This window comes from Perognathus longimembris, chromosome 3, assembly GCF_023159225.1.
Source record: "Perognathus longimembris pacificus isolate PPM17 chromosome 3, ASM2315922v1, whole genome shotgun sequence".
In the NCBI taxonomy this organism is placed as follows: domain Eukaryota; kingdom Metazoa; phylum Chordata; class Mammalia; order Rodentia; family Heteromyidae; genus Perognathus; species Perognathus longimembris.
Genome location: NC_063163.1, coordinates 93,471,661 through 93,543,749, shown reverse-complemented (window position 1 = coordinate 93,543,749; position 72,089 = coordinate 93,471,661). Strand labels below are relative to the sequence as shown.

Below are 72,089 nucleotides of genomic sequence, written 5' to 3'. Positions count from 1 at the left end.
AATCTACATAAATATTTGTCTACATTTATATGTGTAAGTATGTATGTGCCTGTATGTGTGTGAATAAATGTATACACACATATATGTGAATGAGGTACTGGTATTTGAACTCTTTGCCTTGTACTTGCCACTTGAGCTACAACTCTTTTTGCTCTAGTTAGTTTTGAAATATTCTTAGTTATAGTATACTGGTAAGGATGTCAGTGTTACATCTCAACACATTTTTAAACTGTATTTCAATTGATTTCTCCCCCTCTATTACACTACTTGTACCCTTCTTCAATAAAAATAGCCCCAATAGGTTTCATTACTCAATGTTAATAGTTAAAAATCGAATTAGACAGTATTCAACTTTCTTCATCCTACACACCAGCCCAATCACCTCCTGCTAATTGCCACTTAACTGCCATACTATTCTCTTCCCCTATTCTGCTACTGATCAGTAGTTTGCATTGAGTTTTTCTAAACTGTTTTCATATATACTTGAAATGTGTTACAAAGTTATTTACTATTGAACCCTTTTCCCCTCACATTTACTCCCTAAATAGTCCATTGGTTTGCAGTCTGTGTCTTAACTATATAAATGAATATGTTTGTTTGGATGGTTGTGTGCACATATGTACACACACATGCATGTCTTTTAGGTCTGACTTCCACATGTGAGTGGAAACAACACTTTGTTTTTTAAGCTTTGCTTGTCTGTTTCAATGTTACTTTTTATGTAAGGTCTAGATTTATTTTCTTAGGACACCCTAAGTCTGTGATCCTCTTACCTGTGCCTATACCTATTATGTTCCCAGTACTGCAGATTAGAACACTGTGTCCAACTTGTTTATCCAGATGATGACTCATCAACATTTGCCTTAGGCCGACATCAAATTACTACTCTCCTGGGCCTTTAAGTGGCTGGGCATACAGGCATGAGTCACTGGGCCTGGGCAAAAATGTATATTAAATGATCATAAAGTCTTCAATGCCATTGAGAACAGATTAACCTGTCTTCAATTCAGTAATTGCAGGAAAAGCAGCGCAGTTGATACACTACCTCCAACTTGTATGTGGTTTTATTTGAAAGAAATATTTTAGCTACCTTCTGCTAAAACAAGAAAATGCTGACAATTGCATGAGCTTGAGACACTATAGTCAGTGAATTTTTTAGAACAGAAACAAATTAAGGACAGGATCCCTCAGTGTGCTTACTACCAAGATTTTCTTTTTTTTGCTTTGGGAAGTTATATGAACTCTTAACATAATTACCATTTAAATTTGTGAAATCTTGTCACCTTTACAGCTCCAACTCCAAGGAGCTTAATTTTTACTACACATTAATTATAGCCATTTCTACTCTTTTTTTTCTTGATAATCACTTAGACATGATGTATTATAAGTTCTCAGTCTCTGAATCCAAACCTGTTTTCTTTTGACTATCAGTAAGGCTTGTGATCCTGGTAATTCAATATCCTTTCCCTATTCTTCTTAGATAATCACTAGGCTCAAACTTTCTGTACCTGCTAAAGCAGTCTGGAGCTTTGAAGCTATTTTGGTAGTATTCTTGCTAGTGAGGTATACTTTGTTTTAGTAACTTTAATTTTTGCCACTCAAATTTCTACTGTGGTTAACCTAGGAAAATTATATCCTGATATATAGTGACACAAATGTAATTTCACTTTTAATTCAACTCTGTGGAGTTTTCTTTTGTAGCTTTCTCCTTTTCACCTTTTATTGTACTTTCTCTATAGTAGTACTCTTTTCTGGCTATCTATTTTAAATTCTCTGACATATATTTCTGCTTCTCTCAGACTTACCTGTTCTTCAGTTCTAAAGTAATCCTATTCCTTCCAATCTCCATTCTTTCCTTCTTTCTGTCCCTTGGCCTACATTGGTCACCCTGAAAGCACCAGCCCAGAAAACCTCTAGGACACCAAGTCAGTCACATAAAGCAAGGTTTTATTGTCAGCAAGCTGACAGGCTAGCTCTCTCGGGATAGAGGGTAGCAGCCTCTCATTATGCAGGGAATGTGGTTATATACTACCAGGGAAGCTGAAGGCAGGACAGGGAGTGGGAAAGTGTGAAGTCTTGCTGCTGGATGCTAGAAATAGCATGTGGCCAGGGGCAGAATCTCCTGACTGCCGCAGCAGGATTTTGCTGACCCAGGTGGGGGCTAGAGTTACTGCAATTTAGATGGGGTTGGGCAATTGTGGCCAGGCCTGGCCTGGTCACCTGATTTTGGGGAAAGGGCAGAGGACATAGCATGGAGGCTGTCAAGCCAAAATAGGGGTACATATGCTAACACACCCCATCTTCTCTTTCAAGAGGTTCTATATATGTGTGTATGTATGTATGTATATGTATATATATATATATATATATATATATATATATATCCTTTAGGGTCCAGATGAATTCTCCATATTTTGTCAAGTATTATATGGACTCCTTACTTGAAAATTCTTCAGATTTCTTTAATATTTTTATACTAGTCATATAGTATTTCTGTTACTGCCCTTATAGCCGATAATTATCATCTATGATACTTTTATTACCATTGAACACAGTATATGATAGTAGTTATTTTCTTTGTGTACTTAACATGCAACAAGTTGTGGCACATACTATACTTTTACTAATAAGGACATGATAGCAAATAATGATAATTTTGAAGGCTGTTTCATTGATCCATCTAGTAAATGATTATTTATTCCAGGAGATAGGTTCTAGCCTATCATTGTGATACTAAATTATATTGGAATGTTGGTAAGATGAGTGAATTCAGCCCAACTGTGATTACAGCTTTCCAGGAGGCTGAAATCTGGAAAGATTGGCTGTTCCCAGCCAGAGGAAAAGCTGTTTATGAAAACCCATCACAACAGATAAAGTTAGGTATGAGCCTGTTGTCCCAACTAAAGCAGGCAGTAAGTGTAGATGACTGAGTTCTAGGCTGGAAGGGGCAGGAAGTCAGACCCTTGCTCACTAATAACCAGTCAGAAATGGCCTGGAAGCATGGCTTAAGTGGTAGATTGCTGCCTATCAAGCAAAGAGCCCAAGTTCAGATCACAATGTTAACAAAAAATGAAAAGGAGACAATAAATGCTCAGCAACAATAGTTAAGAATATATGAATCAAAAGTACAAGAGAACACAATGTACAATAGGATTATGACAATAAAAGAAAGTTGAAAATAAATTTGCCAGAATCTAGAAATACCAAAGTATTTCAGCATTTCAAGTGACATGTAAAATACTTTGGCCCCTGGGGAAACCAATTTGATAATTCTTCAAAAATGCAAATTAGGTTCTTCATATAACCCAGCAGTTCTGTTTCATGTTCTTTTTATATGACTATTGATAGCACATTATACACACACCTCAAAACAAACCAAGTTTACAGATATCCATAGCAGCACTATTTATGATAGCAAAAAGTAAAAGCATCAGAAGTTTCCATTTGTGGATAGATGAATAAAAAGTTCGAGTTTTCTAGCTGTAAAAGAATAATCTAGCCAGGGACTAATACCCCACTCCTGTAATCCTATCTACTCAGGATGCTGAAATTTGAGCACTGCAGTTCAAAGCCAGCATGGGCAGGAAAATCTGTGAGACACTTATCTCCACCTAACTACCAAAACGTTGCAACAAGAGTTGTGGCTCAAGTAGTAGAGCACTAGCATGAGGTAAAAAGTTCAGAGGTGGCACCCAGACCCTAAGTTCAAGCCCCAGGACTGGCACACACACAAAAAAGAATAATCTATCTAACAAGTAAAATCCCTGAGTCCAGTCTTTAATATGTCCAAAAGGAAAGAAAGAATGAAAGCACAAAGGAATGATTTTATGTAATGATGTTGCAGCATAGATGAGCCTTGAAGGCATTTTAAATGTCTCCGAAGTTCTGTCTGTAAAAACATCTTCTTTTCAGGTCAGGATAGTGCTGTTTCAAATCATTGAACTATCAGAAATTGGAACTTAATGGGAAGTATGCAGATCATTCCGGGGCATACACCTAGAAAAATCAGGCAGATTTAGCTAATCTTTCTGGTTCATGATGAGTGTATATTAATCCTACTTGTGCTTCCCCGTGATGTTCCAGTATCTACTGCCCTTACTAGAACTGGGTGAGTGCAGGCACCATGCCTTTAAAGGTACATTACAAGCACTAAATATACCCTTCCTCTTTATAAATTACTCATTTATACTATTTTTATGTAATGTTAAGCTAGATAGTTAGCCAGGAATGGGAAAAGAGGCTATTGAAAATTGAGATAGAATGTTACAGCCAATAGGTGTAGGGTGTGTGTGTGTGGGTGTGTGTTGGGAAGAACCTAGAATTAAATACTGGAAGTTAAATAGCATAGTGAATATATAGAAAACCCGATTATACGCATTAAAATAAACTAATTTTATAAGAATTGTATTCATGATTATATGTACTAAAAAGATGTTTTCAAAGAAGCTACAGAGTCCACTTCTCGATTGTGTTTGCTTGGGCTCAAGCATCCTAGAAGAAAATCAGTTCTTCCTTCACTACCAGTTGAGAAGGAAGTCAGGAGGAAATATGTCCTTAATTGAAGAAAAGTGAAATTACATTCCAGCATGAAATGCAGCAGTTAAATCCCTCCTAACTCAAAGGGGATATAGAAACAGGAAGAATGAAACATTTAGTTGTCCTAGGAACAATGCAGTTGTTTAGTTGCACAGACTTCAATTTAATTGATAGAAATTTTCAGCTCTTGTAGTGAGTGAACTTTTAAAAAAAATTCTACTGAACATTAATTTACTGTCTCCTGTAGAAAACATGAAAGCTGTTGGGGTCAATAAACTGTACTATGGGCTTTCTTCTTCATATGTTCTACAATGAAATTTTAGTGGTAAAAGAAGAATTTTCTTTCCCTTTCTCACAAATACAGTGACTCAGATCATGATGACACTGTTTCTCCTTGCATGTACACCTTCAGACTTGTGCATATTAATAAAATATTCACATTTCTTTATTATGCAGGGAACTGAACATCATTTTTATATCTCAGCATCATCTACGTGAGGCAGTGACTCTGAACACCTAGAACAAAAGTGATGGTGCTGTGGTTTGGATGTTTACTTAAGAACTCGAATGGAAGTTTAACTGTTAACAGGTAAGACCTTTGATATGTACTTTTTCCATAACAAGTCTAAATAGGATAATTGGAGACTGAGTTATCCCTTGCAAACATGGTACTGTATATGATAAACAATGAAAACAAAAAAATTTTGGATCTGTGACTTAAATGGCACAGTGCCCCCTTAGCAAGTCCAAGTCCTTCTGTTTAAACCCCTAGTCCTTGCAAAAAATGTTAATTATAATTTTAAGTTTAAGGAAATAGAAATGTTAATTGCACATATCTAAACACGACACATTGTGTTTATAAATTAAATTAGCACACTCTGCCATATAAATAAATGCACTTAATATGACACATATAAAGGCAAGAATCCCAATTTGAAAAGGCAGAGCAAGCATCGTAACTAGATATATCACAAATCAAGAACTGCTCAATAAACATTTCAAATAAGCCCTGTTGAGGACTTTATATACGATCTAATACACAGCTTGCAAAAGCAAATAGACAATATAAATATAGATAACGTTCTTTTTTTTTTTTTGGCCAGTTCTGGGCCTTGGACTCAGGGCCTGAGCACTGTCCCTGGCTTCTTCCCACTCAAGGCTAGCACTCTGCCACCTGAACCACAGCGCCCCTTCTGGCCGTTTTCCATATATATGGTGCTGGGGAATCGAACCAAGAGCTTCATGTGTAGAAGGCAAGCACTCTTGCCACTGGGCTATAATCCCAGCCCGATAATGTCCGTTCTTAATAAAGGGCCATAAAGAAATTCTAAATATTGATGAACACTGTAATATAAGTGAAGAATATCTTTGATTATTTTATTGAGACACTTGAAATGACTAAAAAAATTGGTTGAGTTTAATGATAGATCAGAAAAATCCCCAGTAATTGAAAAGAGAATGAAAAGTAAATGGGGCTACTCCAAATGCGTAATAGATATTATGTGAGATCTGAAGGAGAAAAAAGGAAAAAGAACAGGAGAAACTACTGAATATGGAGTATGATTTTCTGAAAACTTAGTTAGAAAATAATAGGATAATGAATCTCAGTAAACCCCATGAATAACTATCTGAGCATAAAAATTTTCACTTAGTGAAATTCAATGACAGAAAATATTCTGGAAGTACCTATTGGCAAAAGTAATTTTTATTCTAGTGACGCAAAGATAATAAATTTGTCAGAAGAGAGTATAATAACATACTTAACATGTTGAACTGAAAAAAAAATCCTTACAAACTTACCATTGCCAACTCTTGAATTGAAGTCATTTTTTAAAAATAAGGGAAAAAGTATTCCCTGACAAAAATTGAGACACAATAGATAGTAAGGTGGTTGGCTGTGGTGTGTTTGTGTCTGACAAGTATCCATTGTAGTTGAGAGCTGGGTACCCAAAGGGTCACTACTGAAGATGGTAGAAATTTTTTTGAGCATGAAGCTTTGTGAGATATCTTTATTTGACTACTTGCCTAGATATGCAATATGTTCAACACACTCCACAGGTTTGCTATGAGTTGATGTAGCTTTGAAGGTTCTAACTAAAACTGACTCAATGAGGCTCCCAGGCCTGTGAACCTGCAATTCTGTGAGGCAAATAAACATTTTACTTTGTAAAGCATTTCTTTCTTGCCTTGGATATTTTATGATAGATTTTTATTTTTTTATTTTTTTTCAAATTTTTATTATCAAACTTATGTACAGAAAGGTTACAGTTTCATACGTTAGGCATTGGATACACTTCTTGTACTGTTTGTTACCTCGTCCCTCATACCCCCATTCCCTTTCCCCCCATGAGGTGTTCAGTTCACTTACACCAAACAGTTTTGCAAGTATTGCTTTTGGAGTTGTTTGTCTTTTTTTACCCTGTGTCTCTCGATTTTGGTATTCCCTTTCAATTTCCTAGTTCTAATACCAGTATACACGGTTTCCAATATACTCAGATAAGATTACAGAAATAGTGTAGGTACAACCACAGGGAGGTGATACAAGAACATCATATGATAGATTTTTAATCTGACTATAGCTCACATTCCAAGAAATTTTAGAAGAGGTTTTAATTCCAAGAAATTGTAGAAGAGGTTTTAGACAGATAGAAATTGTGTTAAAAACTGAGCTTGATAGAAGAAAAAGAAAGAATAAGTAAATATAAAATTAAAGAAATATTTTTGTTTTTAAATGGCTTAACAGCAGTTTATTTAAAATAGTAATCACAATAACAAGTTCAATTATGTTTCCTTGTGCTTGTATCTTTATTTTGCTTTTTCACAAGTTTTAATTTTATTACTTAAAATTTATTTTTTATTTACAAATGATTGTGCAAGGGATTACAGTTAGATATGTCCATATATATGTACAGAGTGCATCATGATCAGAGTCACTCCTAATATGTTCTCTTCCCCTCTGACCTACCAAATTCTCCTTCAGTAATAGTAAGCCTCCCATTTCCTTTTTCATATATGCACATTAAGTTATATGACTATATTCATCCCTGTATCCCTCCGTACTAACTCTTTCAGGGTATATTTCAGATTCCTGACATTTATTTTGTTAAACTATCAGTAAATTGCTCAAAGAATTTATGCCATGCAGTTTCATTTTTTCATCTAGTGACTTAGTCATGTAGATACACATATGCTTCTGTATATATGTTTAACTGGGAAGTTGTATTTTAGGTCTGTGGTCCACATATGAGATAAAATATGGACCCTTCTCTTGGTAGTTGGTATTTTTATTTGACGTCTGTCCATTTTCCTCGAAATGACATGAGGTAATTCTTCAGAATTGCTGAATAAAAAGCCACTGTGATATGAACATTCATGCACAAATTCACACCTTTCACACATATGTTTTCTGTATTTTTTTTTGTACTTTGGGCCTGTGTGTTGTCTCTGACCTCTTGAGCTTAATGCTAGTGCTCTACCACTTGAGCCACAGTGTCACTTCTGGTTTTCTGGTGGTTATTTGGAGATAAGAGTCTCATGGACTTTCCTGCCCAGGCTGGCTTTGATCCGTGATTCTCAGATCTCAGCTTACTGAGTAACTAGGATTATAGGCATGAGCCACTGGCACCGACTTCTTTGTTTTTGATACATTCATTCATTGTAAGGCATTCGGGCTATTTCTGTAATAATTTGGCTATAATGAATAGTGATGCAATAACATGGGTCTGCAGGTACCTTTACTGTAACTTGTCTTAATCTGTTAGGTGAAGGCTCAGTACAAATATTGCTGAGTTAGAGGTATTTTACTTTCAGTTTAGTATTTTTAAGACTCCTCATATGGTTTCAATAGTGGTTGTGGTAATTCATATTCTCATCATCCTTGTACTAGTGTAGTAGGGATTCTTTCTCCACCCCAAATTGCCAGAAATTGTTAGTATTTGTATGATGACCAATTGGCTGGTGGGGGTTTAATATGTATATACAATCATTCAGGAGAAAGGAATTAGGATTAAAGATGTTTCATGCAGCATTATGGTCTGTCCAAAAGTTGCCATTGCCAAAAGCTGTACTGTAGAGTGTGCATTATTTTACCTTTGAGATTCTGTGGCTGATAGGGAGCACTAGCACAGTTCTGCTGATTGCCATCATCAGAAAATACTACAGGACACATCAATTATATAGGGGTATGAACTTAAGGAGAGTATTGGGATGTTACATTCTTTGGTCTCTATATAGTTTCCTCATTGCTATGAGGTAAGTAGCTTCTTCCACCATACAGTCCCTGTCCATGAGCTACAAAACACTATTGTGTAACCATCCTATATTGTTCCCCAGATAAATAGTAAAAAAAAATTATTCCTCTGTCCATAGTTTCAACATGATTCCATACTGGCCTCTGGTACAGCTTCCTCTAGGCCTAGCCTCTTTCTTGTTTATAAACCATCCCAGGTACATTACACTGCTTATGAAAATGTTACATTTGTCTTTTGTATCACTGGCATTGTCTTGGTTATCCCTCTACTGATAATATTCACTGCTTTGAACGTTGGACAACAATAGATTTAATTATATTATTTAGTCTTAGTTCACAGGCCCTTGATTGGTAAAAACATTCACGAAACCTGATGCAAAATTTCTCTGACCTCATGGTCCTTACTACCAATTTACAATTCTTCACACAGTTCATAATTGTTTTTATGAATTTATACACTGAGTTATATGTTGATACTTTTTCACTACTGGATTTAAGAATCATTAAAGCAAGAACTTTAATGATTTTGTTGAATTACATTTTATTGTTTGCATAGGTAACTCTTTGGTATCAATGAGATGTCTGAGAATAATTTGTTAAATAGGTGTTTATTTTGAAATGAAGCCTGAAGCCTGAACACTAACACAAATACTCAGTTGCGCATAAAGTAACTTTGAATTTGAGAAAAACTACAAGAATAAGAATGATAACTGGGGCTGGGGATATGGCCTAGTGGCAAGAGTGCCTGCCTCATATACATGAGGCCCTGGGTTCGATTCCCCAGCACCACATATACAGAAAGTGGCCAGAAGTGGCGCTGTGGCTCAAGTGGCAGAGTGCTAGCCTTGAGCAAAAAGAAACCAGGGACAGTGCTCAGGCCCAGAGTCCAAGCCCCAGGACAGACCAAAAAAAAAGAATGATAACTGATTGTGCCATTGCACAGCAAGCACTGTGTTTGATTCCCCCCCCCCCGTTAATTTTTTATTTTATTTTATTATCACACTGAATTACAGGGAGGTTACAGTTTCATACCTTGGGCATTGGGTACATTTCTTGTACTGTTTGTTACCTTGTCCCTCATTCCCCTTCACCCCTCCCCTTTTCCGTTTCCCTCTCCCCATGAGTTGTTCAGTTCAGTAACACCAAACAGTTTTGCAATTATTTCTTTTGTAGTTGTTTGTCTTATTTTTACCCTGTGTCTCTCGAATTTGGTATTCCCTTTCAATTTTCTAGTTCTAACACCAGTATACATGGATTCCAATATACTCAGATAAGATACAGAGATAGTGTAAGGTTCAACCACAGAAGGGTGATAGAAGAAGATCATCATTAATTGGAGCTACAGTTACACATGGCACGTTGAAAGTAGTTACAACTGTGATATAACACTGGTTTCCATAACATGGAGTTCATTTCATTTAGCATCATTTTATGAGTTCATAAGAGTATAGCTATTGGGCTCCTGTGATCCTCTGCTGTGTCTTGCCTAAACCTGTGCTAATTATTCCCTATAAGGGAGTCCATGTTTCTTTGGGTCTGGCTCACTTCACTTAGTATTAAGTTTTTCCAAGTCCTTCCATTTCCTTACAAATGGGGCATTGTGTATATGTACCACATTTTCCTGATCCATTCATCTACTGAGGGGCATCTGGGTTGGTTCCAGATTCTAGCTATTACAAATTGTGCTGCTATGAACATTGTTGTGCCGGTGGTTTACTGTGATTATGTTTGTGGTCTTTTGGATAGATACCCAAAAGTGGGGCTGCTGGGTCACAGGGGAGTTCTATGTTTAGCCTTCTGAGGAATCTCCAGTCTGCTTGCCAGAGTGGCTGAACCAGTTTACATTCTCACCAACAATGAAGTAGGGTTCCCTTCTGGCCACATCCCCTTCAACAATTGTTATTGTTAGTTTTCTTGATATATGACATTCTTACTGGGGTGAAATGGAATCTCAATGTTGTTTTGATTTGCATTTCTTTTATGGCCAGTGATGTAGAGCACTTTTTCATATGTCTCTTGGCCATTCTCATTTCCTCCTCAGAGAAGTCTCTTTTTAAGTCTTTAGCCCACTTGATGAGGGGGCTATTGGTTCTTTGCGGTTTTGTTTTGGAGGAAGGTAATTTTTTTAGTTCTGCATATATTTTAGATATGAGGCCTTTGTCCGTTGAATGGCCGGTAAAGACCTTCTCCAAATCTGTGGGCTTTCTGTTTATCTTGCGTGCTATGTACTTTGCCCTGCAGGAGCTCTGCAGTTTGATGCAGTCCCATTTGTCCATCCTTTCTTTGATTTGTACCCTTTCTGGGTCTTTGTTAAGGAAGTTCTGTCCTGTGCCAAGGAGCCCAAGTGTTTCTCCTACTCCTTCCTTTAGTGTTTTCAGGGTGTCTGATTTGATTTCGAGGTCTTTGATCCATTTGGAATTGATTTTGGTGCTGGGTGATATATAAGGATCTAGTTTTAGTTTGTTGCATGTGTTGAACCAGTTTTGCCAGCACCATTTGTTAAAGAGGCTATCTTTCTTCCAAACTATTGTTTTAGCTCCTTTATCAAAGATTAAGTAGGCATAGTTCTGTGGGTTCATTTCTGAGTCTTCAATTCTGTTCCATTGTTCTTCAGGCCTGTTCCGGTGCCAATACCAAGCTATTTTTATTACTATAGCTTTATAATACAGCTTGAAGTTGGGTATTGTAATTCCTCCAGCAGTTCTTTCTGCTTAGGATGGTTTTTGCTATTCTGGGTCTTTTATTGTTCCATATGAATTTCTGGATTGCTTCCTCTATTTCATTAAAAAATGGTGTTGGGATATTAATGGGTATTGCATTGAATTTGTAGATAGCCTTTGACAATATTGCCATTTTGATTGTATTAATCCTCCCAATCCAGGAGCATGGGAGGTTTTTCCATTTCCTTAGTTCTAGCTTGATTTCATTTTTCATGTTTTTAAAGTTCTCATCATAGAGGTCTTTCACTTCTTTGGTTAAGGTTATTCCTAGGTATTTTATGTTTTTTGAGAATATTGCAAAAGGAGTTACTTTCCTGATTTCAGCCTCTGTCTTTGGGTCGTTAGCATAGAGAAAGGCCGTTGATTTTTGAGGGTATACTTTATATCCTTCAACTTTGCCAAAGTTTTGGATCAGCTCTAGTAGCTTGGGGGTAGAGTTTATGGAATTCTTTAGGTATAGGATCATGTCATCTGCGAAGAGAGAAAGTTTAACTTCATCTTTTCCTATTTGGATCCCTTTATATTTTCTTCTTGCCTAATTGCTCTGGCTAGGAATTCTAGTACTATGTTGAAGAGCAGGGGAGAGAGTGGACATCCCTGTCTTGTTCCTGTTTTTAAAGGGAATGGCTTTAGTTTTTCACCATTTAGAGTTTTGCTTGCTGTTGGTTTGTCATAAACTGCCTTGATTATATTCAGGAATGTTCCATGGAATCCCAGTTTTTCCAGGGCTTTTAGCATAAATGGGTGCTGGATTTTCCCGAACGCCTTTTCCGCATCCAGAGTTATAACCATGTGGTTCTTTACCTTCCTCTGGTTGATGTGGTAGATTACATTAATTGACTTGCGTATATTGAACCAACTTTGCATCCCTGGGATGAATCCAGTTTGATCATGGTGTATGATTTTTTTGATGACCTGTTGAAGTCGATTGGCCAGAATTTCGTTGAGAATTATTGTGTCTATGTTCATCAGGGAAATCGGTCTATAGTCCTCTTTCCGTGATGGTTTCCTGCCTGGTTTTGGGATGAGGGTTATACTGGCTTCATAGAATGTGTCTGGTAGTGAATGTTCTCTTTCAATTTCATTGAAGAGTTTGAGGAATATTGGTTTGAGTTCTGTTTTGAAGGCCTTGTAGAAGTCTGCTGTGAATCCGTCTGGACCTGGGCTTTTCTTCGCTGGGAGTCACTTATTGCCTTTTCTATTTCAAAACTGGATATGGGTCTGTTTAGGAGGTTTAAATCTTCATGGTTGAGTTTGGGGATATGAACTTTTATCTAGGAAATCATCCATTTCTTCCAGGTTCTCGAATTTGTTGGCATAAAGGTTTGCAAAATAGTCCCTTATTATGGATTGGATTTGTATTGATTTTTGATCTTTCTCCATAGATTCTAGGGAATCTTCAGCTCCTGAGATTCTATCCTCTGCTTCAGTTAGTCGGGACTGTAGGCTAGCTACTTGATTCTGAATCTCTTTTCCTTCTGACTGGACTTTCCTGATGATCTCCATGTCCTTGCTATACTTATCTGTTAGGTCCTGCATGGACTTCTTTACTTCATTTACTTCATTGATTTGGTTTTGAGTGTTGTCTCTCAAATCTTTAAGCTGGGTAGCTATCTTTTCATTTGACTCTTGAAGTTCAATTATCTTTCTATTTGTGGAGGCCATGAAATTCTCCATTAATTTTTGGTTTGCTTCCTCACCCTGTAGAATAGTTGACTGAAGAGATTCAAACTTTTCATTTAACATTCTTATCAGTAGACTTTGTAGAGCATTTTGAGGGTCCTCTTCTATGTCGTTGATTGACTGCTCTGCTTCCTGCTTGTTTTGAGTGGGAGATGAGCCTTCATTGTTTGCCATCTTTCTTGTGTTTCTTCTGCCCATTTGGATTGGGAATACCAATCTACAAGCACTCGTGAGCACTGTTTAAGACCCAAAGCAGACCTTACCAAGCACTGTTGTGAAAATCTTAGAAGTTCACAATTATATACAGATACATTATATACTTGTATGTAAAGTTAGATTTGTGTTCCTAAAGAATACAATTTTGATATAACAACCACTCCTGAGCCCTGTATTCAGTAGTTATTTATTTACTATTATACCCCTATGGGCAATTTTTGTTCTTCTATTAGGTTCTTTTTGGACTGGCTTTGTCTTTGAACCCCTTTGATTCACTCTTTTTGAGCAGAGATACCCTCTACCCAATAACCAGGGGTCAATGGAATCTGGAGGTCCTGGAAGTAAGTCAGGAGGGTAAATTAGAGATAGTAAAGAGAATAGAGTAAAGTGTAGGAGGGGGTGATGACTTGATTTAGTTTCATGATGTGGAAATGTGGAGAAGAGTAGAATCAGTAGAAAAAACAAAGTTACAATGATAGTCAATGGAGTGTTAGCAGAAAAGAGTAGAGGAGTTATTCATAGGAAAGTAATTTTTTAAAGAAAAAGAATGAGAAGAGAGAAATAAAGAAAAAATACTGGAAGACAAATTCGCAAAACAGAGAAAAGTTATTTTAAAAAAAGAATAAAAACAGTAACATGAACCAAAAACAAACAAACAAAAACACTGTGTTTGATTTTGAACACAGTTCTCTGAGTTGAAATTAGGCATGGACAAGGAGGGGAGTAGCAAATAAGGACCAGGAATCTGATGGTGTAGCTCAGTGATAGAGCACCTTGCTGTTGTATACTAACAAAATAAAGGGGAAATATATATATGAATTGTTTATTTTATGCTCTACAATTCAGTTAAACCATCAACAATGTCTGTTGCTTTAGGTGGATAATATACTTTCTTGGGTCTCAAAATAGAGATTCTGTACATGATTTTTAAGGAGTGCTTAGGAGTTGAGAAGCCAGTAACTCGCAATTCTTGCAAATCTTCCCACAGTCTGTTCTCCTGAAGGCCAGTACTTGCAGGGGAGTGGGTAGAATGTGTCCCTCATTTTGATACGAAGAAAGCTCACATGTATCAAACTTAGGAAATGTAGAGAAGGAGGAACATGTCCCTCCCTGGACATGATTCTTGTACTTTCACTTCTCATTGGCTAGGCCTGCCATCACTTGGCTGACTCAAAAGGCAAGGGAGGAGGGGCTTCTGCCTTTGTTCCTGGGGACTCATGAGGAAGCCATGAAGATTCTGAAGGTGTAGGTTACACTACAGTGGAGTCCATGGTCCTTGTGAGATTTTGGTCTTATGAAGGAGTCAGGGGTTCCTGTAGGAGGCGAGTGTCCCAATGAAGAGAATATTGATTCTCCTGAGGGGATTGCTGGTATTCTCAGAACTGTTTTTCTTCTGATGGGCCTGAGGCACTCTCCTGCTGGGCTCTAGCAGGCAAGGCTGTATGTGTGAAGGACTTCAACTTGGCAAAGAGTTCAACTAGGTAAGCTTTACTCAAGTTTGTTTGTTTTTTCTTTAAATTTTGTTTTCTAAAGAGTAGGAGTCTGAATGCTCATAAAGTTACTCTGTACATTTTTACCATAAATTCTGTCCCCATTGTTTAAATTTCTTTTTGTTTTCTACATTCTCGCTCATCCTTCAAAATGAAGGTCTGACTATCTAGAAGGCCACACCCACTTCAAATCTCTTTTCAGTAGCGATGTTATTCTATTCTCTCCTTACTTCAAAATGAAACTATGGATAGACTTGTGTTTAGAGGGTAAATAGATGTAATTTCCAAATTTCTAGTGTTTTCTTTTTTCTAGGTGGGACAGAGTGTGCATGTAATTCCAGACACCGTGGGAGGCCATAAGCAGGAGGGACCCTCATTTCAGTGCCAACCTTGGCTGCTTAGTGAACCACTCTTTGAACAAATATATGTGTGTATATATGTATATCTATTTATGTGAGACCCGAGACTTGACCTGAAAAGAAGCTGAAAGTACATAAAGTTCTTCTCATGTAGCTCTTGATGTAGAATCTTGACTTTGTACACCCAAATAGGAGTTTCAGGGTTTAAATAAGATACTTTCTAAAACATAGGTTCAGTGTAATAGAAAATGGAGAACTTTAACTGAAAGTAAGAACATTTTTACATATATTAAAATTACAATCATTCATCAGTATTATTTGATGTATTATGATGTTTCCAACTACTCTCTTTGTCCAGTTTTATTTTTGATATTTGGAAGCTTTAAGGTTCCTTTATGAATTTTAGGGGTTTTTCCTTTTTATTATTTTTATTGTCAAATTAATGTACAGAGGGGTTACAGTTATCTACCTAAGGCAGTGAGTACATTTATCAAACTTGTTACCTCCTCCATTTGTCTCCCATCTCCCCTCCTTTTTTCCCTCCCCTTCCTCCCCTGAGTTGTACAGTTGGTTTACAGCATATATTGACTTCCAAGTATTGCTGATTCATTGTTTCACCTTTCTCTCTCCATTTTGGTGTTGCCTTTCCCTAGTTCGAATAAACCTACATACAATACTCAGTGTACCAAAGTCAGTTTCAGTGACATCCTGGTAAAACCATGGCAACAAAGACAAAAGAAAAATGTGTAATTTCATATGGTACATTGAAAGTAACAAAGAGAAACTAGTTATTTCCAAATCTTTAGTTAGTTTTGTTTAGCATCATCTTATGTGATCATATGTACATTGCTATTGAGCTATTGTGATCCTCTCATAGGACTATACTAGACTAGTACAAGGATAGCCAAAAGGCACACGGAGTGCTCAGCATCACTGGCCATAAAAGAAATGCAAATCAAAACAACATTGAAATTCCACCTTTCCCCAATAAGAATGTTCTCATCAAGAAAACTAACAACAACATGCTGGTGGTGATGTGGCCAAAAGGGAACCCTACTACATTGTTGGTGGGAATGTAAACTTGTTCAACCAGTCTGGAAAGCCATGTGGAGTTTCCTCAAAAGGCTAAACATAAAGCTCCGTATAACTCAGCCAACCCCACTTTGGGGCATCTACTCAAAATCAGACTACCAGCAAAATCATACTAAAGCTACCAGCACAACTATGTTTACTGCCACACAATTGACAATGGCTAAAATATGGAACCAACTCAGATGTCCTTCAGTAGATGAATGGATCAACAAATTGTCATATATATGCACAGTGGAATCCTATGCTTCTATTAGAAAGAATGACTTGGCCCCATTTATGAGGAAATGGAAAGACTTGGAAAAAATCTTTCTAAGTGAAGTGAGCCAGACCCATAGAAACATAAACTCTATGGTTTCACTCATTGAAAACAATTAGGAGGCAGAGGGAAGTTTTTTTTATTGCTTTTGAGAAAAAGATTATAATTAAAGAAGTAAAAAATAGGTGAAACTTGACTTTATATGTAGAATTTAAAAAATAGAACAAATTTCTACCACACTTCCTTCTGAGCAGTCTATGTCAGAGAAGTTGGACAAGTTTGTGAGCTGTTAGAAAAGCAAGGAGAGGGGCTGGGGATATAGCCTAGTGGCAAGAGTGCCTGCCTCGGTATACCCGAGGCCCTAGGTTCGATTCCCCAGCACCACATATAAAGAAAACGGCCAGAAGCGGCGCTGTGGCTCAAGTGGCAGAGTGCTAGCCTTGAGCGGGAAGAAGCAGGGACAGTGCTTAGGCCCTGAGTCCAAGGCCCAGGACTGGCCAAAAAAAAAAGAAAGGCAAGGAGAGCCTGCCACCTGTCCTTTTCTATGGATGCTGCCAGGTAGGCATAGGCAAGGAAGTCTTCTGCAGTGCCAAAGAAAACCAAATCTCCAATGAGGCTACCTTTAAGCCACAATTGCTGAGTGGCCTAATGAGCTGGCTTTCTACAACCGAAGTCACTAGTGTCTCTCTCACTGAAGATATGGTAGACATTCTGGGAAGTGAAGCTGCACCTTGGCTTGTATGCCCACTGTGTGTGGACAGCCTCATTCTAGGAAGTCCACAAAAGATGTGTTGCTGGGTGGCCCTCCTGGGTTGTGTAGCATTTGCCTCTACTTATGAAATGGAATGGTTGTTCCAGAAGAGTGGGCCTGAGTGCCTGTGGGTGAAGGGCAACAGAGCCTGATAGCCTTCTGTTCTCAACTCCTGATAGCACAGCAGCTTTGATGACATGTCTGAACTGAAGGAATGCTTGAAATAGGGAGACTTCGAGCTGAGGAAGAGGAATGAAGTGGAAAGGAGGAAGGAAGCACTAGGCAGTTCTGGTGGGAGGTTCTTTTATGTTCCCTGCAAACTACATGCTCCTGACAGGATGGTCTGTGGCCATGGGTGTTTCCAGCTTCTCTCTATGACTATAATCTCCAGACACTGCTCCTGCCCCTCAGTCCAGCTGCACCAGCCTCACGGACAAGGGTGAGGGCAATGGGGGGCTCCACTGCATGTCTGCCCGCTGCACGATCTGTAGTAGCTTCTGCATCTCAGCCTGAACCTGGAACAGCTTGCCTTTGTTGACAGGGCCCCAGGAGAGGCCATGCAAGTACACACAGCATTCAATGGGGATAGGGTAGAGCACCCGCTTCAGCTCCATCAGTCCTGCTGTATGTTCTAGCAGGCTCAGGAGGCCGGCCTTGGAAATGGGGTTGTCAGGCCCAGGGAGCTGAGTTGGGAGCAGCAGCACAGGGCTGGCAGAATGGCAGTGAGGTGAGTGTCCTTCAGCCGGCAGTGGTTCAAGTCTAGATGCTGCAGGGTCCCTGAGATCTTTCCCAGCAGGGTGTCTAAGGACCCGGGGACCATGTAGGACAGATTGTTGCCACTCAGATCCAGCTTCTTCAGGGGGGTGGCATGAAAGCTCTGGGACAAGTAGTTGATGTCCGTGTCCAGAAGTGTGCAAGAGCGAATCTCCAGGGCATGCAGGGGGGCCTGTAGGCAGCTGAGAAGAAAGGTTGCACTGACTTAGTGGAAGGCCTGGCCCTTCACGGTGGACATCAACTTTGCCTATGGAGGAACCTAGTCTTACTGTTGCTTCCTCATCTAGAGAGATAGTTACCAGCCGGTTTAGAATCTTATGTTCTTTCATGGCCTGGTTCTGCCTCAACGTACCTGCCGCATCCTCTACCAACACCATTGCCTGTTACCAGCTTGTGGTACCACTGGGAGGTTGTGTAACTATGAGGGAGTGTGGTCTAGTGTCAGGAAGTTAGGTCATTGGGGATGTCCTCTTAAAGGAGATCCTGGCTGTTGGCTCATTTCTCAGTCTCTGCTTCCTGATTATCATGAAGCAAATAGTTCTCCCTTACCATAGGATTAAAAGCAGTAGGCCAACCAATAATAGACTGAAATCTCTGAAACTGTGAGCTTAAATAAACCTTCTCCCTTTGATGAGCTCAAGTATTTTGTCATAATGATGGAAAAGCTCATATGCTCTCCAATTCTATATTTTCTTTGATTAGTTGGAGACCCACATTGTATGCACTCAAGATGACTGCTTAGAGGAACCATTTGGAAAGAGAACTTGATTGATGATATGGAATCTATACAATGTGGCTACTAGTACTCAGACTTGGCTTTGGGGAAGCTGCCATTCAAGCTTGCATTTAATCAGCCTTAATTTACTAACTGCCCCACCTAGAAGGTTCTAGAAAGTAAGACCATTGTGTGAGAGGAATGTCTTATGTGTACCCTGCACAGCCTCTTCACTTGCCTATCTGGGAAGCAGACATTCTAATAGGAGAGCTCTGCCTTGTGTTTCTCAGGGCCTAGCACAGCACAGAGACATACCGAAAGAGAACTGTGAAGTATATGAGCATATTCTTGAACAAAACCCACAAGAGGTTATTATTGTTTTGGCTTAAACTCTTGTTCTATTGGCTATTTGTGAATCAATTACAATGTAAGCTACATTTTGTTGTAATTTTTGTTTTTTTAGCAATATGAATCTTTCCCACCCCAGTCACCAGCTGCATTCAACCATACACAGGCTTTCAGGCTGCATGCACCCTGGAGTCCATGAGAATGGACCTACTTCTTCTTATGCTCCCTGTCCTGAATTGGTTTGAGGGCTATCTTGGAAACCTGGTTATCAAGAGGCCTCTGCCCACCTGAGTACTTGCTGTAAGTTGTCTGAGAGATAGGAATAAGACAAGTGGAGCTTCTGGAGGTGGCTCAGCTTGCTGAGCTGGGAGAGGAAGTAGCTGGAGGAGCCCTCGCCATCTGGAGAAAAAGATCAGTGGTAATAGGCCAGCTTGAGGCTGTGCAGGGTGCAGATCCTCCCCAGCTGTGTAGCAAATAGTTTCTGCTCAGATAGTGCCCAGAACCAGTTGAATACCTCCAACTCTTGGATGAAGTTCAGCTCCAGGGCCTTGAGGACCCGGTCAGGCTGTTGAAGGGCATTTTCTCAATATGCAGCTTCCTACAGCAGAGGCGCAGAAACCCATCACTCTGCTCCACTTTTGTTAGGAGGCTTGAAAGGAATGTGTCTAACTTGAAGGTCCTCGCAAGAAAAGATCAATGTGTAGTTCCACGGGCTCCTACGGCTGCTTTGGTCCTTTTCTTGAGTTTTCTCCTGCCTTGTGCCTGGCCATGGTCTGGGGTATCTGTGCCTTCACTGTTGATGGTAATCAAAACGGAAACTTATTTAAGGCCTCAGAAACCCCTTTACTCTGGACCTGATCAAAGTCCAGAGTCAAATCCAGCACTCTCAGTTCCAACCTCCTGTGGTGGGGCGGGGTGGGAGTGTGGGAGTGGGGGAAAGGATGTAATGAGATGCTGACGTCTGGGGAAACCAGCTTAGCCCCTTTTCCTCCTTAGAAGATGAGAAGCCTACTCTTCAATGCCTTTCAGCTGCAACACTGGCTACGTAACCCAGAAACCCACAGATTATTATTTTTGTGTGTGTGTCAGTCCTGGGTCTTGAACTCAGGTCCTTCAGCTTTTGTGCTCAAGGGTAAGTGCTCTACCACTTTGAGCCATAGCAGCATTTCTGGCTTTTTGGGTAGTTAGAGTTAAAGTCACATAGACTTTCCTGCCTGGGCTGACTTTGAACTAGAATCCTCAGATCTCGGCCTCTTAAGTAGTTAGGATTACAGGCGTGAGCCACTGGTGCCTGGCACAGAATTTATTTAATCCACAGATTTTAGCATTCCCTTTAACTGGCTATCAGTTTCCCTCTCTCTAACTCTCTGCCCCTTACCTGAGACAGGTCCTGTGGGTACGGAAGGCCTCCAGCCCATCCAGCACAGCCTGCACACTTTCTTGGTTGGGCCACTGCACTATCAGAGAGCCCAGCCGGAGCAAGGGGAAGGGCCAGGCCTGTACCAGGGCTGTCAGAGCCTTTTTGTGCCCCTTGGCAAAGGTGGCAGTGAATAGTGGTGGGAAGAGGTTCACCGTGAACTCTTCTAGTGCAGGTATAGCTGGAGCTTCATTGCTTAGTAGGCCGTGGGCTGCAAGTTTCAAAAGTCTGGGTACAACTTTGTTGCTCATCTCCATGAACCTGGTGTAGAAAGGGTAGAAATTCTCAGAAGACCTATTTCTCACACCCAACCCAGGCCAGCACAGAAGACGCAAGCCTTTCATCTGCACCACAGGGAAGTGTAGTCCCATCCCATCCCCTCTCTAGTCTATCTAACTGCAGAGCCAGGCTTGGTGGATGGAAGGGGATGTTCTAGATCTGTCCAATGTGGGAGCCACCACCCACATGTGGCTATTAGGCACTTGAAATGTGGCTAAGGTGACCAAGGAATGAATTTTACATTTTATTTAACTTCAATTAATTTAAATAGTTGCATGTGGCTAGATGAGGTCTAGAATCTATGGAAGTCTGAAATAAGAAGGATTCACATTCTCAAAATTATGAAATCTATTCTTAGGGTGCTATTGTAGCCTTGGCAACAATCTTAGGCAAGAACAATACAAGGAATAACAACCATTAGGCCATTTCATTTTCAAGGCTAGATGCCAAATGTCTAAAAAGTGAAATATTTGGCAAATCAATCTTATAAATATCATTATAAAATGAGTGAAAATCCGTGTGTCACTGGCTCAGGATGCTACTATTCACGAGGCTGAGATCTGAGGATTGTTGTTTGAGCCAGCCTGATCAGCAATGACCATGAGTCTCTTATCATATAAACAGAAAAAGCCAGAAGTGGAGCTGTGGCTCAAGAGGTAGAGTGCTAGCCTTGAGCACAAAAGCTCTGGGATAGTGCCTCATCCCAGAGTTAGGCCCTAGAACTGGCAACATAAAATAGATAAGTGCAACTGACAACATGAATATAAAGATGGTTAATGTTAGAATTATTATTATGTAACTGTATCAAGGGATTCAAGAAAATCAGTTGGAGAATAGTAGGGAAGTTCTTGAATATGAGATGTACTGATAATTTATAATGTCTTTAAAGTCAGGAACAAGATAGAGATGGTGTGATCACTATGAGAATGCATCCTGTATCTCCATCTCTGGAAGTGTTAGCTGCTCTTGGAATCAATGGCAGTCTTGGAACCCAGGCCACACCTTCTACATCTTGCCCTGACCAATGACTGTGGCATACCCATCCCAGGAGATGCCACTCATTCTTTAATTGCTTTTGGCTTGAGGGCCTTGATATATCTCCTGGAGGGCCCACCTCCACTAATAGCCCCTCCAGCTCTGCTTTATTCTGACAGTGACACAGGCCTGCAGACTCTATGCTTTTCCCCACTCCCACCCCCACATTTCCTCATAGGGGTTTCACTTACTGAAATTCTTGCATCAATCTTAGTGTATGCTTCTAGCAGGCTCTTGATGGGGTTTAGGACATGCTATTAAAAATGTGGCATCTTCAATATTTTAGAATGACAGAATTTAAGAGATGGCATATGCGGGAAGGATTTTACGACCTTCCCTGCAGCAGATTCTAAGATTCTCATGTGAAAGGTAACTTCTTTATACTAGGAGAAAGGGAGTCCTTATTCATGAGGATACAGGACTGTCAAAAAGAACTGAACACACAGTCCTGGCTGTTTCACCTCAGTTCAATACACTTAGCTTATACTTTCCTTTTGTGGGACCATTCTCTACTCTTTATCAAACCTAGCATAAAAGTATTCAAAAGTTTAATCATTTCTTTGGATTTTATTTTATTTTTTGGTTGTAGTTGATGGAGCTTGAACTCTGGGCCTGAGTGCTGTCCCTGACCTTTTTCACTCAAGGATAGCTCTCTACCACTTAGAACCATAGCTCCACTTCCAGGTTTCTGGAGGTTAATTGGCAGTAAGAGTCTCACAGACTTTCCTGCCTGGGCTGGCTTCAAACCATGATCCTCAGATCTCAGCCTCCTGAGTAGCTAGGATTATAGGCATGAGCCACTGGCACCTGGCTACTTCTTTGGATTTTTATTTCCTTTAAAAGGCTCCTCTGCCACGTAGTATTTATGTTAATCTTGTTACAGGGGCTTTAGTCAGTGATTCTAAGATGGAGAGAAGGAAAATATATCCCCCCCGCAACTTAGACTAACCTGTTGTTATTGTTGCTTCTGTTCAGTACTGTAGTGGGGTTCTATCTTACAAAAAAAATCTGACAAAAAGAAAAATTAAGCACTGGAATAGAAAACAAAACCCAAACACTAAAAAAAGAAAAAGAAAACAACATGCCAACATGTGCATATTATATGATACTTTAATAGAAAATGAACAAAGAAAAACAAGAGTTCCTCAGAGTTACTGGATGTATAGCAATATGCATCTATCTATGATGTTCCTGTAATAGTGACAACTTGAAAAACATAATCAGCATCATCAGCATCATAAGATTCTAGTCACAAGTACACCCCAAAATTCTTAACAACAACAAACTTTCTCCATAGCAAGACCTCGCCTCAAAAACCCAAGAAGGGGTAGATGTAGCTCAATGCAAGATTGCTTACCAGTGAGGTGCTAGTGGCTCACCATGTAATTCTAGCTTCTCAGGATTCTGAATATGAGCATCTCAGTTTGAAGCCAACTTAAGCAAGGAAGTCCATGAGACTCTTTCCAATTAACCACCAGAAAACTGGAAGTGGCACTGTGGCTCCAAGTGGTAAAGTGCTAGCTTTGAGTGAAAGAGCTTAGGGACAGTGCCCAGGCCCTGAGTTCAAGCCATAAGACAGACAGGAAAAAAAAAAAAAGAAAAAAAAGAGTGCTTGTGCCTACTATGTTCAAGGCCTGGGGTTCAATCTCCATTACCACAGGAAAAAAGAGGGCTCTGGTATGGCACAAGCAGCTGAGCACTTGCCTAGAAAGCATGAGAACAAACCTCAGTGCTATTAAAAAAAAAAAAAGAATAGAGGAGTCGGGAGGGGGAAAAAAACTGGGAGAAAATGAGGGAGGAGGTGACACTGTTCAAAAAGAAATGTACTGGGCTGGGGATATAGCCTAGTGGCAAGAGTGCCTGCCTCGGATACACGAGGCCCTAGGTTCGATTCCCCAGCACCACATATACAGAAAAAACGGCCAGAAGCGGCGCTGTGGCTCAAGAGGCAGAGTGCTAGCCTTGAGCGGGAAGAAGCCAGGGACAGTGCTCAGGCCCTGAGTCCAAGGCCCAGGACTGGCCATATATATATATATATATATATATATATATATATATAAAAAGAAATGTACTCATTACCTGACTTAGGTAACTGTAACCCCTCTGTATGTCACCTTTATAGTAAAAAAAAAATACAAAATTTAAGCATAATAGAACAAAATAAAAAGAAACTCATCTAAATAGGTTGAAAGGGTAGACATTAAAAAGGTACAAATATTACTACAGTCAGGACATTTTTTTTTTTTTTTGGCCATTCCTGGTCCTTGGACTCAGGGCCTGAGCACTGTCCCTGGCTTCTTCTTGCTCAAGGCTAGCACTCTGCCACTTGAGCCACAGCGCCACTTCTGGCCGTTTTCTGTATATGTGGTGCTGGGGAATCGAACCTAGGGCCTCGTGTATCCGAGGCAGGCACTCTTGCCACTAGGCTATATCCCCAGCCCCAGTCAGGACATTTTAAGCAACCCATCTAAATGATTATAGCGTTGGTTTTGAAGAAACAATTTTTTTTAAAAAGAACAACTAAGAGGAGAATACTTAGGAGATATTAATCTTACCAGATATTTTACACAAATGGATAGAACTGTTCACTCCCCTCCCCAAAGGCTCTGCTATGAACCTGTAGCAGCCACTCTTCAGCTCTGTCTCCTGACCAATGTCAAATGGCGATGGGAGAGATGGGTCTCTCAGATACACCATCTAGGACAGAAAACAAAACAGAACAAAAACAAAGACAGCAGATGTTGATAAACCTGACATCCATGGAGGTAAGGCCCATACTGACTTCTGAGATGTTCATTCTGATATAGACTTATGACAAGTGAGACGCTGCTTGGTGATTGCACAGTGCTCAGAGGTGGACTAGGGTGTTTAAAGATACTTTTAAGCTAGGGGAATGACTCCAGTTATAGAGTGCCTACTGAGCAAGTGGGAGGTCCGGAGTTTAAAACCTGGTACCACCAAAAAGAGAAAGAAAAAGATAATTTTATGGTTAACCGACAAATGCAAAGATGCCTTATAGAGCTAATTATTGGAGAGATGTAAATCAAGACCACAAGACACCACTGTGCGACCCATTAGAATTAATATTATATAAAAGATTGGAAAAGGTGTTGGTGAGGATATGGAACAATTGGAATTTCTACACAAGCAATGTAAAAGGATGGGACTGCCACGAAAAACAGTGGGATTATAAACAGGCCCTGGTAGCTCACACCTGTTACCCTAGCTACTTAGGAAGCTGAGATCTGAGGATCATGGTTCAAAGCCAGCTTGGGCAGAAAAATCCATGAGACTCTAATCTCCAATTGACCACCCCTAAACCACAAGTGGAGCTGTGGCTCAAAGTGAGAAGAAAAGCTCAGGGATGGCACCCAAGCCATGACTGCCCCCCAAAAGATTATAAATAGAAATGGTAAAACGAATTACAGGAAAATGAGACAGGCTCCTTTGAGGGACGTAACACTGGGAGGAGTAGGGTTAATGAGGAGGGTGAAAGAAGAACATGAGGTTGTGTTAGGATGACCCTATTTCCTTACTACTCACTGATCACATCAACATGACCCACAACCTCCCTAAGTTATGCATTGGCAGCCATTAATGCTTTTATCTTTATTAATTTGTGGAAACACAGGGTGAAGTTTTTCCTATATTTATCTGTGTATCATGCAGTGTTGCAGTATATGGATTGAATAAAATGATTGGGTAATCTCAAAATGAGACTGCAAAAGTAAATACTGTCAGGTGTTACTGGCTCATGCCTGTAAATTCTACTCAGGAGGCTGAGATTTGAAGATTATGGTTTGAAGTCAGCTTGGGTAGGAAAGTCCATGAGACTTGTATCTCCAGTCAACCACAAAAAAAGCCACAAGTGGAGGTGTGGCTGAAATGAGCATTAGCCTTGAGCAAAAAAAGCTTAGTGTTAGCAACCAGGCCCTGTGTTTAAGTGCTGGTTCTGGCACACACACACACACACACACACACACACACACACACACACTAAGTAAAAATTCAATAGTTTATGAATAATAGCTATAACAGGGTGCTGTTGCTTATGACTATACTCCTTGCTACTTAGGGGTCTGATGTCTGAGGATTGTGGCTTCAAGCCAGCCTAGGAAGGAAAGTCTATGAGGCTCCAATTAACCATGAAAAAGCTGGAAGTGGAGCGGTGGTGCAAGTGTAGGGCACTTAAACACGAAAGTTCAGGAACAGCTCCTGGGCCCTGAGTTCAAGCCTTAGGATCAGTATACACACACACACACACACACACACACACACACACACACACAGAGGAGGAGGAGAAGGAGGAAGAAGAACAAGAAAAGGAGAAGAAGAGGAAGAAGAAGAAGAAAAGGAGAAGAAGAGGAAGAAGAAGAAGAAGATGAAGAAGAGCTATCACTTAGTGATCAGTTGCTATGCACTGGGCTGAGAAAGAGATGACTCAGTACAATGAATTTTTAGAGTAGCTCTCTGAGTGTGTAGTACTTTTCACAAGGGAAAACTAGTGTGCAGTGTTAACAATTTTATAATTTTCATTTCTACCTGCATGACTCAGAAAACAATTCCTCACTTACAAATTGGGAAAAGATACTGCAAATACTACAGGCCTCGTAAATTACATGTGTAAGAAACTGGAGGGATGGCTCAAGTGGTAGTACACCAGCCATGAGCAGAAAAGCAAAGTGGGAAGTGAGGCCCTGAGTGCAACCCCAATTCTGGCAACACTAGCATATCATTTGTGAAGACCAAGTAGTGGTTGTTAACTGATACTGTTTCATGTTAGCTATTAGAGTTTCTACTGTGTTCTTAAAGGGGGCAATCTTGATAGAGATTTAAGAGCCTTCAACTCCATTTTCTTATCATGCTTTTGTGATCCTTTTAATGTATCTGGAAAGTTTTTTACTTCCTTATTTACAATTCCTACTTAACAATTTCTCCAGCAACAACAACAACAACAACAAAAACAGAAAAGAAGCCCCATGTCACTTCACACTGTCTGCCAAGCCTCCTAAGCCTAAATGGAGATGTAAACTAGTGAGCTGAAAGGAATATATGAGCACTAATGAAAACGTTGCTGTACTGTGGAGGGTGAAAAAGAGCCTAGTTTTCTTTCATTCTCTCTCTCTCTCTCTCTCTCTCTCTCTCTCTCTCTCTGCTGGTCCTGGGGCTTGAACTTAGAGCCTGTGCGCTGTCCCTGAGCTTTTGTGCTCAAGGCAAGTGATGTACCACTTTGATCCACAGCTCCACTTCTGGTTTTCTGGTGGTTAAATGGAGCTGGCTTTGAACTATGATCTTCATATCTCAATGTCCTTATTAGCTAGGGCTACAAGTGTGAGCCACCAGCGCCTGGCCTACCAGAGCTTCTTTTGCTCAAGGCTATCACTCTACCACTTGAGTTACTTCTGGATGTTTTATTATAGTGGTTACTTGTAGATAAGAGTCTCATAAGTGTTTTTGACCAGGCTGGCTTCGAACAGCAATCCTCAGAGCTCAGCCTCCTCAGTTGCTAAGATTACAGGTGTGAAACACTGGTGCCCAGAGTTTTACAGTTTTTTACATTTATTTGGAGTGACACATACTAATATATATGTTATGGGTGGCGATATTTGGAGACTATCAAGAGTTGAAGTTTAAAAATTAGGTTCAGTCAATAGACAAAGAATTATTAGGAGAATGAGGGAGGGGTGACATAATTCAGAAGGAAATGTGCTCATTACCTGTAATGTACTCGTTACCTGTAACTCCTCTGTATATCACCTTTACAATAAAATAAAATAATTATTTGGGCTATTGAAAATTATTAAGATGAATTAAGCTAACCAAAACAACCAATCTTTAAATTGTACTGTAAATTGTGTATGTATAGAGATAACCTAGGGTAAGATCTTCTGTATTAAATTATTCAGTTTTAAATAACATCCATAAACCAATCCATAAAGATAAAAGCTTGGAGTGGTAGATGCAATCCACAATTACTATATCCCCCCTGTCCCCCTACCCAAAGTTTTTTTTGTACAGTTTTGGAGGTCTCAATTCCCAATAATTGACCATATCACTTTTGGGCCAGTAGTAAGGCAGGAGTACACAAATAAGCAACATTGCTTACCTCACCATGAGCCAGGGAGCCAAAAAGTTACTAGAGCCTTATAATCCCCTTCAAGGGCACCCCCTCCAATAATCTAAGGATCTCCCATTTGGCCTCATCTTTTTTTTTTTTTTTCTGCCAGTCCTAGGCCTTGGATTCAAGGCCTGACAACTGTCCCTGGCTTTTTTGATGCTCAAGGCTAGCGCTCTGCCACTAGCACTCTCCCACTTGAGCCACAGTGCCACTTCTGGCCATTTTCTGCATATGTGGTGCTGGGGAATCAAACTCAGGGCTTCATGTATACAAGCCGAGCACTCTTATCACTAGGTCATATTCCCAGCCTTAGGCCTCATCATTTTAAAGGTTCTACTACTGCTAGATCATGCCATTTTGGAGATCAATCTTTTGGTTTGGGGGCTTGAACTCAGAGCTTGGGAGCTGTCCCTGAATTCTTTTTGCTCAAGGCTAGCACTCTACTACTTTGAGCCACAGCTCCACTTCCTGTTTTCAGGTGGTTAACTGGGGATAAGAGTCTCATAGACTTTATTGCCGAGGCTGGCTTTGAATTGTGATCCTCAAATCTCAGCCTCCTGAGTGGCTAAGATTACAGGCATGAGCCACTGGTGCCCAGGTGGATTATGTGTCTTGCTATGCTCTTGTCTGCCTACTCAACAAAAAGGCAGAAGAACGAGAGAGGAAAGTGGCAAATGAGATGAAAAAGAACAAGGAGGAATTAGAAGGATTAGGAGAAGAGAAGAAAGAGAAATAATATAAATACTAAAGTTAAATTTAGGATAAAAATATGAGCCTTAAACTATGACTTCAAATTTGGCAATGGATTTTTTTAGACATGATGCTAAAAGTACAAACAACATAGAAAAAAATAGATGAGGGACTTCATCAAAATGTGAAAATTTTTGCCTCAGTAGATACTCTGTAGAGAGTGAAAAGATAATCCACAGAAGGGGGGAAATGATGACCCATAAGTATGACAAGAATTTAATATTCAGAATACCTAAAGACTGCCTATGATTCAACAATGAAAGGACAAAAGACTCAGATATTTATTCAAAGGACAGAAACTCAAATGGTCAACAAACCAATGAAAAGGTGCTCAACATCACTAGTAAAGAGGGAAATGTAAATTAGAGCCTTATGAAATATGAAATTACACCTTTCAGAATGGCGAAAATGTACCTATTAGAATAAACACGAAAATGGAATGGAAATAAGATGTGTTGATAAGGAACTGGAGGCATGGTTCAAGTGATACAGTACACACACACACACACACACACACACACACACACACACACACGAAGTGTTGGTAAAGAGGTTGAGAACTTGTAATGCTTACCCACTGCTGATGGCAATGTGAAATGGTGTAGTTACTGTGGGACTATTTGGTGGTTTCTGAAAATGTAACACATGGAGAAACCATGTGATCCAGAAATTCCACTCCTAGGTTTATGCCAAAGAATTATGAACATGGACACAACCAGATATGTGTATGTTCATGTTCGCCAGAATTATTTCCCATTGCTAAGAGGTCAAAACAATCTAGGTGACCATCCACAAATAAAGGGAAAATATAACACAAAAGACATAGATGAAAAAAGAATGAGATGGATAAATAGCACAACATGGATGAGTGCTGAAAACACACAAAGGGAAAGAAGACAGACAGTCCACTGCATTTTAGTGTCTCAGGGCTTCTGTAAAAAGTACTAACTGGTTGTCTTACAACAGTACAGATTTATTGTCTCACAGTTTTGGTGTCCAATATCTGATATCAAGATGTCAGCAGGGCCATGCTGTCTTTGAGGTTACCAGAGTAGGATCTGTTCTAGGCCTTTCTCTTGGCGGTGGGTAACCCCAGAGGTGTCTTTTGGCTTGATGATGTCGATCTTCTCCCAACACCTCCTCACACCATCTTCCCTCTGTGAATTCTGTCTCTGACCAAATTTCCTCTTATAAAGACACCAGTGATGTGTTAGGTACCACCCTAATGACCGCACTTTAACTTGATTACTTCCCTGTTTCTAGCTAAGTAACATTTTGAGGTAAATGTAACGAATGTTAGAGAATTGTTTACCTAGAAGTGATTAAAATGACAACTTTATCACAACTTAAAAAATGGATTTGTTTCCATAGAAAGAGTAGAGAAAGTTATCAAGAACACTGATGCAGGGAATATCAGACTCAGTTTTATAGGGGCCAGGTAAATCCATTTTAGACGATTTACATGTAAAGGATCCAGCAACAGAGGAACAAATAGAGATCCCACCCAGGATGGAATGTGCTGCTCTGAAGGTGGAAGCATAGCTTACACAGTCTTGGAGACAAGGATGTCAACATTCTGGTCAGAGCTATCTCGGAGGTGCTAACCTGTGTACTAGGAAATGCAAACGATGTGAGAAACCTAGAATGAGAAAGAAACAAAGAAAACTGCCATTATTGCAGATGACATCGCTAACACAAGAGAATGCACAGACAAATTCTTAGAAGCAAAGGAAGGAAAAATAACAAAGGTTTGTCTTTCAAGAAGTGGTGCAAGGTGTGATGGAGGTAGAGAGGAGACATATATTTAGGTGTCAGAATTTATTATGATGCGATAATCAGTAAAATAATTCCACTTAATTACTCTGCTCTCACTCTCTCCCCGCCCCCCCCCCCAACACTTTTGTCCCATCCCATTGCTTCTTATGGTTTGTTTTTGTTGGTTGTGAGACTTGAACCCAGGGCCTGGGTGCTGTTCCTGAGCTTTTTCCCTCAAGGCTAGTACTCTACCACTTTGAGTCATAGCGCCACATCTGGCTTTTTCTGTGATTTAATTGGAGATAAGAGCCTCACAGACTACCCTACCTGGGCTTGTTTCTAACTGGGATCCTCAGATCTCAGCTCTTGAGTTCAAGCCCTAATACTGGCACCACCACCCCCTCAGAGCTAACCGAACACATAAGCCACTCTTTTATTTATTTATTTATTTATTTATTTTATTAATTGAACATAAATTTTTTTACAAGGCGTTGTGCAAAGAGGGTGCAGTTACATGGTAGGGCAGTGTGTACATTTCTTGTGATATCTTACGTCCTGTTTTTCTATCCCTTGTCTAGGTCAGGTAGACATATATGCAATATACAATGTATCAAGAACATATACAGTATTCACAGACTTGGTCTCTACTGTCTCTCCGTCTCCCTTTGTTAACAGTCATATATCAGGGAGATCATGCCCCTTTGTTTTCTGTGTTCTAGGCTTGTCTCACTCAACATTATTTGTTCGAGTTCTGACCATTTCCCTGCGAATAACAATATTTCACCATTCCTAATCGCTATGTAGTATTCCATTGTGTATAAGTACCATATTTTTTGGATCCATTCGTCTGTGGAGGGGCATCTGGGTTGTTTCCATATTTTGGCTATTGTGAATTGTGCCGTGATAAACATGGAAGTACAAATGTCTTTTTGATATCTTGGGTTTTGCTGTTTAGGATAGATGCCTAGGAGTGGTATGGCTCGGTCATAGGGTAGGTCTATATTGAGCTTTTTGAGAAACCTCCATACTGTTCTCCAAAGAGGTTGTACTAATTTGCACTCCCACCAACAATGGAGAAGGGTTCCTCTTTCCCCACAGCCCCTCCAGCATTTGTTGTTTCCTGAGTTCAGGGTATAGGCCATTCTAACTGGGGTGAGGTGGTATCTCAGGGTTGTTTTTATTTGCATTTCCTTTACTAGCAGGGATGTTGAGCATTTCCTCATGTGTTTCTTTGCCATTTTTATATCTTCTCTTGTGAAGTCTCTCTTTAGCTCTTTTGCCCATTTCCTAATAGGTTTATCGGGCTTGGAGGGGCTTAGTTTTTTGAGTTCTCTGTAGATGACCGATATCAGGCCTTTGTCTGTTGCTGTGCTGGTAAATATCCTTTCCCATATCGTTGGCTGTCTTTCTATTTTGGTGGCTATGACCTTAGCTGTGCAGAAACTTTTTAATTTGTAGTAGTCCCATTTGTCGAGTCTTTCCCCTATTTGTTGTGCCCCTGGGACTATATTCAGGAAGTTCTTTCCTGTGCCTATAAGTTCTAGTGTCTTTCCTACTCTGTCCTTCAGTAGTTTCAAGGATTCAGGTCTGATGTTGAGGTCCTTGATCTATTTTGAGTTGATCTTGGTGCATGGTGATAGGCTTGGGTCTACTTTGAGTTTTCTGCATATGGCTGCCCAGTTCTCCCAGCACCAGTAGTTGAAGAGGCTATGTTTATTCCATTGTATGTCTTTAGCTCCTTTGTCGAATATCAGTTGGCTGTAAGAGTGCGGTTTTATTTCTGGGTCTTCAATTCTAATCCATTGGTCTTCCGATCTGTTTTTATACCAATACCATGCTGTTTTTGTTATGATGGCCTTGTAGTAGAGCTTGAAATCTGGTATTGTGATGCCTCCTGCACTGCTTTTTTTGCCTAGAATTGCTTTGGCTATTCTAGGTTTTTTGCTGTTCCATATGAATTTATGGATTGGTTTCTCTATTTCAGTGAAGAATGTGGCTGGGATTTTGATAGGTATTGCATTGAATTTGTATAACAATTTGGGCAGTATGGCCATTTTCACTATATTGATTCTGCCTTCCCATGAGCATGGGAGGTCTTTTCATCTCCTTGTGTCCTCTTTGATTTCCCTTATTAGATTTTTGTAGTTTTCATTGAATAGGTCCGTCACGTCCTTGGTTAAGTTGATCCCTAGGTACTTTATTCTTTTTTTGGCTACTGTAAATGGAATTGTTTCAATAATTTCCTTTTCCGTTTGTCTATTGCTGGTGTACAGAAAAGCTGCTGACTTTTGTGGATTGATTTTGTATCCTGCTACTTTGCCAAATTGGATTATTAGGTGTAGGAGTTTGGGTACTGAGTTTTTTGGGTCCTTCAGATATAAGATCATGTCGTCTGCGAATAGGGATAACGTGATTTCTTCCTTGCCGATGTGGATCCCTTTGATGTCCTCCTCTTGACTTATTGCTATGGCTAGGGATTCCAGCACTGTGTTGAACAGAAGTGGGGAGAGTGGGCATCCTTGTCTTGTTCCTGAGTTTAGGGGGAATGATTTAAGTTTCTCTCCATTTAATATGATATTAGCAGTTGGTCTGTTGTATATGGCTTCTATTGTTTTTAGGAATGTTCCATCTATTCCTGTTCTCTCCAAAGCTTTTAATAGGTATGGATGTTGTATTTTGTCAAAGGCTTTTTGGGCATCGACTGAGATAACAATGTAATTCTTAATTTTAGATCTGTTTATGTGGTGAATTACGTTGATTGATTTACGGATGTTGAACCATCCTTGTGACTGACGGATGAAGCCTACTTGGTCATGATGTATGATATTCTTGATAAGTTTCTGGATCCTGTTAGCTAATATTTTATTGAGGAGCTTTGCGTCTGTGTTCATTAGTGATATTGGTCTGTAGTTCTCTTTTTTTGTTGGATCTTTGCCTAGTTTGTGAATGAGTATGATATCAGCTTCATAGAATGAGTTTGGGATTTCTCCCTCTGTTTCTATTTCGTGGAAGAGTTTGAGGAGTATTGGAATTAGCTCCTCATTAAAGGTTTTTTTTTGGCCAGTCCTGGGCCTTGGACTCAGGGCCTGAGCACTGTCCCTGGCTTCTTCCCGCTCAAGGCTAGCACTCCGCCACTTGAGCCACAGCGCCGCTTCTGGCCGTTTTCTGTATATGTGGTGCTGGGGAATCGAACCTAGGGCCTCGTGTATCCGAGGCAGGCACTCTTGCCACTAGGCTATATCCCCAGCCCCCTCACTAAAGGTTTTGTAGAATTCGTTGGTGAATCCATCTGGGCCTGGGCTTTTCTTAGTAGGGAGGTTCTTTTTTTTTTTTGGCCAGTCCTCGGCCTTTTACTCAGGGCCTGAGCACTGTCCCTGGCTTCTTCCCGCTCAAGGCTAGCACTCTGCCACTTGAGCCACAGCGCCGCTTCTGGCCATTTTCTGTATATGTGGTGCTGGGGAATCGAACCTAGGGTCTCGTGTATCCGAGGCAGGCACTCTTGCCACTAGGCTATATCCCCAGCCCAGTAGGGAGGTTCTTGATTACCTCCTGTATCTCACCGTAAGTTATTGGTTTATTTAGTTGATTTATTTCTTCTTGGTTCAGTTTGGGCAGTTTGTACTTCTCTAAGAATTGATCCATTTCTTTAAAATTATTGTTTTTTGCTGAGTAGAGGTTTTGGAAATAGCTCCTTATGATTGTTTGAATATCGTGTGTACTTGTTGTAATTTTTCCAGTGGAGTCCCTGATTTTACGTATATGAGTCTCTTCTTTTTTTTTTGTAAGTCTTGCAAGGGGTCTCTCAATTTTGTTTATTTTCTCAAAGAACCAGCTTTTAGTCTTATTTATTTGTTGAATGGTCTTTCTATTTCCAATCAGATTTATCTCTTCTTTAATCTTTGTGATCTCTCCCCTCCTAGTCGTTTTAGATTCTGTCATTTCTTCTTTCTTTCTTTTTTTTTTTTTTTGCCAGTCCTGGGGCTTGGACTCAGGGCCTGAGCACTGTCCCTGGCTTCTTTTTGCTCAAGGCTAGCACTCTGCCACTTGGGTCACAGCGCCACTTCTGGCCATTTTCTGTATATGTGGTGCTGGGGAAATCGAACCCAGGGCCTCATGTATATGAGGCAGGCACTCTTGCCACTAGGCCATATCCCCAGCCCGATTCTGTCATTTCTTGTTTCTCCAGTTGTTTTAGTTTCATCGTGAGGGTATTCACCTGCTCTGCTTCCATTCTTTTAATGTGGGTGCTGAGTGCAATGATCTTGCCCCTCAGTACTGTCTTAGCTGTGTCCCATAGGTTTCTTTGTGATGTGTTTTCTTTGTCATTGTGACTTATGAATTCGTTGATTTCATCTTTAATTTGGTCTGTAGCCCAAGTGTTGGATAGCAGCGTGGGGTTTAGCCTCCAAGAGTGTGTATAGCCTCTGTGGTATCCTTTGTTGTTGAGGGTTACCTTTAATCCACTGTGATCAGATATAATACATGGGATGACGTCAATACTTTTGTATTTGCTGAGGTTCTTTGTGTGGGCTATGACGTGGTCTATTTTGGAATATGATCCATGGGCTGCTGAAAAGAAGGTTTATTGGGTCTCTGTAGGGTGAAAGGTTCTATATAGGTCTGTTAGATCCATTTGGGAAATGGTGTTATTTAGGTCCTCAGCTCCCTTACTAATTCTCTGGGTGTTGGATCTGTCTCTTGGAGAGAGAGAGGAGTATTAAAGTCACCCATTATGATTGTGTTTGCATCTATCTTGCTCTGTAATTCTGTGAGAATTTGCTTGACATATGTCGGGCCTCTTTTGTTCGGTGAGTATACATTTATCACCGTGATTTCTTGATTCTGGATTTTTCCTTGTATTAATATGTAGTGTCCTTCTTTGTCTTTTTGAGTGGACTTTACTGAGATGTCCAGCTTGTCTGAGATCAGAATGGCTACACCTGCCGTTTTGGTGGGTGCATTTGCTTGGTAGATCTTGCTCCATCCTTTCATTCGAAGCCTGTTTTTGTCCCTTGCTGTAAGGTGGGTCTCTTGTAGACAGCAGATGTCAACTTTTTGTTTGCGAATCCATTCTGCCAGTCTGCTCCTCTTTATCGGGGAGTTTAAACTATTTATATTTAAAGAGATCAAGGATAAGGGTGTTTTTTCTCCTTCCATTTTCTTGTTGGGCTGTTTTTTTCCTGTTTTTTTTTCCTTCTTATCTTTAGTGAGCTGGTCTTTTTGCTTGACTTTGGATATTGAAGTTTCTGATTCTGTCTGTGTGTCTTTTACGATCTCTGTTGGGTGGGGTTCCCCTCTTAATATTCGCTGTAGGGCTGGTTTTTTATTCACATACTCCTTTTGCTCCTCTTTGGTGTGGAAAGATCTGGTTCTCCCTTCGAATGTGAACTCCAGTTTCGCTGGATATTTGATCCGAGGTTGTAAATCGTTATTCTGGAGTACTTGGATGGTGTTCTTCCACTCACTTCGAGCTTGGTAAGTTTGTGTGGATAAGTCGGATGTTATTCGAATCCTCTTCCCATTGAAAAAAGTTTCCTTCTTCGCTTTGGCTGAATTCAGAATTTGCTCTTTAATCTTGAGGTCTGTAGTCTTGAATATTATGTGCCTTGGGGTGGCTTTCCTGCGGTCTGGCCTGCCAGGTGTCCTATAGGCTTCGGTTACTTGGATGGGGTCCCCTGTGAGATTGGGAAAGTTTTCTGCAATAACTTTATTGAGAACATGATTAAGCCCTCTGTTCTGGTATTCGGCTCCTTCTTCTATTCCAATTATGTGCAGATTATATCTGTTGTCTTTGTCCATTGGTTCCTGGATTAGTCTGCCCTGAAGCTTCACCTTTTCTTGGAGTGTGGTCATTTTCTGGTTGTTGTCAGCTGCTTCATCATCCAGGCGAGAGATTCTGGATTCTATATGGTCCACTCTTTGTGTTATGGTTTCAATTGTGGAGTTTATGGATGTCAGAGAGCTATTTATGGTTGTAATATCAGCTCTGATCGTGGAAATTTCTTCCTTTAAAGAGTTGTATTTTAAATCTATTTTTTCATGCATTTCAATTCTCAGGATGTGGAGATTTTCTTTAAAGGCGGCTTGCATTGTATCCATTTTTGCTTCCATTTCTTTAATTGAGGCTTGCATTGTATCCATTTTTGCTTCCATTTCTTTCTTGGCTTCCTGGGTATCCTTCCAGATTTCCACTCTAAACTCCTGGAATTGTTTTCTGATTTCATTTCTGACGCTTTCGATCATTCCTGTTAACATGGCCTCATTTGCTTTTTTAGTCTCCATCTCCTCTTCAGTCGTGCTGCTTTTTGGAGCTGGCGAGTTGGCTTGCCCTTTGATGAACTGAGTTATATTTCTTTGTGATTTGCGCATCTGGAGATCTGTGGATGGCTTCTCAGGTTTGGTTTGTAGCTCTGCCCTCCCTCCTGTGTAGGCGTGACTAAGGCAGCAGGTGCTGCCGCTGTGGCCCTGCCCACCAGTGCAGGGTACGCCTACCACAGCGGGTGCCCCGCCCTCCTGTGCGCTGTGTGTCCACTACTACAGGCACTTCAGCGGGATATGCCTCCCAGAGCAAGTCCCGGGTTGTTGGGTTGTGCTTGCGCCCTCCTGCGAGTCCGTTGGGGGGGCGGTATGTGTGAGGCCCAGTGGGATCGACTGTCCGGGTGTGGCTTGGCACCCTCAGACTTCGCCTCTGCTGCGAGGAGGGGACGTGATCAGGCTCAGGTGACCCTGCTGGGCTGGTATTGCCCACCAGCGCCTGTGATTTTAGTTGTAAGAGTCTGCGAGGTCCAGGCGCCTCGGGTGGGGCTTGCACTGCAGGCCGTCTCCTGGCCCCTGTTGGGAAGGGGGCGGGGCCGGTTCTGCCAGTTCAGGAATCTGTGGGGTGTTGGGGCTGCTCTGCCCTTCCCCTGCTAAACTGACTTCCCAGCGCCTGATGGGAGGTCCCCCACCTGATTTGGGGGTTCTTTGTTCCCTCGGGGCTGGGGGAGGGGGAGGGAGGGAGATCTAGCTTCTTTGTCGGCTTGGGTCTCTGATAGCTGGGCTCCCGTTGGGGGAGGGGATAATGGGTGACTCACTTTTGCTGTTTTGTGTGTGTTGGCCCTCCAGGGGTTGGCGAAGTGTCGTGGTGGCTTCCCTGGTTCCCTCTTTCTGGCACGCTGGGTTCCCTTGTCCGAACCCGGTGTGGACCTGAACTTCTCGTCGCTGCCGGTGTGTGTCTTGGTCCGCACCCTGCCTTGTGTCCGTGGGGTCTCCCGCTATATGTATTCTGCACTCCTGGCAGCCTGTCTGCCAATCGCCGGGTTCCCCTTTCCCAGCCTGACCCTGTTTGGGCCAGGGTCGGCTGGTGAGGGGAGGGTGCCCCGGTGAATCTCCAGCTCCGTGTAGGTTTTCGGTTCTTCTTTATTGCTCCTTTTTGTTTTCCTGCATTTCTCCACTGCTTCTGGCTGCTGGTTTTGCTGGGTTCTTGATCACATAAGCCACTCTTGACCCTAACTGCACACTGCTGTGCCTTGCCTGTCAATTTTATGAATAACAAAGCCTCTGCTTGATCCATAAATACCTGTCACTATCTGAGGGCTCACTGGGGTGTTTCTTTTCTTTTCTTTCTTTTTGTTTTCTTTAGGATGCACTATCTGTTCAGGAAATGTCATTGGCATGTTTCCATATGCACTGCCGGTCCCCTTCCCCATTGGGTCAACTGTATTTGTCTTTAAATCTGGAGAATCTTTTGTTACAAGCCACCTGATGGATGGCATTTTGTTATAGCAACCCACATGGGGGAAAACACTTCTGTGTTAGTTCCTAGGGACCCAGAAACAAGGTGCCATAGACTGGGTGGCTTAAACAACAGAAATGAATCAGCTCAAAGTGGCAGAGGGCAGAAGTCTAAAATGAAGTCATCAGCATCTCAAGGAAGGGCTTGTTTCAAGCCTCTCTCTTGGGTTAGAGTTGATAGCTTCCCATCACTTCTTTCTTCTGTGCCTGTCTCTTTCTGAGCCGCAATTCCCACTAGGCCATATAACACTGGATCAGGACCCATAACCTTTCTGGTCTTATTTTAACCCTTATTACCTCCTTCAAGCCCCTGTCTCCAAGTAGTAGATCAGAACATTGGCAATCAGAGCTTCAATATATGAACTTTGGTGGTGGTATGGATACAGTTTAGTCTACAGTATGATCAGAGTGGCTGCTAAGTGAGCCCCAGGAGGGGATGGTTCTGATTCCTTGGTGCTTCTTTGTCATTGTTGTCCATGGGGCTTGAACTCAGGACCTGAGTGCTGTCCCTGAGCTTTCTTTGCTTAAGGCTAGTGCTCTACCACTTTGAGCCATAGCACCACTTCCAGTTTTCTGGTGGCTCATGGGCCATGAATCTCACAGGGCCTTTTCTGCCCAGGCTGACTTTGAACCATAATCCACAGATCTCAGCTTCCTGAGGAGGTAGGACTACAGGTGCAAGCCACAAGGTGGTGGTGGTAGTGCTGCTGCTGCTGCTGGTGGTGGTGGTGCTGCTGCTGCTGCTGCCGCCGCCTCCTCCTCCCCCCTTTGAAGCCCCATCGCTCCAGTTTGCTGTAGGAGGAAAAGGAAGCTAGTTGAAGGCACTACTGGAGTTTGGAGGGGTAAACACACCACACTCGTGAGGACCTCCCTTCCTAAGTTTTTCTGTTGTACAAAGCAGGTGTTTTTATTATTCTGAGGGCATGTCCTCTTCCCAGTTTGTCAGACATGTCAGTTTCTGTGGGGCTCAGAGTCCTTAGGGAGAAGTTGAGGTTACATTCCCTTGGGGACCCAAAGCCTACCAGCAAATCTTAGACTGTGACCACTAAGCTTCCAGCAGGTGCTTCCTTCTCAAATACCTCCCTGGACAAGGCCACACACACACACACACACACACACAGCTACCACCAGTCTGTTTCTGCAACTGAGGCTGCAAATCCAAGAAAGTTCAGGGTGCAGTGAGCAGGAACCAGGGCTGCATTGGTCCCTGCTCTCAGAGCAGGAAAGAGAATGCTACCCTTTCTCCAGGGCCACAGGAGCAGTGGCTGTGGGCAGAAGAGCTCTGCAGGTCCCATACCATGTCCTGGACTCCTGTCCTACTCATTTTATTGGCCCACTGCACAGGTCGGTGAGGGAACTTTGGAGGGGGGGTCCAAAGTCCCCTGCTTCTTTTCTTGTTTTGACTCTGTCTCTGGGACCTTGCTTTGGTGTTTCTAGGTGGTGATCCTCCGCTCATGCTGCATCAGCTGCCAACTGCCTCTTCTTCCCTTGGCACCACAATCCACCTCACCTGTGCCCTGAGCAGCGACCATGACATCAGTGTTTATAGCATCTACTGGTACCAGCAGAGGCCGGGACATCCACCACGGTTCTTGCTGAGATACTTCTCACACTCAGACAAGTACCAGGGCCATCAAACTCCATCTCGCTTCTCTGGATACAAAGATGTGTCTAGCAACCTGGCTTATCTGAGCATCTCAGAGCTACAGCCTGAGGATGAGGCTATGCATTATTGTGCTATAGGGACTCAGAGCTTGAAAAAACAGATGGACATAGAGCGAGAGAGAAGGGATGAAAAGGAGGAGCATGCTGGTTTAGGGTTCCAGACAGCCCAGGATATGCATAGCTTAGACTAAAGGCAGAAGCTGATGTGGGTAGAGAGTCAGACTTGGGAATTCATAGGGCAGAGGAGATGGGGTGCTTGACCTTTTGTCATATAGTGTTGTTGTAAACTGTGTTGGAAATTAGATTGCAGAATTAAAGCTGTGTCTTGAGAAGATTTTTTGTTTTTGTTTTTGTCTTTCATAGAACTTGAACTTAGGGCTTGGGCACTGTCCCTGAGCTCTTTTGCTCAAGGCTAGCGCACTACTAGTTTGAACCACAGAGCCACTTCTGGTTTCCTGGTGGCTAACTGAAGGTAAGAGTCTCATGGTCTTTCTTGCCTGGGCTAGCTTCAAACCTTGATCCTCAGATACTAGCTTCCTGAGTAGCTAGGATTACAGGCGTGAGACACACTGGCAACCAATAGGTGATTTTTAATGATATGTTTGTGTCATTAGAATGACTTCTGTGAGAAGTCAATATAAAAAGGCATTATGAGGTTGTTCATACTGTATTTTTGGTAATCAGACTTTGACATGTGGTATATATTTTATATTTGTGACTCAACTCTGTTTACACTAGCCATATTACAAGTGATCCAAAGCTCCCTATGGCTTGTGAAAAGCCAGCACCAACTGGAGGAATAAAATCTAGACTCCTCATTGGGAAGTCCTTTAGGAGCTGGCTTAGATTCTGTATATCCCTTCATGGCCACTGTGGCCACAATAAGCCAATTGCAATGGGTCAAGCACTTCATTTGCTAGGTTGCTTCAAAGTTTTGTTCATGCTCAGGGCTCCACAATGATGAAAACCCTCCCTCCGTGGGCAAAACTTCTCTGTCCTTTTCATGTAGCTACTCATTTCCTCCACTGTACAGTCTTTTCCTAGCCATATTTAGTACCTGTCTACCCATCACACAACTGCAATGTTATTTAGCAAGACTACAAATTCCCAGTGGGCAGGGTGTGTTTTGTGTCCATGAAACAGTAGGTTAGTAAGAAAGCTGATTAAATGAATGAATAAGTAGACGCCTCATTGAGTGGCTTCTTCCATTCCAAAGAATCTGCTATCTTGGGATCCAGTGACATGGTGGGGGCTGCTATGATTCCGTAAAACAGGAGAGAAGGAACTCAGGCATGCTTCTGACTGGCCACATTCTTTCATTGTCTTTGTCTGTCTCGGTCTCTGCCTGCTCAGCTGTCTCACAAACACACACCTTCTGATGCTTGCTAGTGATTAGGGAAGAGTTAGGGAAATTCCTGAACCTTAAACATAGGGGAGCATTGGGAGGGAAGGTGCCATTCCAGATGATCAGCATCGTGTAACACTCTCCTAGGAGCCAGGACTTCCGACAAAAATGCAGCACATCCGGGTGCTGGTGGCTCACACCTATAATTCTAGCTACTCAGGAGGCTGAGATCTGAGGATCGAGGTTTGAAGCCAGCCCAGGCAGAAAAGTCCCTGTGAAACTCATCTCCAACTAACCATTCAAAAATTGGAAGTGGTGCTGTGTCTCTTAAGTGGTAGAGTACTAGCCTTGATGAAAGAACTCAAGGACAGTGGCCAGGCCCTGAGTTCAAGCCTGTGTAGAACGTCATGAGGTGTGTGTGTGTGTGTGTGTGTGTGTGTGTGTGTGTGTGTGTGTAGAGATTTGATCTGTGCACAGATGTGTGTGACTGAACTTTCAACTCAACAAAGAAACAAAGAAACTCAACAATGAACTTGGACACATTGTAAATGGCCAGTGTGAAACCAAAGATCAGGGACCAAACATTCTGAGGAAGGCACTGAGATCCTCAGGGGAGCACTGAAGAAGACTTGAGGGTCTTAGAACTGGCATATGAGTGTCAGAGTAAAACAGAAGGGCTCTCTGTGCATACCGATGGCCCAGTGTGGCGGTGACATGATTTGGTCAAATGAGCTTGAGGATGGGTCCATGTAGGAAGGGAACTTGGACTCAGCACAGGGAAGCTGTGAAGTCACAGCTGTGTGTCATTCTAAGTTACCTTCTTTTGATGTAGGCTTTCCATGGCTCAATCCACTTGTTCAGTATGGAACCAATACACAATGGGCATCTTTTCAACATGCCGTCTCCATGTGTTAGCCAGAAGAATCCTGTAAAGAAAATTCTGCCTCATCTGGGTACTGGAGGCTCACATCTGTAATCCTAGCTACTCAGGAGGCTGAGACCTGAGGATGGAAGTTCAAGCCAGTCCAGGCAGGAAAGAAAGGAAAATTCCCACTCACCCATGCTTGTAATCCCAGCACTAAGGCTGAGGCAGGAGAATGAAGAGTTTGAGGCCAGCCTTGGGTATACAGTGAGCTCCTACAACAACTCCTTACCCACAGGGACTAGTTGAATAATAAAGTCATGATAAATATTTGATCCCCCCCTTTATGTATCAACTAGCATAATAAGGGATTCAATATCATTTAACTTTAATTTGTCAAAATTACAAGCTCATGAGTGTTTAAATTCATTGCAACTACAAATTTTCCCTTTTTTGGGGACTAGGACAAGACTATTAAGTGTGTGTGTGTGTGTGTGTGTGTGTGTGTGTGTGTGTGAATACTGGGGCTTGAACTCAGGGCTTTCTCCTCTTGGTTTTATTGCTCAAGGCTGACAGTATCATTTGAGCCATACCTAAACTTCCGGATTTTTGTTTGTCATTTGGTGATAAGTATCTTATGAATTTGTCTGCCAGGGCTAGCTTTTTTCTTTCTTGGTACCAGTTTTGGGGTTTGAATGCACAGCCTGGGCACTGTCGTTGAGCTTTTGTGCTCAAGGCTACCACTCTACCACTTGAATCACAGCTCCACTTTTAGCTTTTTTGGTAGTTTATTGGTGATAAGAGTCTCACATCCTTTCCTACCTGGACTGGCTTTGAACTTTGATTCTTGGATTTTAACTTGAATAGCTAGGATTTTACAGGTGTGAGACACCCATGCCCAACTTCAAGGCAGGATTTCTTTCCCCCAGTCCTGAGGCTTGGACTCAGGGCCTGAGCGTTGTCCCTGGCTTCTTTTTACTCAAGGCTACCACTCTACCACTTGAGCCACAGCACCACTTCTGGCCTTTTTTGTTTATGTGGTGCTGAGAAATGGAACCCAGGGCTTCATGCATGCTAGGCAAGCACTCTACCATTAAGCCACATTCCCATTCTAAGGCAGAATTTTATAGCCATATCCTTTCCTTTCTTCCTCTCATTTCCAACTCTTAGAAGGACTAGTTTATTTTCCATCCTTATAGTTTTGTCATTTCAAGGTATGCTGTAAATAAAATAAATCATACAGTATGAGATATTTTCCACTCAGCATAATTTCTTTAAAGTTATCACAGTTGTCACCTGTATCAGGCTTCCATTCCTTTTTATTGTCTCATAAATATTCTATGGTATGTATTTAGTCATTTACTCATTAAAAGACATTCTCAAGGGTTGGGCATGGTGGCTCACACTTGTAAATCCGGTACGTGGGGGGCTGAGATGGAAAGAATCATAGTTTGAGGCTAGCCAGGCAAAAAGCTCATGAGACCCTCATTTCCACCATCATCTGGCAGGGTGGTATGTGCCTGTCATACCAGATATATGGGAAGTATAAATAGAATGATGTAGTCCATTCTTGCCCAGGTAAAAATGTAAGATCCAAAGTATAATTAAAGCAAAAAAGGCTGGGGTGTGTGTGGCTCAAGTGGTAGAGCACTGCTCAGCACAAGATCCAGAGTGCAAACTCCAGTATCACCCAAAACTGTCTCTGATGGTTAGCAACATGGTACAAAGGAAATTAATATACTTTTAAATATTAAATATAAAGCTGGATGCGGGTGGCTCATTCCTGTAATCTTTGCTACTAAGGAGGCTGAGATCTGAGGATCGCGATTCAAAACCAGCCCTGACAGAAAAGTCCCTGTGAGACTCTTATCTCCAATTAACCACTAGAAAACCACAGTGGAGCTGTGGCTCAAAGTGATAGAGCACTAGCCTTGAGCTAAAGAGCTCAGGGACAGCACCCAGGGCTGGAGTTCATGCCCATGACCAAAAAATATGATTTTTAAATAAAGTGTGATGCTGGAAAGATGCTTCAAATTAGGATACTTCCCAGAATATATTGTTTTCTCTAGAATTTCAAGAAAGATGGGTGAGGATGAAATGGGAAAGAGAAAGGATAGTTGCAAAAACAAGTTAGAAATACATGAATCTGTCTTCATTAGACATTTGGGGTTCATAAACTGAAAAACTATGAATTTGGCCTCTTATTCAATCTTTTTTATTTTTATTTTTGGTGGTTCTAGGGCTTGACCTCTGTTGCTTGTGCTTCATTTTCTTGCCCAGCAGTTGTATCCTACCACTTGAACCAGGCCTTCATCCTTGCTTTTTGCTGGTTATTTTTTTCCAGTCCCGGGACTTGAACTCAGGACCTGGTCACTGTCCCTGAGCTTGTTTTGCCCAAGGCTTGCGCTCTACCACTTGAGCCACAGCAGAACTTCTAGCTTTTTCTGTTTATGTGGTCCTAAGGAATCGAACCCAGGGCTTCATGCAGGCTAGGCAAGCACTCTACCATTAAGTCACATTCCCAGCCCCTGCTAGTTAATCTGGAGATGGAATTTCTCTAATTTTTCTGCCCAAGCTGGCTTTAAACTACAGTCCTCTGTGCCTCAGCCTCCTGAGTAGCTAGGGTTATATGCCAGAGCCTGGAAGGGCTTCCTTTAGCTTAACTGTATCAAATCCTATTTGGAGCTTAACCCTTGTGTGCTTTAAAGGGTAGGAAGCGTCACTTTATAAACTCCTTCTAACTTATTCTTGGGTCTCAGTTGAAATGTCATTTCTCCGGAGAGACTTTTTTCCAGTCACTGAATGTGAAACACATGTGCCTTGCTATTTTCCATTCTGGTGTTTCTTTTATAGCCCTTTTAACAATTTATTAATTTTTTCCTATGCCAGTAGTGGAACTTGAATTTAAGGCCTGGGCACTGTTTCTTAGCTTTTCTGCTCTACCACTGGAACCACAGGCCCACTTCCTGCTATTTGGTGATTGGTTGGAGATAAGAGTCACATGGACTTTCCTGTTCAGGCTGGCTTTGGACTGCAATCCTCAAATCTCAGCTAGAGTAGCTGAGCAGCTGGAATTACAGGTGTGAGCTTCTGGCACCTAGCCCTTTTCACAATTTTTAAAAGGTGTACTTATTTGTGACCTTTCATTTATCTTCCATGGATTATTAGCTATCTGCTATCAGAATATCTGTATATCCATATTTATATCTATATTTCTCTGGTCATCACAGTGATGGGCATTCAGTGGGTATTAAGCTCAGTGTGTGAATTAAACTCTACTCCTTATTATAAGGGAGTTATTGTCCTTGACATTACAGGTACTGTCCCTGACAATTTTTGCTCTAGGTTGGGCACAGTCTTTGAGCCACAGCTCCACTTGGGGTTTTCTGGTTGTTAATTGGAACTAAGAGTCTCATAGACTTTCCTGCCCAGGCTGGCTTTGAACTGTGATCATCAGCCTCTTGAGTAACTAGGTGTGAGCCATTGGTGCCTGGTGGAAGATGATTTTTCATTTCCAAGTTTGCTGATGGCTCTGTTCTCTCTGTGGTGGCCTCTGATTAATCCTAAGACACCTCCCATCTCCATAGCATGCTTCTTTCTACCTCTAATACCCTTTCAAATGAATCTTATTTTTCCCGAGTCTGCAGCATTTCTAATCTCAGGCAGAAATACAGAGGGCCTTGTGTGAATGTCCTATGAGGAACTGGACTGATAGAAGTGGAGCAGGGAGGAAGAGGGTAGAGATGAGCCTGAAGGGCTCAGAAGTCACTGTCAGGCTTTGGCTTTGTTATAAGTGCATGGGGAGATCATCTCAAAGTCTTATTTTTTTTTTTGCTCTTGATGTTCTCAGGCTGTTTATTTTATTTTATACTTTTTGGAGCTGCTGAAGTTTGAACACAGGGCCTCCTATATACTAGGCAATCAGTTACCACTGAGCCACACCCCATGCCTTCTTTTGTGCTGGCACGAACCTGTGCCAGGACAGCAGGCACTTATTTTAGGCTCCTGTCTAACAGGATGACAGGCATACACCACCATGCCCAGCTTCTTCCTTTGATACGGAACCTTGTGGACTCTTCTGCCAAGTAAGGCAGGCCTGGAACTGTGATACTTCCCATCTCAGCCTCCCAAATACCTAGGGATAACAGGCATGTACCAGTGTGCTCACCTATCAATCGAGAAAGTCTCTCAAGAACTTTCCTGCTGGAGTTGGCCTTAAACCATGATCCTCCACTCACAGCCTCCAGAGAGCCATGATTACAAACATGAGCCACTATATCCAGTTTATTTATATTATCTTTAAAATGGAGGTTGAATTCTGGTTGAAGGCAGCACCTGGGAGAGAATCTCCTAGGGTACAGTGTCTGTTTGTTTTCTGCGCTATAATAAGAGGCCCAAGGCTAAGAACATTACAAAGAAAGGGGTTTGATTTGGGTCTTGGTGCTGATGATGGGACAGTCCAAGCAACATGATGCTGGCATTGTGTTCATAGCATGGCAGAGAAACAGAAAGGACCTGCAGATAGGGCCAAGTGACTACACTAGGGACCACGCTTCTAGTACCTGAACTTTCGGGAGACAAATGACATATAAACACTAGCAAGTGGGCATCAAAGAGAGAGATCTACACAGTCAAACTCCCTCCCACCTGTAGATGTATACAATGTCTGTGTGTGTGTCACAGTGGTTTATGAGATCTCTCTGACTTTCTCTCTGTACAGACACACACATACACTGTGTGTGTGTGTGTGTGTGTGTGTGTGTGTGTGTGCGTGCGCGTGTACGTGCTCTGAACTCAGGGCCTAGGTGTTGTCCTTAGCTTATTTTGTTGTTGTTCAAGGCTGGCACTCTATCACTTGAGCCACAGTTCTACTTCTGGCTTTTTAGGCTTATTGGAGATAAGAGTCTCATGGACTTTCCTGCTCCAGCTGGCTTTGAATGGTAATCCTCAGATCTCAGCCTCCTGAATATCTAGCACTATAGGCATGAGCCCCTGGTGCCCTACCCTGACATTAACTCCTTTTGAGATCTCTGCTCAATGTCTGAGTCTGGAGGACCGTCTTCTTTAGCATGTGTAACACAGCTGACTCTTCAGAGGCTTCCTTTTGGGTATGGTGCTTTTGATTTTTCCCAAGCTAAACTGTTTTTACTGTGGTCAGTTACTGCCATGTGGACCATGGTTTGGGTTTCTCTTCTTCTCAGTGATGTTGATGGGTAGAGTGGTGGACAGAGCTGGTCAGCTACAAGTCTGGTCCCACTGGCTATCTGCCTCACTCGCTGCGGAGCTGCCACCGTGTGTCCACTTGATCTCGTGTGTATGTGTGTGTGCGTGTATGCGTGTGTGTGTGTGTGTGTCCTGCATGTACGAGAATGTAAACCCCTTAATGCTTGGAGCCTTGCCCATCTGCCCCTTTTTCATGAGCTTGACTAGAATACAATGTCTGATCCTTAGGTCCTCAGTCAGTGTGGCCCACAGGAATCCTAGCATAGCTGCATCAGGCTGTGGGGGTCTGAGCTGATCATGGCCTTTGTGATCTTCCTGGCATAACAGGAAGTCTGTCTATTTCAGTATCTTGTGGTCATGGTTAGATAGACAAAGGGATGTCTGGGATAGCCTGTGAATCTGCACACCACTGGGGAGAAAGTTACTGGCCTCTGGGTAAGAGCTGTGAGGAGTGCTAGATCTCTGTGGTATACTGTGGACTTTGTAGTTGATGATCAAATGTTCTTGAAAACTGCTACTACAATAGGCTTTAAATATTCTCACGCCAGAAAAAAATAAGTGAGATGGAAAATACAGATTAAGTTGTTCTTACACAATGCCTGCAGTACAGAAAAACATCATGTTGTATAACATGAATGATTTTTATCTTATTTACTTTTTTTTTCTTGTCAACTGTGGTGACCGGGGTCTGGGTGCTGTCCCTGAGCTCTTTTGCTCAAGGCTAGCACTCTACCAGTTTGAGTCACAGTGCCACTTCCAGTTTTCTGGTAGCTAATTGGAGGTAAGAGTCTCACATACTTTCTTATTTGGGCTGGCTTGGAACTGTGATCCTCAGATCTCAGCCTCCTGAGTAGCTAGAATTACAGGTGCAAGCCACCAGTGCCTGTTTTCCTTTCCCTTTTAAGATGGGGTTTTACAGTGTAGCTCAGTCTGGCCAGAAATTCACGGTCTTGCTAGCTTAGTTTCCTGCCTTGGGATGACCAAGGCATGTTACCACACTGAGTCATTGTCTGTCAATTTTACCGTTGGGGGATGTATGTCTATGTATGGGATCTGAGATCAGTGAGATAGATGCTGAATGTGATGCATTAAACACCATTTTTATTGTTTTATCATGATCTCGGGATTGGAACCTTGCTTCCTGGCTAAAGTTCTTCCCTCTCTTCCTTGTGCCCTTCCCCAAACTCAAGTCCTCAGAGACCTCTGTTTCAGGACCCAGAGGCCTGCTTCACAGACCCTAGGTATGGTTGGAAAACCAGGGCCTGAGGGTGTGTCAGGTGTGTCCCCCACACAGCCCCAGGGGCAGCACCAGGCAGGCAGCTGTTGAAGGAGACAGTTGAACTTAGATCCCGCCACAGCAGGGCAGTTAGCAAATGTCCCTCTGGGAGAGATCTCTATGCATAATAGAGATCACAGAGGGGCAGGGCTTGGGGGGCAGGGATCAAACATGCTCCACACAGTCTCATTTTGATTGGAAAAGCTGTCAGCCCAAAGACTAGGGTCATTCTCTCCAGGAAGCCCACATCGCCAGCGAAGCTCAAGAAACCTTTGATCTTGCGGGAAGATGAAATCTGGGACAGGTCATATTCTTCAGGGCCCAGGCCCTGTTTCGTGGCAGTGTGGGACTGTTCTGGGTCTGTTGCTTCTGGGTCTGGCCCTGGGCACCCAGGGTCTGCTATTCCGAAGAGCAGCACCCCAGAATAGAGCCCCGGATCTTAGTGCCCAGGCAAGAAGTAGCTGGTCCAGTCTGTGGAGCTTGTGGGGCAGGTAAAGGACTGGCTTGTGGGAAGATTTGGGGGTTCCTGGACTAAAGGCAGGAATGAGTGACTGAGGGGAACGATAGTAATGGTGGTGAGAGGTGAGAAGGAACAACTTAAGAGGAAAAGCCTAGGAAACTGCTGGCTTCAAGTGCTTCTATTTTGATTATCATTGAAAGTTTGCTTTACTATCGTTGTTATTAATATTAGGATTGGTATTGGGACTCAAGGTCGCATGCTCTCTCTTGGCTTTCTTTACTCATGGGTTGGTGTTCTACTATTTGAGCCATGTCTCTTTTTGCTGTTTAATTAGAGTTGGAATCTTGTGGGCTTTTCTGCTCAGACTGGCTTCAGACCTTAATGTTCTATATTTCAGTCTGCTGAGTAGCTAGGATTATAGATGTAAACCACCAGTCCCTAGATGCATTCTTATCATTATTATTTGTCTGTCGTGAGGCTTGGACTCAGGGCCTGGGTGCTGTCCCTGAGTTCTTTTGCTCAACATTAGTGCTCTACCACCTTGAGCTACAGTGCCACTTCTAGTTTTCTGGTGATTAATTGCAGATAAGAGTCTCATAAACTTTCCTCCTCAGGTTGGTTTTGAACTGCCATCCTCAGATCTCAGCCTCCTGAGTAGCAAGGATTACAGGTGTGAGCGTGTTGTATTGAAATATTGTGTGTCTTGATTCCAGAGTCTTCTGGCTCTCCTCAAATTAGCTAAAAAGCTAACTTAAAGCGAGTATACAAACCTGTTTTTAGTCCCTGGGAAGTACAGAAATGGAGGCCCTGGAAAAGAGCTTTCAGGCTATAGGGACTCCATTGCTGTCCAGGTAAGCTGCTTCACTGATGGTGTGAGTGTAATTTCCTCCTCTCTGTATTTGGTGGAAAGTCCAAAGACAAAGCCATGAAAGCCTGCTACAGGTGCACAGCTGTTCATCATTATAGGAGCAGACTCTTCCTCTTACTGGTCATACAAGGCAAGCTCAACTGCCATCCGGTTTACAGACTGGAGTAATAACACCCAGGCCATATAGCTCATGGACACAGACCTCAAGGCCCAAGTTTCATGTCCTCCAGCTCTCGCTAGGTCCCCCATCTCCAAAGGCAGTAAGAGCTGACAAGTCCACTACCTTGAGGCATTCTGATTCGTAAGGATAGCCTCCCGACAGCCACCTGGGGATTGTTGGGTTACCATAGTAAGGCCTCAGATTCTATGCAGGAGCAGATCCACCATGGAGGCTGGGTCAGCACCTGTGCTTGTTGGGTTTCTGGGCGAGGAGGTTCCACCAGAATAGAGGTCTCTGGGGAAGCTGACCTCCCAAAGACACAAGACTTAGACCAAACCAACACCCCAGGAAGAGGAGAGAGGCTAACCTGACAGTCACATTCCACGTAAAGTCTAAGAAATCTGCCTGGACAGGGATACTGCAGGTTCAGAACTCTCAAGAAGGCTTGGTGGTCAGGGCACTGGGCCCTGGGATCAAGGTGGTGGCAAGAGATGATGCACCCCAGAGGGTCAGATTTTACCCGTGTGTTCTTAGGGAAAAAGGATATGACTAGACTTAAGTAGGTGGGGTGGGACATGAATCCAGAGCTAGAGAGGCTCCAGGGGTGCATTGGGGTGACTCAGGCAGAGTTTGACAGATATGAGGAGAAGCTTGTGGGAGAAGGGCAATAGGAGAGGGGGAAGCAAGGGCCTGCCTTGGATTTTTAATGGTTCTAGGTTTCAACTCAGGACCTGTACTTGCAAGGTAGGTGCTCTACCACTGACCCATGTTTCCAGGCCTTTTCTGTGCTGGTTGTTTTTTAAGATAAGGTCTCACTTCTTGCCTAGGCATGCACCTGGACCTGCAATATGCCTATTTTAGGTTTTCTGTAGTAGCTAGGATGAAAGGTGCACATGACCATACCCAGCAATGTGTTCAGACGGGGTCTCAAAGCTGGCTACTAGTAGCTAATGCCCAGCTATCTGAGATGTTGAGATGGAGAAGATTGCATTTAAAGGCTAACCTGGACACAAAGTGTTGTGAAGTCCCTTCGCAATGCAGAGCTGGACACAGTGGCGTATAGCTATTTTCCTATCTACAACAGGAGGCCTAATATAGGCAGACTGTGGTACAGATCTATACTCAGGCAAAGACAAGACTCTATCTTAAAAAAAAATGTGCAGGAAAGGGCTGATAGAGGTATGTCTCTGCAGTAGAGTGCCTGTCTTGCAAGCCTGAAGTCCTGAGTTCAAATCATGGTATCTCAAAAAAAAAAAAAAAAGAATCTGTGGGACGGAGTCTTGTGAGGTTGGCTGGTCTTGAACTGTGATTCTGTCTATTTCAGCCTCCTAAGTTTCTATGATCACAGGAGTGAATCACTGGTACCCAGCTTGGCCCTGGCTTTTTTTGATGAACACTTAAGAAAATGCTATGATTTTATCAGTGGAGTTTATATTTTAAACAAAATGATTCTGGATAGAAGGGTTGGCTGTGTCTTCCTCAAAGATGCATCCTCATTGATTTGTTTCTTTTCTTTTTTTTTTTTTTTGGCCAGTCCTGGGCCTTGGACTCAGGGCCTGAGCACCTTCCCTGGCTTCTTCCTGCTCAAGGCTAGCACTCTGCCACCTGAGCCACAGTGACCCTTCTGGCCGTTTTCTGTATATGTGGTGCTGGGGAATCGAACTGAGAGCTTCATGTGTAGGAGGCAAGCACTCTTGCCACTAGGCCATATTCCCAGCCCCATTGATTTGTTTCTTAACTTCTACTGAGGTTAGGCCTGGAGGTGATGAGAGGGTGGGTCTGACCCACAGCAATATCCAGTTACGGGAACAACTCTGTGGCCCATTTGAGGAACAATAGACAGAGAAGTCCAGTAGTAGTAAGCTCACACCTGTAATCCTGATGAACCACCAGGATCTGGCTTTTGTCCTGAGGTTTTCTTGAAGTGGGACTTATTTACTAATTTAAAAATATTTTTTGGGGATTATTATTGTTATTATTACCATTAGCCAGTCCTGGGGCTTGAACTCAGGGCCTGAACATTGTCCCTGGCTTTCTTTTGCTCAAGGCTAGCACTCTACCACTTGAGCCACAGCACCACTTTTGGCTTTTTCTGTTTATGTGGCACTGAGGAATTGAACCCAAGGCTTCAGGCATGCTAGGCAAGGGCTATTATTTTCATAGTTATTATTTTTATAGTTATTATTTTTATGCTCATTTCTCTACTGGAGACTGAAAGAAGACATTCACCGAACAGGATTTATGTTTTGGAGAAATTAGCACTCAACTGGTGCCACCAATTCTTGAGGTCAGATTCGAAGGCCAGGTTTAAAAAGTAGGAACAACCAGAAATATATAACAATAGGGGGAAAACAAACTCTGGGACATCCTTGGTATGGAATATTAAACTTTGTGTGGACTGCAATGATAGACTTTAAAAATAGATTCAAATACACTTCCCTGTCTCCCCCAAACCATCCTTACACCTTGGCAACTAGTCATTTGGACTTAATTTCTATACTTGTGTCATTTCAAGGATGTACTACAATATTTGGGGGGGGGGTGTTGTGGTGCTGAGGCTTGAACCTGGGGCGTTGCACCAGCTGAGTGTGTGTTCACTACTGATCACTCCATAGTCCACAATAGTGTGTGACCTCTGGGCATTGGCTTTTATAAATATTTTTATCATCTGTGCGGCTTGAGCTCAGGGCCTGGGCTCTGTCCCTGAGCGATTTTGCTCAAGATTAGCACTCTACCACTTTGAGCCACAGCTCAAAATGGTCAATTGGAGGTAAGAGACTTATGGTGACTTTTCTGCCCAGGCTGGTTTGGAAGTAATCCTTAGACCTCAGCCTCCTGAGTAGAAATGTTTATAGGCATGAGCCACTTGCGCCTGGCTTAGGATTTCATTTATGGGTTTCATCATGCATTTGGTCATTCGTCAGCTGAGGGATACTTGAGTTGTTTCTAGTTTGGGATAAAGATGAATAAGGCTGTTATAAACATTTTCATACAAACTTTTGTTTGAACGTCGCTTTTCATTCCAATTGGATAAGGACTTAGGGGTAGAAGTTGCTTTATATGTTCTTTTTTTCTCATTAAAAATTATCTTTAAATAGTTGTACAAAGGGGTTTCAAGGCAACAAATCAGTTCCTAAGTCAAATGCATCTTGATCAATGTCAATGGTTATTTAGATGCAGATAGCAGTGACAGTGATGTTGTTTCAGTGTGGGAGGGACAATGACTGAAGTCCACAATCTCTGTTTCCAGCTTGGAAGTGAGCAAGAATACTCATGGCCAGTGTTGTGATGAAGACAGAGCTGGGTTGGAGGCAAGGGGGCTAATCTCATATAGATATTAAATTTAAATTTCCTATTGGACAACCAGCTGTTGGTAGTCACTAGGCAATTTAGGTGGAGCTGAGGGGAAACTTTTCAGTGGGAATAGAATGGTGCCTCACCATATGGTCAAGTCATGGGAACGAATGCTGTGGGAAGATGATAAGGAAAGAGGATCCAGGGGAGGTCCGGGGGCCAGCAGCCAGGCATGGGCCAAGGAGAAAAGGAGTGTGAGTGCTCTGAGATACCTGGGAGAAGAGAACCACTGGGAAGAAGAGTGGACTTAATATTGCATCAAGTACAGAGATATCAAGTACAACAAAAAGTGAGGAGGGAGCTTGGATTGACCATGATGAGAGGTTTGTGGTACCTGACTTGAGAGGAGTTAGAGGGAGACAAAGATAAAAGCTAAAGGGACCCTGAAATGTCCTAAGCATGAGAAAGAATGCCTCCTGTATACAAGAATAATGCATGGATGGACAGGTGGATGAATGGGCAGATGAATAGGTAAATTCAGATGGATAGTGTGTGGGCAAATGGACACAGATGAGTGGACACATGAATGAATGATACATAGGTGGATGGATGAGTAGCTGGATGAAGAAATAGTGCTTATATAGGTAGATGGACAAGCAGATGGACATTCAATGAATGGCCGATAGATGGAACAATAGATAGTGGTCTGAAAGATCAGCGAAGGTCTCATGAATGCTGTGGGACTGAACTGCATCTCCTTGCATAGAAACAAATATAGAAGAGTCTCTATATAGGAGCACCTTAAGTCTTGATCTAATCTTCCTGGGGCCATGGAGGAAGTTGGTCTGTCTGGACCATGGAAAACATTGAGGAGGACACTCAGAAGCCCTAAAATGAGCCTGCTCAGGACTCCCTGATACCTCACATCCACCTGAGAAGACACTCAGAGATTCTCTGAGCATCTTCCATTCCCAATGTTGCCATCAGAGATGGCAGAAATGGGAAGGGAGAGGCATAGTGGTGGGGCTTGCCTGCTACCAGAGAACAGACTTTTGGGAGGCTCTCTGCCCACCTACCGTCCACCAAGGACACAGTGCACCCACCACAGCTTTGTGCCTATGTTCAGCAGGTTCTCACTCCATCCTAGGCCACCAGGGGCAGGCTCTAGGTGCTGGACTCATGGATTTTGGTCTAAACCGCAGCCACCAGAGCATGTTTTTGGCAGTGGAACCCAGCTAACTGTCCTAGGTAAGTGTCTCTCATGGTCTTTCCCAGCCTGTACCTCCCACTTCTGTTTTTCTCTCTTTTTATTTTTGTTGGTCGTGGGGCTTGAACTCAGGGCCTGGACATTGTCCCTAAGCTTTTTTGCTCAAGGCTAGCTAGCACTGTACCACTTTGGGCCAAAGCACTACTTCTGGTTTTCTGGTGGCTAATTGGACAGGAGAGTCTCTTGGACTTTCCTGCCTGGGGTTGACTTTGAACCGCTATCCTCAGATCTCAGCCTCCTGAGTAGCTAGGATTACAGGTGTGAGCCTGACCTGTTCTCTCTCTCTCTCTCTCTCTCTCTCTCTCTCTCTCTCTCTCTCTCTCTGGAGGGCTTCTTCCCCTCTGTCAGCCTTTTACTGACCTTTTACTTTTCTTTGTTATTTAGTCTGAGGGAGGTGGGTGGTCTTTGGTAATCTACAGGAAGGTCCTTACCTGCAAGAAAACTACCCGCAGATTCCTGTGCTTGTACCTAGCCTGGTCCCAGGAGCCCAGGCTGAAGGTTGGCCAAGGATCAAGGCTTTTTCCCTATGAGGCATGAGCTGGTTTGATGAGTTAGGACTAAGCCTTAGAGGCAGTCCATAAGCCCCAGAATCTGAACTGAGGGGCCAGATGTCCATCTAGGCTGGGAAGGTCACAAAGGAGGCACAGAGACATTGTTGACACTATCACTTCCACCTCAGGAGACTCAAATGTTCATTCCAAGTGGAGACCAGCAGAGAAGAAGGATCTGGCTCAGTCTAGGCTACAGCTCTTTGATAATCTCTTGGGCCCTGAGGACACAGGAATATGGACAACTCCAACTGGGCCAAGTAATCAAGAGTCTGGCCTTCTGAGGATGGCCACTCATTTGCCCCTGAATGATGGGGCTCTGTGGCTCACTTGTCTGTTCCTCAGCTTCCCACATCCTCCTCAGGAACGTTAGATTTAGGAATGGAGGAATGAGGTTGCAAATGGGTGTGGTGTTCAGGTGGTGTCCAAGTAAAATCAAAAAGTAAAATCAGGCCCTGGTGGCTCTCGCCTGAAATCCTGAGGCTGAGATCTGAGAATTGCAGTTCAAAGCTAGCCTAGGCAAGTCTGAGAGACTCTCATCTCCAATTAACCACCAGCAATGTGGCTCAAAGTGGTAGAGCACTAGCCTTGAGGAAAAGAGCTCAGGGATAGTGGCCGGGCCCTGAGTTCAAGCCCCACAGCCAAAAAACAAACCAAAGAAAGGAATCCTCAATACTCAGGATCCAATGAGGTAAGCATAGCCAAGGCAGAGTCTTGTGATAAGGCCAATGGGACTTGGGGGGACAGAATAACCTTAGAGGGTTCTGGGTGGAACTCATGACTCACCAGGAGAGCTAAGAAGATGGGGTCGAATTTCCTATACCAAGAGCACAGATTCAAGGTATTCCCACACTCACCAGTATCTTCCTGCTGAGTAGAAACCCCTGATTGTCAGAGAAGGCTCTGAACACTGGAAGAATGAATTCAGGTGGGATCTAAATTTGTGCTTAGAAGGTCAGGGCCAGATTGTAAACTCAGACTCCAGAGATCAGGGAGGAAGCAGCATTAGTAGCCCTAGTGATATTGGGGAAACTGAGGCTGTCAGAGATGAGAGTAGGCTAGGTCTCTGGGGTGAGCTTAGCGAGGGATTCTAGGAAGGTCTAGGACTGTCTTGAGCCACAGTGCCACTTTAGTTTTCTTCAATGGTTCATTGGAGATAAGAGCCACCCAGACTTGCCTGCCTGGGTTGGCTTTATTTGGTTTTGTTTTTTGCCAGTCCTGGGGCTTGAACGCCCTGGCTTCTTTTTGCTCAAGTCCAGCACTCTGCCACTTGAGCCACAGCACCACTTCCGGCTTTTTTCTATGTGGTGCTGAGGAATCAAACCCAGGGCTTCATGTATATGAGGCAGGCACTCTACCACTAGGCCATATTCCCAGCCCCTGGGTTGGGTTTGAAGTGCGATCTTCATATCTCAGCATCCTGAGAAGCTAGAATTTCAGGCATGAGTTACTAGTGCCCAGTTCCTGGCTCTCTTATAACTACGCTCAGCCTCTCTTCTTCTATATAGGTCAGCCCAAGGCTTCCCCCTTGGTCACGCTGTTTCCACCATCCTCTGAGGAACTACGGGCCAACAAGGCCACCCTGGCCTGTCTGATGAATGACTTTTACCCGGGCACTGTGTTGGTGGCTTGGAAGGCAGATGACATCCTTGTCACCGAGGGTGTGGAGACCACCCAGCCCTCCAAACAAAGCAACAACAAGTACATGGCCAGTAGCTACCTGACCCTGACACCTGACAGGTGGAGATCTGGGAGCAGGTATACTTGCCATGTCACGCATGAAGGGAGCACTGTGGAGAAGAGTGTGTCCCATGTAGAGTGTTCCTAGGCTGAAGAATCTCAAACCCTTGAAGGGGTGAAGCTGAAGGATTCAGCATGGCATCTCCTCTTTGTATTTCTAGTCCTACTTCTACCCAATAAATGGTTTCATTTTTTTTTAAAAAAGGACAGATCTTGCTCTACCTCATTATTTTTATCTGTTGGTAGTGGGGCTGGCTTTGAACCATGGTCCTCAGATCTTAGCCTTCTGAGTAGCAAGGAATACAGGCATGAGCCACCAGCACCCAGCCAGACTCAACTCTGATCTCTTAAGAATGCTTGGGAGGGCTGGGGATATGGCCTAGTGGCAAGAGTACCTGCCTCATATACATGAGGCCCTGGGTTCGATTCCCCAGCACCACATATACAGAAAATGGCCAGAAGTGGCGCTGTGGCTCAAGTGGCAGAGTGGTAGCCTTGAATAAAAAGAAGCCAGGGACAGTGCTCAGGCCCTGAGTCCAAGCCCCAGGACTGGCCAAAAAAAAAAAAGAATGCTTGGGAGACTCTACTACAAGGCCATCATAACAAAAACAGCATGGTATTGGTATAAAAACAGATCGGAAGACCAATGGATTAGAACTGAAGACCCAGAAATAAAACCGCACTCTTACAGCCAACTGATATTCGACAAAGGAGCTAAAGACATACAATGGAATAAACATAGCCTCTTCAACTACTGGTGCTGGGAGAACTGGGCAGCCATATGCAGAAAACTCAAAGTAGACCCAAGCCTATCACCATGCACCAAGATCAACTCAAAATGGATCAAGGACCTCAATATCAGACCTGAATCCTTGAAACTACTGAAGGACAGAGTAGGAAAGACACTAGAACTTATAGGCACTGGAAGGAACTTCCTGAATATAGTCCCAGGGGCATAACAAATAGGGGAAAGACTCGACAAATGGGACTACTACAAATTAAAAAGTTTCTGCACAGCTAAGGTCATAGCCACCAAAATAGAAAGACAGCCAACGATATGGGAAAGGATATTTACCAGCACAGCAACAGACAAAGGCCTGATATCGGTCATCTACAGAGAACTCAAAAAACTAAGCCCCTCCAAGCCCAATAAACCTATTAGGAAACATATATAACATGAGCAGAAAACCTTTCTTTGCGTCTTTCAAAGCAGCTTTTTTAAATCACATCAGACAAGCAGACTTTTTCATCCATTCAGAAAAACTCCCCCAGTTTTTGGTATCTTTGGACTGATAATTATAGCAAATCCAACCAAATTATTTATTGCTGTATCAAAACTCTTTCTTTCCCTTTCTAATATTTCATTTTAGTTCACAATTTGAAGCTTTCCCTGGCTTTAACCCCGCCTGCCGCTGTACGTCTGACACAGAGAGGGAACGTGCAAGCAAGCGGGGAGGGGGGGGTTGTTGAGCTCATAGACGCAGACTCTAGTCCCCGCCCAGCTGCAGCGAGACCGGCAACTCAGTCTGAAAGCCGCCGCCTGCCCCCACCTCCCCCGACTACCGCCCGCCATTTCCCAAGCACCGCTGTGAAGCCCGAGCCGTCTGCCCCAGGCTCCCAAGCGTGTAGCCGCTGCTGCGCTGCTCGTGAACCCTAGCAGGGGCGCCCGGCCTGGGGCGCACGGAGCAGGACCGACCCCAGCCCGAGGCCGCCGCCTTCGCACTCCCGCCTCCGCAGCCTGCTCCCGGAGCCCGGCCGCCAGCCCAGGGCACGGCACCATGCCGTGCTCGGCCAGCCCCCGCCACACTCAGCGTCCCAAAGATTTTCGCACTAGGCACTCAGCACCACCCAAGGCCGCGCGGGCCCTAGCGCACGCCACCGCTTGTGAACCCGAGCTGGGGTGCCCGGCCCATGGCCGCGCGGAGCCCAAACGCTCTCCACGCCCACCGCCACCCATTCCAGGGGCTCCTGGACAGGATGGCAGCACCCGCTCCAGGAATCGCCTCCGCCTGCGCCGCTGTCATCCCTAGCACTCCCCTGCTGAGCCTCTGCGGGACACGCGCCCCGCTCCCCCGAGGGCGGCAGAAAATCCACTTCTCTCTCTATGCTTCTGCCCCATTTGGATGGGCACGACCCTCCTCTGAAAACCCACTTAGCGCAATCTGTGGGGTTACTGAACCTCGAAATTCCTGGCCATGCGTTCCTGCCTGTGCCCCGTGTTCGGGTGCCAGATGTTGGGACCTCAAGGATCCCTTTTCCCCTATCTCCTGGAGAAAATGCCTGAACCCCAAAACTATGAAAGAGCACTCGGCCTTGTCTTCCGCCAACAGAAGGCAAAAGCGTACTCTCATGGATTACGCTAAATTGGGGAAAGGTTGCCGAAGCCTTCCCTCCCCCCCCCCCCCCCGTCCCCTCACGTGTCAGGAGCGGCGGCGGGAAGAGAGACATCAGGGAGACACCTTGATGGTTGAACAAGTCTTGCTTGCCATTATGGTGACAAAGGCAGAAGGGGAGGGACTTGGGGTGATTAACTGATTGGATGAGCTGGGCTGCCCATCAGGTGATGTCATGAACCTTCCCCTGTGGGCAGGGATTACAGCCCCCCAAGAGCTGGGTCTCTGTAGAAGTCCCCGCCATGATGGCATGCACGTGTTTGCCCCCCCCCCAGGGGCTGGGGCTTCTCTTCCTGTTACAGATGGAAGGGGAGGGGACAAGCTAAAGCCAACTGTGGCCTCTTAAAGGCACAGCTGTCCCCAACATCTGCCCCTTGTTTTTTTTAATTAGCAGGGGGTGCTGTAAACACATGGCATATGTGGGCATGAGGCAAAAGCTGACATAAGATATGTGGGGTAGGTAAAGTGGCCATCTGTCTGGCTTTGTCCAGGGAAGTCGGAGTCCTTAGCTGGTTTTTGCGCCAAGTGCAGACATTCCTCCTTTGGCGGTGAGGTAGAAGTAGGCTTAGGTTCTGGCATCTCTGGTAGTTCACAGTAACTGATAAACATAAGTGATTAGTAAAACATTTCTTTTTCTTTATAAACATTGAAGCAAAGGTGCTAAACCTTTGCACTTACTTTTTAAAAACATTTTTATCATGAAACATTGGGGTTGAGTGTCAAAACCCTCAGCTCCTATTTTCTTTCCAATGGGACTCCCCAAGTCTAGCGGATGGGGGAGAGGAAAGGAAGAAACACGGTGCATAATTTCTTTAGTCTCGTGTGACGCTGTGGGCAGTATCGCCACGGCAAAACATTGCTCCATGAGACGCTCAAGAAAGAATCTAGAAAGCAAACAAACAGGGAAGGGAAGCTGGCTGCCTTTTTACTGCTACCACTGTTGCATGCAGGCAGGTTTTCTGTATTCTCTTAGAAGAGCAGGAGAAATCCAGTGTGTTCCTTGTTTTCCTGAAGAGAACAAGAAGAGACATTGCTCCAGAGTGGGTGCTCTGGGTTTAGTTTTCCAATCTGGCAAAACACATATACAGTATACCCCATCCTACACTGATTCGGGATGATTTAAAATTGTTTGATATTTAACGTAAGCATAACTATCCTTAATTAATCCTGGGGACTACCCCCCCTTTTGTTTTTTAAAATTATGACACCGGCATGTTGGGGACAAGGATGTCTCACCCCATTCTTGATGCTTGGTGTTTGTTGCTGGATCCATTGGAGCAGGTGCTAGAAAGATGGGCTGTCTTCTGTAGAAACATAAGCATACCCTCGCCCCGGGTTATTATCTCCCCTGGAACACGATCTATCCCCAATCAAGTCCAGACAGCGTGTGGCTTGTTTAACAAAGGTGGGGGTAAGAAGTGGTGCTCTGCTCTGGCCATGGTATCTCCTAGAGGAAAATTTTTAAAAAAAGGATAAGAACAAATATTGCTTCCTCAATAATGGCTCGGGCTATTTCATAAAGACTTTTCACAGAAGTACCCCTCGGTACTATCCATATTCCCCTTTTTTATTTTTTAATTTGTGTTTTTAAAGTATAGTGAGCTCGTTCTACTATACTTGACCTTGGGGATTATATTTAATTCATGTAAAGTATTATGAAATTTTAAAGATAGTATGTTCGTTTGCAGGAGCAAAAGAGACTAAAGCATCTACTTGAGAATTACCATATGCCATAGGACCTGGCAAATTAGAATGAGCATGAATGTGAATTACATACAGGGAGTGCTGTCATTGGTGTAATAGGCTTTGTAATTGTTTTAAATAGTGAATCTAGTAGGGGTTTTATTTGGGAAATATTAGCAGAATATATATTGCATAATACATGTGCTGCATAGGCAGAGCCAGTGATTAAGAAATTCTGTAAAGCATATATAACAGTCTGTAACTTGTTGTGCCAGTTGCTAAGGAGTGAGAAAACTTGATATTTATCTTTTATTGAAAATGTACATTTGTTATATTTAGTACCATCTATAAAGACATTTAGAATGGGATCGGAAAGTAAAATATAATCAATAATATAAATTTGGTTTTGAAAGAATTGCCATAAAAGGCCAGAAGGCAAATGGTATAAAATTTTTCCAGTAAAGCCACTCAAGGCCAGAGGGAGAAGATCAGAGGTTTGTAATGCAAATTCGAATTTCTGTTTAGGTATAGGGATGATAATGAAGTAGGTGTCTTGCCTGCTGATTTGCAGGCACCTTTTAAGGCCTTGCATGATGATGAAACTGGTAATTTTAGAGAATGTGGGCCTGGTATATATCCATTTCAAAGACTTGTTGTACTGCGCTAGCACCCCTGTGGGGTAGTTTTTTTGGTAAGTAAAGTTAATAACCCAATAGGGGAAGATAAATCTACCCAAGATAAGGAATTTTTAGTCAGGGCCTTCTTTCACTAAAAGTAATTCCTGGCTTGCCTTACTAGTTAATTTACAAAGGCTATTTAAAGCTGAATCTCTTTGAAAAATGGAGAATAGGTTATGTAAAGCATAGGTAGGGATCAGTTAATGTTTCCCAGTAACTTTTGAAAATCATTGTTTAATTCTCCAGTCCAAATCATTATTAATTGTAGGGTAATTACTTGTCCTCTAACTAAATATCCTAGATAGTTAAGTGGATCTTCTGTTTAAATGAATTTTATCAGGGGCAATTATTAAACCATACAGTTGCAAGTGCAAAGGCAAAATTGGCAACAATTTAGATTTCTCTCTCTTTCTCTCTCTCTGTCTCCCTCTCTCTCTCTCTCTCTCTCTCTATATATATATATATATATATATATAAATATAATTTTTTTTTGCCAGTCCTGGGATTTGGACTCAGGGCCTGAGCACTGTCCCTGGCTTCTTTTTTTTTTTTTAATTTTTCAAATTGTTATTATCAAACTGATGTACAGAGAGGTTACAGTTTCATACGTTAGGCATTGGATACATTTCTTGTACTGTTTGTTACCTCATCCCTCATATGTCCATCCCTCCTCCCACTTTCCCTTTCCCCCCATGACGTGTTCAGTTCACTTACACCAAACAGTATTGCTTTTGTAGTTGTTTGTCTTTTTTTACCCTGTGTCTCGCAATTTTGGTATTCCCTTTCAGTTTCCTAGTTCTAATACCAGTATACACGGTTTCCAATATACTCAGATAAGATTACAGAGATAGTGTAGTTACAACCACAGGAAGGTGATACAAGAACATCATCAATAATAGAAGCTACAGATACACATGGGACGTTGAAAGTAGATACGACAGTGATATAACAATTGTTTCCATAACATGGAGTTCATTTCACTCAGCATCATCTTATGTGTTCATAAGGGTATAACTATTGGGCTCTTGTGATGCTCTGCTGTGACTAGCCTAAACCTGTACTAATTATTCCCAATAAGGGAGACCATAGAGTCCATGTTTCTTTGGGTCTGGCTCACTTCACTTAGTATAATTTGTTCCAAGTCCTTCCATTTCCTTATAAATGGGGCAATGTCATTCTTTCTGATAGAAGCATAAAATTCCATTGTGTATATGTACCACATTTTCCTGATCCATTCATCTACTGAGGGGCATCTGGGTTGGTTCCAGATTCTAGCTATGACAAATTGCGCTGCAATAAACATTGTTGTGCTGGTGGCTTTACTGTGATTTTGTTTGTGGTCTTTTGGATAGATACCCAAAAGTGGGGTTTCTGGGTCATAGGGGAGTTCTATATTTAGCCTTCTGAGGAATCTCCATACTGCTTGCCAGAGTGGCTGAACCAGTTTACATTCCCACCAACAATGAAGTAGAGTTCCCTTTTGGCCACATCCCGTTCAACAATTGTTATTGTTAGTTTTCTTGATATATGACATTCTTACTGGGGTGAAATGGAATCTCAATGTTGTTTTGATTTGCATTTCTTTTATGGCCAGTGATGTAGAGCACTTTTTCATATGTCTCTTGGCCATTCTCATTTCCTCCTCAGAGAAGTCTCTTTTTAAGTCTTTAGCCCACTTGATGAGAGGGCTATTGGTTCTTTGCGGTTTTGTTTTGGAGGAAGGTAATTTTTTTAGTTCTGCATATATTTTAGATATGAGGCCTTTGTCCGTTGTATGGCTGGTAAAGATCTTTTCCCAGTCTGTGGGCTTTCTGTTTATATTGCGAGCTATGTCCTTTGCACTGCAGGAGCTCTGCAGTTTGATGCAGTCCCGTTTGTCCAACCTTTCTTTGATTTGTACCCTTTCTGGGTCTTTGTTAAGGAAGTTCCGTCCTGTGCCATGGAGCCCAAGTATTTCTCCTACTCCTTCCTTTAGTGTTTTCAGGCTATCTGTTTTGATTTCGAGGTCTTTGATCCATTTGGAATTGATTTTGGTGCAGGGTGATATATAAGGATCTAGTTTTAGTTTGTTGCATGTGTTGAACCAGTTTTGCTAGCACCATTTGTTAAAGAGGCTATCTTTCTTCCATCCTATTTTTTAGCTCCTTTATCAAAGTTCAAGTAGGCATAGTTCTGTGGGTTCATTTCTGGGTCTTCAATTCTGTTCCATTGTTCTTCAGGCCTGTTCCGGTGCCAATACCAAACTATTTTTATTACTATAGCTTTATAATACAGCTTGAAGTTGGGTGTTGTAATTCCTCCAGCACTGTTCTTTCTGCTTAGGATTGTTTTTGCTATTCTGCGTCTTTCATTGTTCCATATGAATTTCTGGATTGCTTCCTCTATTTCATTAAAAAATGGTGTTGGGATATTAATGGGTATTGCATTGAATTTGTACATAGCCTTTGGCAATATTGCCATTTTGATTATATTAATCCTCCCAATCCAGGATCATGGGAGGTTTTTCCATTTCCTTAGTTCTACCTTAATTTCATTTTTCATGCTTTTAAAGTTCTCATCATAGAGGTCTTTCACTTCTTTGGTTAAGTTATTCCTAGGTATTTTATGTTTTTTGAGGCTATTCAGCCTTGGTGTTTGGGTCATTAGCATATAGAAATGCCATTGATTTTTGAGGGTTTATTTTATATCCTGCAACTTTGCCAAAGTTTTGGATCAGCTCTAGTAGCTTGGGAGTAGAGTATGTGGAATTCTTTAGGTATAGGATCATGTCATCTGCGAAAAGAGAAAGTTTAACTTCATCTTTTCCTATTTGGATTCCCTTTATATTTTCTTCTTGCCTAATTGCTCTGGCTAGGAAAAACTGAAGCCCAAGGTGCACATTGCCTCCTGGCTGCCTGTTTTAAAATATGTATATATAGAGAGAGAGGGAGAGAGAGAGTGTGTTAATGAGTTTTGTACTTCTATCCCCATTAGTTTATGTACTTTAACATATTTACCTGATTTTATATGTAACTTAAGATAGTCTACAGTTTACACTTACAAAATTTAGTACCTGATTCATTAAACTGATACCCAAAACAATTGTAACAAGAGTATACTTAGCAGTGTGCCCCAGAATTATAAACAAGAGATTCCAGACTTAGCATCTTTACCTTTTTAGTACATCCAAATTGTAAAACTGTACAGAAATAAAATTTTATCAGGTAAATAAACTTTTAACTGTCCTTTAAGATATTCCAATTTGAATCCATCCTAAGGGGCAGTTTTTAGAAGTATCAGTCAAATTATTCTTTTTTACCATCAGGTTTTCAATGTTCACCTGAAATCAAAAGAAACAAAAGAAAGGCCTCCATTCGCCTGTCCTATAGAATGGGCCTATCTCCATCCTACTCCTTAGAGCTTGATGAACTGCTTTGGCGCCAGCTTGCCTTCTTCTACCATGAATGGATGCCCCCTATGGCTGTCTCAACACGTGGACTGGCTAAGCTGCACCTTTGTCAGTTTACCCCTCCTGAGGATAGGCTCATGGGCCCCTGCTAAGTTTTTATTTATTTATTTCACACCCACATAGACATGTGTGCACACACACACATACATATATTCACATATGCAAGTATTTATGTAAAAGAACTTAAAACTACCCAGAACAACTATTGGCTGTACATTTTTTAGTGGCAAGAGGTATTTTTGCCAATCTTACTCTTGCAATGACTAAAACTTAAGACAAAACCTTTAATGAATGATTTTAGCATTTTTTAGTCTCATTCGCCAGGGCCTGCTAATTTTAGCAAGACATTTTAGCATACTAAATACTTTTCAGCTGAAGATAACTGGGTTGGGGTCCCCTGGAATATAACTGAGCCCACCCAGCACTTGACTCTAGTGTTTAGCCTGATTTTAGTAGGGGGATTTTACAGTTTTGAATTACTCTCAGGCTAAGATTAGCCGGCTGTTTGAACCCAGCTCTTAGCAACATGCACTTTTTCAACTGCCTTCTTGCAGAGGGGGACACAGTAAATTGTAGACTCTGATGTAGAGTGATGGAAAGTCCATAGGGCCCTGAGGGTCCATAGGGATCCTCCCCGGTGGAGATTTTCATCCCCTGGCAAGCAGCCTGCCAAGGCCACCAGCCAGAGGCCTTTTTTCCCAATATAGCAGTCCACACAAAACACAACTAATCAGACAAGGACAAAGACACATGAAACATATGCATGAAACATGTAGTGCAGGGGCAAATTAAAAGTGCAATTGCAGAAAAATTCTCGTGAGAGGTAAAAGAAAAATCACTAGTCCTTCCCCCATTCCAATCTGATGGACTGAGACGGGGAGCGGTGGCTCCCCTGCTAGTGCCTGGTTGTAAGGAAAAGATGATGGGAAGCCTTGTTCACTGGAATGGAGCCATAAGTTGGCCCCTTATTACAGCTGTCCTAAGTTAAGTGAATCTGGCCAATATCTTCATAATGAGGGAGCTGAGCTACACCTCCAACTGGAAGGGGTTGAATGACAGGAAAAGTTCGATAGCAAGAGAAACAGAACCATAGGAACTAGAATAAGAAAAGTAAGTTTTTCACTTTCACCTTCCTGACAGCCCCTGGCAGATCACAAAAGCATCTGTGGTGTTCCAAATGCTCTGCTGAGCTGCCTAAATCAGCGTCATTCTCTGAAGGAGCATATGTAGAGGCCGAAGGCTTATTTGATGTTAATTTTTCTTTAACAGAACTGACAGGAGATTTTTCAGGTGTAGCTATCTCTTTTAGCTCCTGCCCAATTTGAGTTTCTGCCTCCTCTGGCAGGTCATAGGCCTTCATGGCTTTCTCCACGTCAGCCTCTAGCTCAGCAGCTGATGTTATGATATAGCATCGGGAGATATCATACTTAGTGCTGCACACGTTAATGCCCAAACTGACCAAAATGTAACTGGAACCTTGTCACCACACTGATATTTCTTTTCCACATTATTCTTTACTCGTTCCCAGACTTCTAAATCTGAAGTATCTCCCTCCGTGAACCAAGGATTATACTCCACTACCACCTGCATGCACTCATCTCTTTGTGAACATGAGATCATAGCTCCATTCCGTTTCAGTATATGGTGGATGAGATTAGAAAAAGGAGTTGATTTAGCTTGTCCCATAACCCTGTAGTTTTTTATTATTAGGAGCTCACCACACAGTTCCCTTATGTCCTGTAAATTAAAATATCTCTCACCTCCACTCGAGAGCTCAGCAGTTCCACAATCTCCTGTGGATCAAATATCAGGTCCCTGGATCCGACTGCAACCCTGGTCAGGACATGGGGGATGCAGAGGCGAGTGGACCAATGCACACTTTATTTCAGGAGGGCCAGGCCAGGGTTTATATAGGGTTAGAAATCAATTCACAACTTCAAGGGTAAAAATTAATACAGCATGATATCCATTTCAAATACAAAAGTTGAGGATGTTACTATTGTGAGGGAGGAAACTAATACAAAAGTTTTCCTATTACAAAAGGTGGTTACTACAAAGATGGTTGATATCAAAACAAGGGGTTATAACCTAGTCAAGGCAGAACTCTAATTATCACCTAGCTACTATTTCCTCTTTGACCATGACTTCCCTATTTACTGTGAAAAGACTTCCCTATCTACAGTGAAAAGCCTTTGCTAAAGGCAGCTGGTCAAGGAAGTCTCCCCAGGGAGGCTCTGTATGGGGGAAATCTCATGACAACAGTGGCTTCCTTTGGCCATCAAACACAGGAGACCCTTAATGGAGATTTTTCCCCGAGGACAATTAGTTTGCTAATAAGGCATCAGAACTTCTGTGCGGAGGCTAAGTTTTCCACTGGTCAGAGAAGTTATTCGTCCTGTTCTCTGGTGTGGCCTGGATGACAGTAGTCTCACGTAATTTTTTTTTTTTTTTTTTTTTTTTTACCTAACTCTCCATGTGTATTCCTAAAGGCTACCTGTCAACGTATCTGTAGGGGGTAGTGTCCTGGCCCTGGCTCATCCCTGCAAGTCATGGCCATGTGTCATCTTCATGGCTTCTCACTGCTGAGCCTCAGCCCTGCAGTGCCTGTGTGGGTTGCCATGCAGGAGTAATGAATAAGTTCCTAGGCCAGTACTGCACTCCATGATGGAGAGGTTCTGTACTCAAAATAATCAGGTCTCTTGTGCCCAATACTAAGCCTGGTTCTGCCCAGGATCACATCTAAGGTCAGGAGGATATGAGTGGGTTCTGACAACAGTGTTGTTTCTTCTCCTCCTCTTCCTCCTCCTCCTCCTCCTCCGTGTTTGTCATAGTGCTTGAACTCAGGGCCTGGAGTTGTCCCTGAGGTGTTCTGCTCAAGGCTAGCCCTCTTATCACTTGAACCACAGCTCCATTTCTGGTTTTCTGGTGATTAATTGTAGAGGAGAGTCTCTTGGACTTTCGCTGGCCTGGGCTGGCATTGAACCTTGATCCTCATTCTCCTGAATAGGATTACAGGTGTGAGCCACCAGCACCTGACTCATTTCCTTCCTCATTATTCTCATCATTTCTGGACAGTGTGCTGAGCCCAGCATGCTCATCTAGGCCTACCTGTCCACCTCACAATTTAATGTCCCCAGGGCCTCCCACAGTACTTGGACCTTGTGTGTACACTCAGAGAGTACCTAAGAAAGGGACTGGATCATTCCTGAAAACACTCTGAAAGGAGCACCCTGGATTGGAGGGCTACCTGTCCTTATAACTATGTCTTTTCCATCCCATGTGCCAACCACTACAGGTCTGGCCTCTTTCTATATAAGTTAACTTAAATAACTTAAACCTTCAGAATTTTGTTCTTCTAGCTACATTTCTCTATCTAGTAGACATGTGCTTAGAACACAGAGGAAATATTCCCATCCTCTTGTGAGTGGCTGCTTTAAGCCTGGCTTAGGGGAAGTCTATCACTGATCTCCAATGTGTGTGCATCCAAGGTTGAATTTCAGGTTGACAGAGTTGGAAACAGAAGTGTTTGTTAATAGACTAGTAGATGTGAGAAGCTGAGAGATGACTTTTAGCTGCGGTCTCTCATTTGGTTAGGGTTTCTAAAGAGTCCATTGTGTTGAAGGCCTTGAAGCCCTCAGAACCTAAGGAAGAACCGAGAATCCAGGGGAAAGAGCAGGGACCTATTGAATATGCCAATGTGAACTCCGACTAGAATGGCAAGGAAGAGAGTGGTGCTCTGGCTCTGTAATCACTCACTGCATGCATTTCCAAAGGCTTCACAGCACTTTTTTTTTTTTTTTTTTTTGGAGTTCACAAGCAAAGAGGAAGACTGTCCTGGTGGAGAGCCACACCCCAGCTTGATCCCCAGGGGAGCCAGTGTGAGGAGCAGTTATGTCTCCCCTGCTGCTTTGAGTGCTAGGGGAGGAAGTGAAACAGGATATAGAAAAGGAAAAGGAAGCAAAAACAAAGGAAGAGAAGACATGGAAGGCTTCTACCTAACTTAGTGAAAGAGGATTTGTGGTCATGAGAATTGAATATGCTGAATAAGTCGAGTAACTTCTGTTTTTTTGCCTTGACACTTTTTTGCAAAGGTGAGTTTTCCTGTGCTACTGCCACAGCCAGGATCAGAAACTTGGGACTTAATTGTGCAATGTTTTTGAGAAAGAAGCCCCAATGATTTTTCCCCACCACTGACTTGGGCACCAACTACTGCCTTAGAACACTTACTTTTTCCTCTCATAAATTATCTGAAGCTGAAAGGTCTAGAACGAGCACAATTTATTTCTGTCCTCTGGGACTGAGTTGTTAAGTTCAAAGGGCCTGGTGAAGACCTTCCTTCTCAGTTTTCCTATGGCCGAATGAGCCGATGAGACTCACAACTTCTGCCCTGGAGACAAAGCTGCTCTAGCATGGGCCAGGGAGAGAGTGTGAGCAATGGCCCCTTTTCTGTCCTCTCCTGGAATACAGGGCGTTTGCTAGGGCTGGTGAGTTCAAGCACATTTTCTCCGATATTACTCTGTGTTCTTGGGCCCTAGAAAAGCCAGGGAGGAGCAGAATGTGGCCTTTGTCAGCCCCCGGACCCCGTCCAAATGGAGGTATTCAATTTCCTTTCATTTGTGAGGACTGTGTTTAGCTTCTTGGCCAAGCACCAATGCTAAGGGTTGTAGGAAGGGCTTGCTGTACACCAGCCAGATATCACTGTCCCACTGCTTGATTTCTTGGAATTGAGCAGACCCAGGATGGGGGTCTCTGAGCATCAGGACCAAGAGATCGTTGCTACTCTCAGATCAATGTACCAGGGTGTGCCAGTGTGTTTCTGGCTTCAGCCAAGTTTCTAAATGTTCAGTGATCTCAGGTCTGCCCAGTTACCTTCCCACCTAATCCATCCATGGCTTTATTGCACATTCTATGTATGTATGTAGCTCCATATCTTGTCTTACTTGCAGATCAAGGGGGCTTGGGTGAACTTAAATTTGTGTTTCTCATCTCTAATGCTCCAGAAAACATATAGAATTGGTTGAACAATTAGATATATCTGAATTACCTAAGATAATTCAATGCCTAAGATAGTAACTCTACCTACAGAGCTGGTTGTCATTGTCCTCGGTGGAAGATCACATGGCTCCGGCCCATGACAAATGCTCCTGACCTAGTTCAGTAGTTTCTAGGATTTTCTATTGCAATAGAATATGGTATTTAGAAGCAGACAAGGCGAAAGCAAATGAGCATTATTTAGAAGGAAAAAAGCAAACAGGGAAGAGAGGGAGAGTGGAGCAAGTGTTATGAACAGAAAGTCATGGAGCTAATGATTGCCTCTCGGAGGAAGGGAATGTCACAAATGTCACTCCCTGGTCCACAGTGGTGAAATTGGAGGGCAGGAAAAATATGTGGAGTGACCACTTCCCTGGAGGAAGGCACTCCAGGCCTTGAGAGAGAAGTATGTTGTGCCAAGTTGCAAGACCACCCCCAAGAAGACCACCGAGATTCAGACACTCCGAAATGCAAAAGCAAGGCAAGGGTTTATTTAACGAGCTGCCAACTCGGGCCTCGTCCTACCCACCGACACAGCGGAGGTTAGGAGGGAGCCCCGAGCTGTGATTACACAGGGCTTATAAAGGCAAAGAACAAGGTTACAACAATCAGCTGTGCAAGCAAGATTAGAACACAGGTACAAATCTGATTGGCTCAGGGTTCGATTCTAAAATGGGGTTCACATGGTGGGGCCTGACTTCAAAGTCTGGCACCTCATTTCCCCCTTTTTCTTTTTGGTACCTTGGGAGCCAATCATGGCTCCATTCTGTCCATTTCAATGGCTTGCATGTCTAGGGGATGATATAGAGGTAAGGCATGGGCCAGTAGGGCCCAATGTAGTAACCAAAGGGCCTGTCACCATTTCTTACAAGAATAGTCTCTGTACCTCTGTTTTGAATACCTCTAGTTTATCCTGCCTCATCTTCCCAAAAACAACTCTGGTCCCTTGATTTTAAAGGGGGGCTGATGGGTGAAGATCATCCATCTTCTGTAACTTCTTCAGGCTGACTCAGGGGCGTAGACCTTACCTAGCCAGGAACCTATAACCTTAGTCTCAGTCTAACTTTCTTTTCTTGAGGCGAAGGTAAAGCGGATGAGTTGGGTGCTTGGAGACCTCCCATGTTCCATCACGGTAGTTGTCATCCAGGGCAAAGGGGTCAGCTGGCCTGGCATGGAAGCAATGAACCCAAGTGGCGATGCCGTCCAGGGTCCCCTCCACCGTGGTTAATCTGTTGATTGGGGGCATTGGCAAGCTGACAGGCCTTTAACAGATCTCAATAAGGACACAACACAATCTCAGGTCTACAAGCTTTCTTTCCTAAACAGATGTATCAACTTAAAATTCTTACTGCCAGTCAGGGCTTTGAGTAAATGCGGGGGGTGAGATTTTAATCTATCCTCTCATTTGACAAACTTACCCTTACCAACCACTATCACATATGACTGGCAAATTCCTGCCCAGTAGACAGACATGGGCACTGGAAAGGCATGCTTATGAACTATTCTTCTAGGACTTCCCGGCTTTAACTTTTGAAAGGCCAACAGTAGTGACTCTAGGATCTGACACCATCTCTGCCATCCAAGCAGTGGCTTACTGCCTCTGGATGCTCCATCACTTTTGTCCCAGGAGGAGTGACTTTCGACTTGGACTCAGGGCCTGAGTGCTGTCCCTCAGCCCTCCAGCTCAAGACTAGCACCCTACCACTTTTGAGTTCCACACCACTCCGTTCCCAGCACTCTGCTGGCTGATTAGAGACAAGTCTCTCACAGGGACCTTTCTTTGCCCGGGCTGGCTTCGAACCGCAGATTCAGATCAATGAGTCTTATAAGGGG

At 42.8% G+C, this 72,089-nt stretch overlaps 1 protein-coding gene across 1 annotated transcript; it reads left to right on the top strand.

The window, feature by feature from the left end:
* Window positions 1–39,614: 39,614 nt before the first annotated feature.
* On the top strand, window positions 39,615–57,112 carry LOC125347754 (immunoglobulin omega chain-like). The gene is made up of 4 exons (XM_048340723.1): window positions 39,615–39,660; window positions 39,754–40,084; window positions 54,683–54,717; window positions 56,793–57,112. The coding sequence occupies exons 1-4, from the start codon at window positions 39,615–39,617 to the stop codon at window positions 57,110–57,112; spliced, it is 732 nt and encodes a 243-aa protein (XP_048196680.1).
* Window positions 57,113–72,089: the final 14,977 nt, after the last annotated feature.

What these genes read in the sequence shown, in the direction of transcription:
- LOC125347754 (XM_048340723.1), top strand. Translation starts at nt 39,615, where the DNA reads ATGTCCTGGACTCCTGTCCTACTCATTTTATTGGCCCACTGCACAG. An exon ending in TTTATTGGCCCACTGCACAG is followed by an intron (nt 39,661 to 39,753) that starts GTCGGTGAGGGA and finishes TGGTGTTTCTAG; the next exon opens with GTGGTGATCCTCCGCTCATG. An exon ending in CAGAGCTTGAAAAAACAGAT is followed by an intron (nt 40,085 to 54,682) that starts GGACATAGAGCG and finishes GCCACCAGAGCA; the next exon opens with TGTTTTTGGCAGTGGAACCC.